The 67,933-nt window shown below is 60.0% G+C and overlaps 1 protein-coding gene across 1 annotated transcript; it reads left to right on the forward strand.

Annotated features, from left to right (window-relative positions):
• The first annotated feature begins 4,089 nt into the window (after positions 1 to 4,089).
• Positions 4,090 to 60,307, forward strand: JAKMIP3 (Janus kinase and microtubule interacting protein 3). Its single transcript, XM_058671615.1, has 23 exons — positions 4,090 to 4,207; positions 22,587 to 22,840; positions 27,878 to 28,375; positions 37,425 to 37,640; positions 38,579 to 38,698; positions 39,644 to 39,790; positions 40,034 to 40,165; positions 41,326 to 41,361; positions 42,034 to 42,093; positions 43,227 to 43,355; positions 43,822 to 43,950; positions 45,259 to 45,342; positions 46,676 to 46,738; positions 48,435 to 48,533; positions 49,846 to 49,944; positions 50,021 to 50,074; positions 51,163 to 51,228; positions 51,727 to 51,795; positions 51,885 to 51,962; positions 57,378 to 57,581; positions 58,220 to 58,285; positions 59,290 to 59,331; positions 59,699 to 60,307. The coding sequence occupies exons 2-23, from the start codon at positions 22,706 to 22,708 to the stop codon at positions 60,005 to 60,007; spliced, it is 2,835 nt and encodes a 944-aa protein (XP_058527598.1). The 5' UTR covers positions 4,090 to 4,207; positions 22,587 to 22,705; the 3' UTR covers positions 60,008 to 60,307.
• Positions 60,308 to 67,933: the final 7,626 nt, after the last annotated feature.

Consider the following 67,933-nt stretch of genomic DNA (forward strand, 5'->3'; position numbering starts at 1 on the left):
CTGTGTGCAATTTGGGAGAAGTTCCTGACGTGTGGTTGATGCTTGTCGGAGTTCTGCCTGGACTTGGGCAGGCTGTCAGCAGAGCAGGCAGCCTGCTCGGCTCAGAACCTGCACCCCTAAATCAGCTAAGGCAGCTGTTCAGAGCTCACAGACACTACACTTTATGTCCCTGCCTATCATGATTCTTAAAAAAAAAATTATTTTATTTATTTGAAATGCACAGTTACACACTGAGAGAAAACAATGGAGAGAGAGCTCTGCCATCCACTCGTTCACTCCCCAAATGGCTGCAAAAGCTGGAGCTGGACCAGGTCGCAGCCAGGAGCCTGAGGCTTCTTCCAGGTCCCCCACGCAGGTACAGGGCCCCAAGGGCTTGAGTCATCCTCATGACTTTCCCAGGCATATTATCAGGGAGCTGGGTGGGAAGTGGAGCAGTCAGACACAAACCAGCACTCGGGTGGGATGTGGCGCTGTGGGCCATGGCTTGGTCCACTGCACAACAGCTGCCCATCTGTGACTGTTCCTGTGATCACACTGCGCATTCCTCCCACGATGACTGTGGAGCTTTCTGTTTTTCCTTCTGCGACTGTCAGAGTCTGTTTTATGTGTTTTGAGTAAGGTTGTCATGGGCACACTCCTTTAGATTTCACGCTGACCGAGCCCTCTGCCATGTGACCATCTTTAAGTCCTTGATGCATTCTGCCCTGGAGATGATGCTGTCCACTGCTGAGAGCATGCCCACTGTGGGCTGGGGTGGTGGGCAGCTTCTCCACACTCACCAGGCAGCTGCTCTGCTCGCGCATCTCGGATGTCTGTGTGGTCACTGCTTGCTGTTCCCTGCCCCCTCTCCAGTGTCCCTGTTGGTTACTCCCGTGCTGTCCACTCCTTGCCCTTTCTGTCCTCCATCGGTCACTCCCATGCCATCCGCCCTCCTGTCCTCTTCCGTTGGTCACCCCACACCATCCGCCCTCCTGCCCTCTCTGTCCTCCGCTGGTCACCTCACACCATCCGCCCTCCTGCCCTCTCTGTCCTCCGTTGGTCACCCCATGCTATCTTAAGGTCTCTCTGTCATCCTTTTCTGTTACTGAGCCTGTTCCCTGGAGTTCTGACTTTGGTTGTTAGAATTTCTAGTAAGTTTTCATTTGATTTTTAAGATTTTCTTTTTAAGTTTCTGAAAGTGTACTTGAAAGGTGGAGAGACAGGGAGACCAAGTTCCACTGAGTGCTCGCTCCCAAAGGCCTCAGCAGCTGGGCCTGGACCACGCTGCAGCCCTTGCAGCCATCTGGGGCGAGAGCCAGCAGGTTAGGGATCTCTCTCTTTCTCTCTCTCTCTCCATAACCCTGATTTCCAAATATACAGACATACCTAGTACAAATATACATGCGTAAACATACAAACAAATAAATCTCACCCAAAAAAGGGAGCTGCTGCCTTCCTGCTCTGCCTGGACAGGAAGTCTGCTGTCTTAATTTGTATGTAAGTCTGTATTCTGTTTGATTTGTTCCTTTAAGATTTGTTATTATTGGAAAGTCAGATTTATAGATTGGAGAGACAGATCCTTCATCCATTGGTTCACTCCCCAAATGGCTGCAATGGCCGAAGCTGAGCCAATACTAAGCCAGAAGCCAGAAGCTTCTTTCTGGTCTCCCACATGGGTCCCAAGGACTTGGGCTATCCTTCACTGTTGTCGCAGGTCATTAGCAGGGAGCTGGGGCCTGGCACGATGGCCTTGCCTGTGCCAGGATCCCATATAAGCGGTGGTCCGTGTCCTGGCTGTTCCACTTCCCATCCGGCTCGCTGCTTGTGGCCTGGGAAAGGAGCAGTGGATGTAAATCTACCTTTGGCGCTGTGGAGCAGCTGGGGTGGAACTGGCGCTTGCAGGGGGAGGAGGATGCACCTGTTGAACCATGCCCCCTCCATTTGGTTCTTGTTGTCTTTTTAAAATGTATTTACTTATTTGAGAGATTGAGTGAGCTCCCAATTGCTATTCACCCCACAAGCACCCACACTGGCTGTGGTTTGGCCAGGCTGGAGCCCGGAGCTGCGTCTCCCAGTGATGGGCTGGTTGACACCTGCCACTTCGCAGACGTATTGGCAGGGAGCTAGATTAGAAGTGGAGTCGCTGGGACTACACTGGAGACTCAGATGTAAGGGTCTCCAGCAGCAGCTTGGCATGCGGCACTGCCAGGTCCCCACATGCTGCCCCCGCCTGTGGGTCGCCCGTCACCCCCACACACTGCCCCCGCCCGTGGGTCACCCATCACCCCCACACTCTGTCCCCATCACTCCCACATGTTGCCCCCGCCCGTGGGTCGCCCGTCACCCCCACACACTGCCCCCTCCTGCGGGTCGCCCGTCACCCCCACACGCTGCCCCCTCCTGCGGGTCACCCGTCACCCCCACACGCTGCTCTGGCGCCGCTTGTCCTACCTCTTTGAATCTGGGTTTCTTTTGAGGAAACATCTCTCCCTGCTCTATGGTTCATTCATTTTCTCCACAGCTGTGCTGAGTTTGCGGATTCATCTTTTTAAAAAGATTTCTTATTTGAAATGCAGATTTAGGGAGGAGAGACAGAGAAAGATCTTCCCTCCTCTGGTTCACTCCCCAAGTGGCCGCAACGGCCGGAGCTGAGCTGATCCAAAGCCAGAAGTCAGGAGCTTCTTCCGGGTCTCCCACACGGGTGCAGGGTCCCAGGCCTTGGGCCATCCTCTGCCGCCTTCCCAGGTCACAGGCAGGAAGCTGGATGGGAAGTGGAGCCGCTGAGTGGGCTCAGACTGGTGCCTGGAAGTGGGGGTTGCCACACCACAGCGCAAGCTAGGCTTTCTAATTTTGAATATTTCATCTCTTCCCATCTCCTGGCATTCCATCAGGCTGCTTTCAAATACTCTGTTTACGGTTTCCTGTAATGTTTTTTTTTTTTTTTCCCAAGAAAGCTCTCATTTCACTTTAAACCTTTCATCACGCAGTGTGGTGGTTGGCTACCCGAGGACTTGCACGGTGGTCCTAACACCTGTGGACGAGAGCATGACCATCCAGGCCTGCCACACCGGTGTCCTAATGACCGCGGACGAGAGCATGGCCGTCAGGTCTGCCAGGGTTGTTCCACCGTCTCACCCCTGGCGGCCTTCCTCATCCTCCCAGTGCCATTCCTGTTTCCCGAGTCACACCAGCACTGTGTGTTCCTCTCACGCGGAAAGGAAACACCTGTGGCTGCACACTCTACCAGGCGTGTGAGCTCAGGCAGGGTCTGCTGGTGATGACATCACAACAGGTGCCCCAGGCCGAGAACCAACACGGCCCTCCACCCCCCAGCTACGCGACCCCTGGGCTGGGCGATGGCTACCAGGCCCTTCCACGGGGCGAGGGGGACACCCAGCTGCCCCCACAGCACTCTCCGCCCCCCACCACCCCCGGGTGCCTCTTCCTTGTGTCATGGTGGTCTCCCACCTTGAAACTTCACATCCTGAAGAGTGAAGGGCGGGGGGCGTGCTTCTTCCCTGGGGACGGAGTCCTAGGCGAGGTGGGCGCCACTCCTCTTCCCTGCGAAAGATCTCCTCATCCTGCCCTGCCTGGCCGGTCCTCGGCTGCTTTCCCAGGCTCATTAACAGGGAACTGGATCCCAAGTGGCTTGAGACACACCCCAGTTGGACTCTAACCCGGCATCACTCCAGAAAATCACGCCCTACGCTAATGCGCCGCACGTGCGGCTGGGGTACTCGGGGGTCTGCTATCCACGTGGGCGCCTGGCTGCTGGCTCCTGCTTAACCTAGACCTGACAGTGGCGGCCATTGGAAGAATGAACCAGCGGGTCTCTTTCACTCCGCCTTTCAAATACATAAACTCTTTAGGGAAAGCAGCATGCGCTGTCCACGCCTAGGACTCGGGGCTCTGCTGATTCGCAAGCTCAGGGCATGGGGGAAGGGCGCGTGCACGCCCCGCGCGGTTCTGCGCTGCTCACGGTCCGCCGCCGGGGCCGGCTCTCTCACTCCAGGGGCCCCCAGCGGCTGCCGGCAGCGTGCCTGGCTCCGCCTTGCTGCCCGGGCACGGGACTCCAGGCGGGCACCTCCACGGCTCTGAACCCCAGCAGCCGCCCTGCGCTCCCGCACAGGGCGTGGGAAGCAGCTCCAGCAGGCGGGGCGCCCGGGGGCCGGGAGCGCGCCCACGTGCGGCCGCGCCGCGGCTCCGGCGGCTCCACGCAGCGCGCAAGGTGAGTGAGCTCACCGCCTGCGGCCCGGGGCGCGGCCGGGCTGTGGTCAGCACTGTGGCCAGCTCCTTTCCAGAGAGGGAATCCGCTCTGAAGGAGCCCAGCATCCAGGAAAACGGGGGAGGGGCGTGCGGGAGGCCAGCCGGAGGGGGGGCCCGCCGCCGGGACGCGCGTCCCCCGCCAGCGCCGCCACCGCCATGGCCGAGCGGGGCCATCGGACGCGCCGCCCGCAGCTGCCGGCAGCCGCAGGAGCCTCGGTGAGCAGCGGCAGGCTGGCGTTTTCCGCGCCGGGTTGGGGGTCCACACGCCAGGGCGGCGGGGTCCCCGGGGGCCTCTCCATCGACCTACGCGGGCGCGTCTCCACCGCGCGCGTTCCCCAGGCTGCCGCGCCGCCCTGCGCCTGGTACAGGCCTGGGGCGGGCGGAGACGCTCGGGTGCGGCCGCGCAGGTGCGGGAGCAGGTGCAGGGATTGGCATTGCGGTGTCTCGGGCTAGGCCTCCTATGGGAAGCAGCGAGCCGCGCGGCTCCTCTTAATTTTCTGACGTTCAGTTGTTAAAATTCCACGCAATCCTGCCTCCAGGAAGGGTCACCGGGCCGTGGGATGTCATCGCGTATAATAGGGATACGGGTCGCTAAGGAGGCGCTGGCTTGGGCAGCTTCCTAGAAACGGTTGCGGAGAACATTTGACCTTGGCCGCGGGGGTCGCCCCGGCTTCCGCAGTTGGGTGAAGGCTGTGCTGCGTGTTGTCTGCAGATTCAGAAAACGGGCTGAGGGGACCTCAACTCCTGGCGTGAGGGGCTGCAGGTGATGTGGTGACGTGAGGGAAGGCCTCTGCGTGCCCTCTGCCTAGGCCTGGGGTTGGAGAGGAGCAGGCCTGCTGAGGGCGCTGACTGACCTAGGTCCCCAGCCTCCCTCCATCCGCCCCGGCCGGCCTCCCTCGTGTGACCTGGAGGAGCCACTCACCACTTGCCCCCGCTCCCAGCAAGAGGTCTGCTTGTCCCCTGTGATCCTGGGGCCAGGAGGCAAGGCTCCCTCTAGGGTTTTCCCTGGGAGGAAGCCCCGGCCAGATGTGTGGCTCCTTCCACCGTGCCTGTTCAGTTCTGGGCTGCCTGGGCGGAGGCCGCTGGGTGGGGTCCAGCTCCTCACTCCCTTCCTGGAGTAGTGAACTTGGGGGTGGCGGGAGTGAAGGAGGTGCAACGTTCATGGCACACGGGAGCAAGCTGGGTGCTCCAGGACGTTGCTGAGGTGAGACCGACTGCCAGTGCTGAGGCTGCCCGCCGCCCGCCGCCTGTCGCCCACCTGATGGAGGGGAAGTGAGCGAGGTCAGGCTGGAAGACCCATCCCTGCTGTCCCTGTGCCCAGTACCCACAGGGGCCAGCACAGGGTCTGCTCAGTGCCTGCCGAGCAGTTGCGGAGTGGCATTTTGGGAGGAATCCCAGGTGCCAGGCTGTCTGTGCCCACCTCCGTGCCCTCCTGTGTGGCTGAGGCTCACTGGGCTTGGTCCCTGGGGGAGGGTTGAAATGGTCCCAGACCTCAGGTGAGACACTGAGCTCACAGACAGCGGGTGACACAGGCAGAGGCCGAATGGCTGGGTTCTAGCAGGAGCCCCCAGCTGGCGGGCAGAGGCCCAGCTGCTGGTCACTCCTCTGAACCCAGCCTGGCCTCATTTGACCCCACCTCACAAAGGTCCGAGGGAGCGCGGGCCTCAGTCCTGAGCAGCCACCATGGGAACCAGGCACGTGCCACACCCCCAACGAGGAAGGCAGAGCTATGCGGAGCCTGAGACCCAGGGAAGCCTCAGCCGGGGACCTGAACCTGGCTCCTTTGGCTCAGAGCCATGTTCTGTTGTTTTGGGTTGTCAAGCTTGGCATAGTGGCTCCTTTTCCAGGGCTGTGTGGTGTTCCACTGTGGGCACATTGGTTCTTGATCCTGATGGAATTTCTTACTTTATTTTACTTAAGGGGTTTCATGTGAATCCCTGTCCTGGGGTCGAGGGGGCCCTGCGGGAAGTGCATATAGTGTTGGGGGCTGAGAGGCAGGGACACGAGATGGACTGTCCTTTGAGGAGGCAGGGACAAGGAGCTGCCCTGCAAATGAAGCCTCCATGGCAGCCAGCACACTCAGCTGCCGAGGCTCCGTGTCCCTGCCGTGCTGCCAAGCAGCCTTCCTCCTTGTCCTGTGTGGCTTCCAGGCTTGTGGATCCTGCGGTTGGGTGGTTGGTTAAGTGTGGCCTGGGCTGTGCTCTCAGTCTGCATATGGCGGCTCAGGCATCCACATGGGTAGCAGCCTGGGGTGTCCACCTGTGGGTAACATGTCAGGATGCCCACACGTACGGCAGCCTGGACCACCTCTTGGGGTGTCTGTGTGTAACAGCGTGGGGTGTCCACACGTACGGCAGCCTGGACCACCTCTTGGGGCGTCCGTGTGCATGTGGCATCTCGGGTAATGACATGTCTGAGCAGTGTGCTCCACTGGCCACACAGCTGAGGTCCTGTCCATGGCCGCTGCCCGCTGCAGTGCCTGCCTCCTGCAAGGGCCTGTTCGTACCTCCTCGTGGTGGTTATCTGGGAGATGTGCTGTCGAGGCTCAGCTGTTCACCACAAGTGTTGGCATCGCTGTGCGTGTCTGGTTATTGCTGTGGTGTTGTATCCATTCTCTGTTCCTTTGACAATTGAAGTTGGAATTCTGCCACGTGGATATGGTGGGGTCCAGATCCTATGGAACTCTCCTAAGCCAGAAGCACACAGCGTCAGGATGGTGGAAGCTTAGTCCTCCTTTGTTGTTTTGGAGGTGGGTGGTCCTCAGACTACTGCAGCATGCCTGGCACGGTGGCTACCCTGAGGGACCTGCCATCGGCCCAGGCACCCTCCTCCCTCCACCTGCACGGCCAGGTCCTCACGGGAGCCGCCTCCCTCCACCTGCAGGGCCAGGTCCTCACGGGAGCCGTGGCCGCCCCCAGGTGCCACATGAGCGTTTCCTCAGCCGAGCTCAGTAGCAGGAAGCAGGCAGGATGGTAGGCAAGGCTGTGCCTCCCCCCGTTGCTCACGTGCATCATTGATCTCTATCAGTGACGACACGTGGGTGAGTGATTACTGATCTGGGCCAGTGGGGAGGCCTGGATGGTTGACTATTGATCCGTATTGGCAGGGACACAAGGGTGGCTGGTTACTGGTTTGTATCAGGAAGGACATGTGGGTAACCGGTCAGTCATCTGTGTCTGTAGGGATAGATGGATAATGATTGATCTGTATTAGTAATCATTTTGTTTGTGGGCTAAGGCCCAGTGGTAACAGTGATGATGGAGGTAAGCTTGAGGCAGGCTGAGGGTTCCAGGCTCCATCACCGTTCCAGCCCGTGGCTGGGCCTTTCCCCCACCGAGTCAGCGTTTTCTTGCTTCTGCGTTTGTTTTAAAAGCATGGTGGCTGGTCAAATTCTTTCGACTTTGTATGTTAATCAATCTTCATCTTTTTGCTGGGAGGCCTTGTAGAATTTGTTTATCCTTGATGCCTGGTAGTTGGTAGTTAATCAGCCTGGGGGCTGGCACCATGGCATATCCGGCTATTTCTCCACTTGTGGTGCCCGCATCCTATACGGGCATTGGCTCTGGTCTGGACTGCTCCACTTCTCATCCCGCTCCTTGCTAACACACCTGGGGAAGCAGTGGAGGACGGCCCAAAGCCTTGGGACCCCGCACCTGTGTGGGAGACCTGGAGGACGCTCCTGGCTTCAGATCAGGGCCCAGCTCTGGCCATTGCAGCCAGTTGGGGAGTGAACCGGTGGATGGATGGCCTCTCTTTTTCTCTTCTTCTCTTTGTAACCTTTCATTTATTAAAAATAAACACATCTTTAAAAAAAAAAACCCAAGCTGACCAGTCTGTTTCTGAGTACCTGCTGAGATTCCGGCTGCACTGTGACAGTCGTCCCTTTATGTCTCTTTATTTTCCCCATTCTCCCCTCCCCACCACCAACCTGCCCCTTTCGCTTCCCATCTGTTTGAAAGAGACCTAGATGCCCGGAGTGATCTCCCTTTGCTAGCTCACTTGTGGAACAACCAAGGCTGAAGCCAGGAGCCTGGAATTCTACCCGCCCCCAGGGTCATGTTAGCTACACCACGCCGCTATCCCCGGACAGGGGTGAAGCAGGGCCTGGGCTCTGCCTCCCTGACAGGGATCAGCCGCCATTCCCAGCACCGCTTGTGTCTGTTGGCCAGGCCTGGTGGCCTTCCTCCTCCAGGCTTCTCTGCGGCATCCTTCCCACACACCCCAGGCAGTCCCGGTCAGGTTCAAGGTTACTTCAGTCTGAGGTGTTGGCTTTTTGCTGGACCCTGGATGGAGTGGCAGTTGAGCTGGCCAGGCAGTGCTGGGCTGGGCCTGCTAAGGCAAGGCCATTTCCTGCGTCACGGCCATGAGCATCAGTGCTCACGGCATCCACTCTGTATGTGTGGGCAGGGCCTCCCCACTCCTGCACTGCTCACTGTCCCCAGTGCCCATCCTGGCTGAGTCTCGGACCACAGCTTTCCACCATGCCTTCCCGTGCTGCTTGGTGCTCCGTCCATGGGCATCAGGTGGTTCCGAGCCCTGGGCTGTGGGGATGGGTCTGCTGGAAGAGCCTGGTGCATTAGGGGTTCTTAGAGGCAGGATGTATAGATCAAGGGGGCTGATGGGAGCCATGCACTTGGCCAGGTTCTCCACCCCTACAAAAACAGAGAGCTTGTGCCACCAGTCAGCGTGTCGGCAAGTAGTGGACCTGAGCGTGGTCCCCGTGGCCTTGGTGGCAGTGGACAAGAATGTGGTCCCCTGTGTCTTGATGGCAGTGGAACAGAATGTGGCTTCGTGGCCTTGGTGGCAGTGGACCTGAGCATGATCCCTGTGACCTTGGTGGCAGTAGAACAGAGCGTGATCCCTGTGACCTTGGTGGCAGTGGACCTAAGCGTGGCTCCATGGCCTGGGTGGGAGTGGACCAGAGCATGCCCTGTGGAAGCTTTGTGGCTTGGAAGTTTCTCTGTCACAGACCCAGCTTGGAGATTGGACACGTTGCATCTCAGGCTTGAATCTCGCTCTGTTGGTCAGGATCCCCACTCACTTCCTACAGAGGCGACTTTTGTCCAGCCCTGGCTGCTGTGTCCCGTCAGGGTTTTGTCCCTGCTTGCTGCTAATACATCCCCTTCTGTTTTCTCCAGCTGCCCCCATGGCTTCTATTTTCAACGATGCTATTTTTTTTTTTTAAATCCAAGTTTTCCATATCGTTTCCTGTGGTTCTGGTGTGGACTGTTTCATGACTGCACCTTTTTAGTGCCAGTCGTGGGGATGGGGGCACGTGGGATCCTGTGTTGTACTAACTTTGCTGTGAGCCTCAGCTGCTCTGAGAGCAAGTCTGGTTTGAAGTGGAGAGAATTGGTGTGACTGGTGTTTATGGAAGCTTGTGCCCCTGTGGACTGGTTCTCCTCACTGGCCTGGTTCCCGGATGTCACAGCTGCCCAGGCCTGGCCCTGTTGTGTCTGCTTGGGCTTTCCCTCAGACCTAGGCCAGACTCAGCCTTCTCCAGGGAGGGGCTTGATGCCCTGGTGGGCAGCTGGAGGACCAGGGCCACCTGCAGCCCAGCTGCCGTCCGAGCCCCAGCCGTGAGCTGGCTAGGCTGTTGTGCCTGGCTCCGCTCTTCCCTCTCCCCTGCATGGAGCTGGGCACGCAACATGGGTGATACAGCACTCGGGTGCCTTGTGGGACTCTTCTGGAAGCAGCTTCATGCATGGGCTCCTCCTCCTGTGCCCCCAGAGCGTCACTAATCCACCACACACGGGACGCAGAGCAAGCCTGCAGAGGGCACTGCCCAGCCCTCTTCTCTGTGGTCTGGTTGTCTGCATTCTGGTTGTCCCCTGCAATTTGGGGCTATGGGTAGGACGTCGGTTAGATCTGATCTCTCCAAGCAACTGGGAAAGCTTCTCCGTTTTGCTTCCGTGGAAGGGTGAAGAAGGCAGGGGACCCTTCCATGAGACGGCAAGGTGGAGGCAACTTTACTGTGGTTCAGGTCCATTTTTGGAATGGCCCAAGTGGACCATGGCTTTTCTCTGTGACCTGGAAAAGGCCAGGTGTGAGGTGCCCCCATGGTCCCCATGGATGCTGAGGAGGGCGAACTGTGACTTGGTGAGGTCCCCATGGAGTGAGGGTGAACTGTGGCTTGGTGAGGTCCCCCGTGGTCCCCATGGAGTGAGGGTGAACTATGGCTTGGTGAGGTCCCCCGTGGTCCCCATGGAGTGAGGGTGAACTGTGGCTTGGTGAGGTCCCCCCGGTTCCCATGGAGTGAGGGTGAACTGTGGCTTGGTGAAGGCTCCTGTGTTGGCAGGCATGGCTTGCACACACCTGAGCTCCATGCTGTCTCCCAGTTCCTCCTGCTTACCAGGAAGGTTAGGCGTGCACGTGTGTGGGTCATGTGCCCAGCATGTGGGTGAAGACTTCCCGGTCGCTGCTTATGTGAATCCGCTCAGAAGTGGCTTTGGTTGCTGTCCATACCTCTTTCCTGCTGCAACTCCACAAGGCCCAGGAGGAGGCTGGGGTAAGACCAGTGGAGGCAGGGCAGAGGAGCTGTGAGCATACCTGCTCAGGGGGGCGGGCAGGCTGACTCCAGACCGGGGCCTTCGTGGCAGTCCACCAGTGGCCCAGCACTGGTCAGGTGATACTGCAGGTGAGGGCAGGATTCGTGGGCCACAGTAATTGGAATGCAGACCCATGAGACCCAGGGGTGATGAGTAAGCCAGTCCAGGGGAAGGAGTTGAGTGGCTGCATCATGGACAGCACCTACAAAGCTGTTCCTAGGGCTGCAAGACTGGCTGGGCAAGGGGCAGTAAAGCCTGGTCCTGGGACCTCTTCCCCAGCCTCGAGGAGCTGGGAAGGAGAGGGTCCTGCGTGCCCACCAACCCTGGAAGACCCTCTGGGTTCATGGCGGGCAGATGTCTGGGATCTGTACCTTTGCCTTCATTTCTCCCCGAGCCAGAGCCGGAATTCCAAAGGTTGGACTCTTAGTGGGAGGTAGATCCTGGCTTCCCACGCATCCCCGGCCTCAGGCCCTTCTGACTCTCAGTGACATGGCCTGCAGGGCACACAGGCCTAACTCGCTGGCCTCTGACGTGCACAGGGCAGCTTGTCCTGAGAGCAAGTGTGTGAATTAGAACAGCGTTATTTCCGTGAACGCTTGGTACAAAGAGGAAGGTAAGATGCAGCCAGAGCCGGGCGGGGAGCAGAGCTGAAGCTGCAGGGCGGCCTCTGCGTTAATTCACACTTGCTCCTGCTGCGCCTTCTTTCTCCCTGAACTTGGGGACGTGGTCAGCGGGTCCCTGCGGAGCAGGCCTCGAAGCTTGGCCCTGGCCATGCCCTGCCTCCCCTTTCCTGCCAGGGTTTGGTCCCTTTGCCACCAGCTGCGTGGGAGCCAGAGTTCGGCCGGCAGCCTTCGCCCAGTGGAGTCCCTGGGGAACCCCTCTCATTGCACATCTCTTCTCCTCGTCTCCCCTGCCCTCTGCACGCGGCTCATTGCTGGCAAAAGCTTTCTGTCAAGTGTGGTCGGTTCCACCCTCCTGGCCAGTCTCTACCAGCACTGCTCCTGCTCATCAGCTGCTCTTGGAAAAGGTGTGGCCGCAGCCCGCCTCACTGCTCACCCCACAGGACCCCGCTTCTGCTGGGCGGCAGGGAGGCTGCGCGGCCAAGCACATGCCCAGCAGTGCGTTCCTCACTCCTCCCCCCCACCCCACCCGCCGCTGTGGTCCAGCCGCGGCTACCCAGGCTTCCTCTTCTCTGTTTCCCAGGAAACCCTAATGCTTTCCCAGTGGATGCCTTGCTGTCGGCCTGGACCCCCTTGTCAGCAGTAAGGCAGCTATCCTTTGGCATCCTTCGGTGCCTGGAGCCTGCTGTGGCCCCTGTTCCCCCCCCCCCACCCGTGGCAGTGGAGAATGAGCCCATTAAAAACCTGGGGAGAACAAACGGGCCTTTGAAAGCTCCAGGAACCTGGCAGTGGCACTCTGCAGGCTCTTGGCAGAGAGCAGCATCTGGCTGCTGCAGCCTGGGGTTTATGAAGGCTGCACAGCCAGACTGGAGCCTTCAGGGCAGTTGAGGCGGCTGGCAGTGGGTGTTTGCCCCCCGGTACCTTGCAGCCACCAAGTCCTCAGGCTGTTGGTACCCAGCAGTCCTGGGGCTGCAGGTGTCTGACCTTCAGCAGGGTGTGTGAAGGGCTGAGGGACGCATCAGACCCACGCTTGGTCCTCAGGCCCATGGAATAGGTGGATACACTCCTAAATTGACACCAGGTACCAGCAGAGGCTGCACGCCACATCTCTACCCTCACAGTTGGCTGGGGGACATAGGGCCTCTTGTCTCCTGCTTAAACTTTAGCAGTGGCCCCTGGGAGTCAAGTGGGTCTCTCGGCCCCTACCTCCACCTGCTCCACATCCCAGTCTACCTCTGTGATGCCAGGAATGCCCAGCTGAACTGACTGATCTTTGCACCCAGGGTTCTGGGATCCCTCTCCAGGGCTACTTGCAGGTGCCAGCAGTCTACACCCAGGTCCTGCCAGAGCTCAACCTTACCCAGCAAACCAGACGTGAAGGCTCACATTAAGGAGTGTGTTTCAGACAGGGACCCCGGGAAGCAGGACTGAGGGCTGAAGAGGGAGCCGGAGGGGAGGCAGCGTGTTATGCTCACTGGGTGCTGGACTCCAAGGGAGCCTCCTGGGAAGCAAGAGGGGACCAGGAAGTCCTGGCTCCTGCCCTGCTGGCCAGCTAGGCCCTGAGGCCTTGACTCCCGTGCAGGTGCCCATGCCAGGCCCCTGCAGAGCCAGCTGCAGCCTCACCCAGCAGAGGGACACTTGCAACAAGGGACTGTGTGGATGAGGGGCACCTGGCAGGGTGTTCCTGCCCACCTGTGGCTGCCTTGGCACAGCGTGGGATGGGCGCCAGACCAGGTGGGGACATGGTGCTGCTGTGGCATTCCTCACCTTGCCCTGCATTCATCATTCTCTGCTTTTCCTCAACTGTGGCAGGAAGGCAGCTGTGCCCTGTGCTGTCCCATGAAGGGGCCGTGGCTGGGACAGCTGCCTGGCCTTGCTGCCCAGTGTGAATGCAGTGTGTTCTTCACTGTGGTTTGGCTTGCCCATTAGCACAGAACGTAACCACAGTGTGCTCCTGGCACAAGCTGGTACACACAAGGCAGGGGGGTGGCCAAGAGTGCCCACAGCTGGGCCCCTGTCCTAGGGCCAGACAGGCACCTACAGTATCAAGGCCTTGGCCCCATGTCCTTCTTCTATTGGCCAACCTAGGGACAGGCTCATGTCTTGGAGCACCCGGCAGTGGTGGTCAGCATTCTCTGTGCCTTGGCAGTGATGCCCCTTGGGCCATTGTGAGAGCCAAGTTGGCAGGTGTACGTGTGGGATCAGGGTCTCCAGGGCCTCATTTAACATCCCAGAGCAAGTGGTGCCTTTGGCACCAAGTTGTCCTCATCTGGTATTGTCCTTGTTCAGCGTCTGTGGGTGGAAATACAGGCAGGCCAAGCAGTGAATTTCTGAAGCATGGGGTCCACAGGGTTCTAGGAACAGCTGCTGGGGTGGGTCGTGCCGTCATCTGAGTGCAAGCACAAGCAGGGCGGGCACAGGTGGGGCGGGCACAGGTGTGGGGTGAATGGCACCCGAGGGACACTCTGCTTTGGGGTGTGGAGAGCAGCTCCCAGATATCGGGAGGGAGATGATGGACATATACTCGGTGGGTGAAAGCACCAGGTATTTTGGCCTTCCACAGGTGTGCCTGGGCACACCCATTACATGGAGCTGTCGGGCAACTGAGCTCTCAGACACACTCATGCTCTCTTTTTGGACGACCTCGTGGGCTGGTGCCTCATGACTGTTGGTGTGGGGCTTAGGTGAGCCTCGCAGGCCTGCTCTGGGGCTACAGCGAGCAACCCACCATGAAGGGTCCTCCGAGGGCCGCAGTCCCTGGGCCCTGTGCTTCCTCACATGCCTGGAGCCCCTCACCTGCGAGGGACATGGATTCTGTTTGCAGGGCCTTCGGCTGTGGTGTCCATGCTGGCCTGGGGGATCGTTTTGCCCACGGGGTTACTTTGGGGGCTCCGCCCTGTGCCATAAGCAGGACCATTATTTGGGCAACAACCAGTGTTGGTGTGTTGGGGATACACCGTGATGGCACAGGCTCTGCCCACTGTACTTGGACCACACACATGTGTGCCTGTGACATGGGCTGGTGTCTCCTGTGCCCTGGAAAGTGGAAAGTACGAGAGGTGGACCAGCCTGAGTCAGGGGGAGGGGGATGCAGATGTTTGTGGCTAAGTGACTGGCATTTCACACGGTGGCCAGGAGCATCCGTTATGCAAGCGAGGTGGCCTGACTGCCCTGTGTGGGACAAACCCAGGCTGCTCCCTGCCACCCATGTCCCTGCCATGCCTCCTTTCTGCCCTGTTGGTCGTGTCCCTGGTTCAGACTTCTGTACCGTGGAGCCACGCAGGGGAATTGGGGACTGACTTTAGGGTCCTCCTGCCTAGATCCCTGCTCCAAAGACCCCAAGCAGGCAGACAGGAGATGGACTCAGAGGAAAAGACCGAACCAACTCTGTCCTCATCCACAGGGAAGCAGGTGGGAAAGGAAAGTACGTGTGTTTGTCCCTGAGAGGCCGCCCGGGGCCACGTGCACCTGTATGCAGGTGCCCCGAGATGCACGTAGAGCGACAAAGGAGCTGCCAATGGATGTGTGAAGTAGGCTGTTATTGTTCAAAAACTGAGTGTCACAGTGTAAACATGCATGTGTGCCATGAGGTATACAGAGCTGTGCACACGTCCCTCTGAGTACACACACCACGCATCCCTGTATAGTACACACACAAAGCTGTGCTCACTTCCCTGTATAGTACACACAGATCTGTGCACACATCCTGTATAGTACACACACAGAGCTGTGCACACTTCCCTGTGGGTACACACATAGAGCTATGCACACATCCCTGTATAGTACACACAGAGCTGTGCATACATCCCTGTATAGTACACACACAAAGCTGTGCTCACTTCCCTGTATAGTACACACACAGAGCTGTGCACACATCCTGTATAGTACACACACAGAGCTGTGCACACATCCCTCTATAGTACACACACAGAGCTGTGCACACATCCCTGTATAGTACACACACAAAGCTGTGCACACATCCTGTATAGTACACACATAGAGCTGTGCACACATCCTGTATAGTACACACACAGAGCTGTGCACACATCCCTGTATAGTACACACACAGAGCTGTGCATACATCCTGTATAGTACACACACAGAGCTGTGCACATATCCCTGGATAGTACACACACAGAGCTGTGCACACATCCCTGGATAGTACACACACAGAGCTGTGCACACATCCCTGTATAGTACACACACACAGAGCTGTGCACATATCCTGTATAGTACACACACAGAGCTGTGCACACATCCCTGTATAGTACACACACAGAGCTGTGCACACATCCCTGGATAGTACACACACAGAGCTGTGCACACATCCTGTATAGTACCACACACAGAGCTGTGCACACATCCCTGGATAGTACCACACACAGAGCTGTGCACACATCCTGTATAGTACACACACAGAGCTGTGCACATATCCTGTATAGTACACACACAGAGCTGTGCACACATCCCTGTATAGTACACACACAGAGCTGTGCACATATCCCTGTATAGTACACACACAGAGCTGTGCACATATCCCTGTATAGTACACACACAGAGCTGTGCATACATCCTGTATAGTACACACACAGAGCTGTGCACACATCCCTGTATGGTACACACACAGAGCTGTGCTCACTTCCCTGTATAGTACACACACAGAGCTGTGCACACATCCCTGTATAGTACACACACAGAGCTGTGCACACATCCTGTATAGTACACACAGAGCTGTGCACACATCCCTGTATAGTACACACACAGAGCTGCGCACACATCCCTGTATAGTACACACACACAGCTGAACACATACAGTATAGTACACACACAGAGCTGTGCACACATCCCTGGATAGTACACACACAGAACTGTGCACACATCCTGTATGGTACACAGAACTGTGCACACATCCCTGTATAGTACACACACAGAGCTGTGCACATATCCCTGTATAGTACACACACAGAGCTGTGCATACATCCTGTATAGTACACACACAGAGCTGTGCACACATCCCTGGATAGTACACACACAGAGCTGTGCACACATCCCTGGATAGTACACACATAGAACTGTGCACACATCCTGTATGGTACACAGAGCTGTGCACACGTCCCTGTATAGTACACACACAGAGCTGTGCACACACGCCCTGTGAGTACACACACAGAACTGTGCACACACGCCCATGTGGTACACAGAGACCCTGCACACGTGCACATGGAGCCATGCCTCAGGCTGACCTGAAGAAGTGCCCTGCTCAGTCACAAACACAAAAGCTGAAGGTGTTGGCCTCCCTCCAGGGGTATCTGGCCGGTTCAGAACAGCCAGGCTGGCTACTGGGGGTGCAGGGCTGGAGATACCCGAGGAAGCGAAGCCAGGGGCCTGCTGAGATGCCTGCTGGATGCTGGCTCAGAACAAAAAGAGAAGGAAGACTGGACTTGGTAGGGTTGGGTTGGGGCATCTGAGTGAACCCTGAGGACCCTGAGCAATGGGCCAGAGGGTGGCCCTGAGCCCGTGTGGCAGTACGTACAGGGAGGGTGAGCAAGGTCAGGGACAGGCCTGGAAGAGGGAAGGGGAGACTTCCAGCTCGGGTAGGCGGGGTGCGTGAGCCACCTCCTCCAGAGGCACCTGCATTGCCCATGCTGTGCTGCAGGAAGGCCTCGGCTGTGGACACCTGACAGAGCCAAGGTTGGAGCTGACAGTGTACCCTGGCAGCCCCCAGGCAGCCGGACCATGCCTTTATCCCTTAGGTTCCCACATGTTCCGCAATCAGCACATTTCACTTTCATATCCAAAAACAAGATGCCACCAGGGTGAACTAGGGCTGCCGCAGCCTGGTGCTCAGGTGTGTGCCCAAGGTCCCCTACCTGTACCCCACGGAGCCTGTGCAGCCTGGCACTGGGGGCATGCCCAAGGTCCCTTTACCTGAACTCTGCTGAGCCTGCGTCACTGAGGTGCCCCCACTGGCACCCCACTGAGCCCGTGCAGCCTGGCACTGGGCACACACCCAAGGTCCCCCCACCAAAACCCTGCCCAACCCTCACTACCTGGACCTCCACGTCCGCCTGAGGTCCCCCCACCTGCATCCTGCCGAGCCCACCCTAGTTCCCCGCACACACCCCACCGAGCATGCACACACCCAAGGACCCCCCACCCCCACTCCACTAAGCCCGCATGGCCTGACCCTCGCCTTGTGCCCTGGGTCCCTCCACCTGCACCTCACGAGCCCACCTGAGGCCTTGACGGTCGCATGTGGAGAAGTTGGTGCCAAGTTTGTTTGAGAGTTCCCTGCTCCAAAAAGTAAGCACACATTGGTTCAACACCCAGAGTGGGATGTGAGCTCTCTGAGCAGCTATGGAACTCAGGGTTTGCAATTGGTGTTGTGCTGTGGCCATAGCATGCACACGCTGGTCAGACCCTGTGGTGAACGGCACACCTGCTCTGGCCGGTGGCTGCCATGGTGCCCCGTCCCTGGCACTGCCTTTATGTAGGGCCTTTTGTGCTGGTACCATAGAGATGATATTGCCTGAAGCAGCCTTAACTGATCACATTCAAACTCTTAGATCTGTGTCCATTACTGGATGAGGATTGGAACATTGGTCACTGAGCGAATCAGTGCCCAAGCCATTACTGGGTCACTTTCTTGGGGTCTGGAAACATGGGAACTGGCTGATGCAGTCTCCACTGACAGAACCCCCTCAAGGCAGGGGCCAGGCTCAGGGTGCCTCCTCTGACAGCACCTCCACCCCAAGATGGGGCCAGCCTCAGGGTGCCTCGTCTGACAGAGCACCCTCAAGGCAGGGGCCAGCCTCAGGGTGCCTCGTCTGACAGAGCACCCTCAAGGCAGGGGCCAGGCTCAGGGTGCCTCTTCTGACAGCACCCCCACCCCAAGATGGGGCCAGGCTCAGGGTGCCTCCTCTGACAGCACCTCCACCCCAAGATGGGGCCAGCTTCAGGGTGCCTCCTCTGATAGCACCCCCAAGATGGGGCCAGCCTCAGGGTGCCTCCTCTGACAGAGCACCCCCAAGATGGGGCCAGCCTCTGGGTGCCTCCTCTGACAGAGCCCTCCCTGTCCTCAGTTTTGCGTTTGTCCCCAGCACTAATTAGCTCTGTGACCCTGGGCACTTGGCCTGCCAAGACAATGCCAATAGTCGCTGAATATAGGCTGGGAGCCCAGGTCTTGTGCCCCTGCTGGCTTAGTGGGTCTTGGTCGGACCCTCCTGGGCCACCTCCCCACAGCCCTTGGGCTCCGGCTCACGCGCTGCCCCTCGGGGTTGGGTGGGAGAAGAGTCAGCTCAGCCATTGTCACCACCTCTCTGATTGCGTCGCACCAGCTGACACTGAGTGCCTCTGCCTTTTCCAAGGGGCCGGCGAGTGAGCCACCTTCGCCAAGGGGAGGCTGGCCTGAGTTCAGCGGGGTGAGCCCCTCACAGCCTAGCCGGTGCAGAGGGCCGTGTCTGCACTGTTGTTCCCCAGCACTGGCAGGAAGAAATGCTCACCGGGTAGGATAAGCTGCCCCGGGGCACGGGAAAGCCCCCGTGTCCTCCGGTCTCAGCTGTGCCATGGAGAGCAAAGTCAGGGACACGTGCTTCACCGGCGAGGGGCCTGTCCAGTGCTGGGGACACACCCCGGGGCATCCTGAGGGCGAGTCCCTGACCACAGGCAAGCAATCGCCCAGGGTGCCTCTGTTCCCTGTTCACGTGAGCTCAGGCTGACCAGGGCAGAGGCGGGATTAGCTGTAGGAGCGCATCAGCAGCAGAGGCAGGCATCCTTGCCCAGGAGAGCCTGCTGGGCCGAGTCTGCTGGCCCGTGCTGGGGACACGGGCCATCCTGGGCAGGAGGTCTTACCGAGGAGCTAGGAGCACGGAGCCAGCAGCCGGGGAAACAGTTCCTCCCCCGATGCAGCCGGCCGCAGCCTGGCAAATTTCATCTGAAGAGAGCGACCAGGCTGTGCTGAGTCATAGAACAAGGAGCTGCAGGAGCTGCGCTGGGAAGGAGCTGGGAAGATTCCCGCATCCGGCAGAGCCGGTGAGGAGCACTAGGAGCCGGGTGGGACGCTCGCCTTCCCTGCTCTGCCTCTGCCCTGTGGGCCCTGCTTGAGTTCCTGTCTCACTTAGTGGGCAGGGAGCAGCCTGTTTCCATCCATGCCCATGCAGGTGCATGCCAAGACTGTGCCCTCCGCCACAAGGGCTAGTTATGTTGTGTTTTGTTTTGCAGCCAGGGGTGGGGCTTGCTCAGGGCAGTGTGGCACTGCTCTGAGCTGGCTCTGGTGAGAATCAGAACGGCAGGTACCCAGCCCAGGCAGGGATGGCGGTTTGGGTTTGTTTGCCTTCCGCAGCATGGGTTGCGGTTAGGGCTGGGTGCTGAGCCCACCTGCCCTCTGGACAGGACTCCACCTCACAGCTCCTTCAAGGACCCCAGCATTTGGCGGAAGGGAGTGGCCTTGCTGAGCGTTCATCTCCCTGTGCCTTGGTTTCCCCAGCTGCTCAGAGCATCCACTGTCGGCCGGGGCTGGGAGCTGCTGTAGGAGGGGAGGGTCCTTACCAAGAGGTGGCCAGGAGGCCGCGGCTGGGCGTGCTGGCCGTGACCCTGGGGACTCATTCCTGGGAGACGTGGCTCCCTGCTTCACAACCAGGAGCTCCGGGGGCAGCCGAGAGTATTTTCTGCAGCTCTCAGCCCCGGAGCAGGTTCAGAGTAGGTTATGCCCGCAACGCTGTGTGGGCAGGGCTGCCGAGTGGCCTCAGTTTGTCTTCACAGCATGATGAGGAAGAGGTCCGTGTTCAGATGAGTGGGAAGCACAAGTCCCCTGGAGGTGGCCTGTTCCTTCATGCTGAGGATCTGCTGTGGGAGTGTTTGTAGCGAAGCATCTTGTGCTCGTCTCTGATCAGGCATAAGAGGCACATGATAACAGAGCATGCTGTGTGCCCATCACTGTGTGGGCACCCCGGAGGGCTCCAGGCTGGGGACCCGATGGCCCCCAAGTCACTGGCATTCTCCAGTCCATCTAGCACTAGGGGCTGTAAGAGCAGAGTAGAGCCCATGGAAGTTCTAGAATGTTGCCATGGCCATGGGCTGAGTGAACCAGGGTTGCTTGCAGGACAGATGTCCAGACGTGCCAGTAGATATGTTCTGGCAGTGCTTAGTACTGGACGGGGGGTGCAGAGCTGGACGGCGGGTACCATATTGGACACTGAGTGCACTGTTGGATGGCTAGTACAGTCCTGGACAGTCGGTACAGTATTGGATGAACCGTACAATATTGGATGCCTGATACAGTTCTGGATGGTTGGTACAGTTCTGGACAGTACAATATTCTTTTTTTTTTTAAAGATTTATTCATTTTTATTACAGCCAGATATACACAGAGGAGGAGAGACAGAGAGGAAGATCTTCCGTCCGATGATTCACTCCCCAAGTGAGCCGCAACGGGCCAATGCGCGCCGATCCAAAACCGGGAACTTGAAACCTCTTCCGGGTCTCCCACATGGGTGCAGGGTCCCAAAGCTTTGGGCTGTCCTCGACTGCTTTCCCAGGCCACAAGCAGGGAGCTGGATGGGAAGTGGAGCTGCCGGGATTCAAACCGGCGCCCATATGGGATCCCGGGGCTTTGAAGGCGAGGACTTTAGCCGCTAGACCACGCCACCGGGCCTGACAGTACAATAGTCTATGGTCAGTACAGTCCTGGATGGTATAGTATTGGATGGTCGGTACAGTACTGGATGGTACAGTATTGGACAGTCGATATGGTTTTGAATTGTTGGTACAGTTCCGGACAGTGCAGTCCTGGATGGTCGGATTAGCCCCAGAAACTCCAGGGACCAAGCGGATCTTCTTCGGCCACTTGCAGATTCCTGCCTCAGAACCGATACTGCTGGCGCCCACCTCGCCTGGAGCCCTGAGGGTGGGAGGTGCCCTTTGGGACCTGGACCACCTCCCACTGTGCACCTCAGGCAGGTGGACCCTGCCTGGGGTGGGCAGATGCCTGCGAGGCGGGTGGTCAGCGGCCCTCCCAGAACCCATGCCACCCATTGGGTTCCTATGGGAAGCTGAGCTTTGGCCATGCTCCACAGACTAATGTCCAGGGAAGGCCTGAGTTGCGAGCAGCCCTACTGTCACAATCAGGGGCCTGCTGGATCTCCCCGAGAGTGCCCAGAGGGGCGTGTGGGCACGGAGGTTCCCCCTGACCTGGTGTCTGCTGATGAGGGTGGCGTCAGATCCAGATGTTTGACACTCGGTACACAGCAGACATGCGGTCGTCACCACACTGGCCCGTGAATGCCTAAGGTCTCCTGTGGGGCCGGCCAGCCCAGAGGGACACACAGCTACCCTGGTGTGCCCTCAGACCACCCTTGTGCTGGCACCGCTGGCTTGGGAGGGGGGCTGTGCACTGGCCTGTGGTTTTGCCACCTCAGGATGTACTGTACTGGACGTGGGGCTGTGATGCCTTCTGCTCAGTGGCTTCCCCAGTGCCACAATGACACGTGTGCAGTCTTGGCCTGCCCTGAAGCCAGCTTGGGGAGCACACACTGCAGGTGCCAGGGGTGCAGGCTACGTCCCCGTGCCATGGCTGGGTTGGACATGGGCTGTGTCTCCATGCCCTGGCTAAGCTGGGCATGGGCTGTGTTCCCATGGGTGAGGTAGGCATGGGCTGTGTCTCCATTCCCTGATTGGGTTGGACATGGGCTGTGTCTCCATGCCCTGGCTAAGCTGGTTGTGGGCTGTGTCCCCATGGCTGGACTGGGCATGGGCTGCGACCCTGTGCCCTGGCTAAGCTAGGTGTGGGCTGTGTCCCTGTGCCTTGACTGGGCTGGGCATGAGCTGTGACCCTGTGGCTGGACTGAGCATGGGCTGCAACCCCATGTCCTGACTGGTCCACGTATGGGCTGCATTCAGTTCTTCAGGGCGTCTCCTGCATGGAGCTGTTGGCCATGGCCTTCTGCTCCATTGCCAGCTGCCCGAGGCTCGCGCCTGTGTGTAATTGTGAGCTTAAAGCTCTTGTCCCCAGGGCCGTTCCTGGGGCAGAGAATGTGCCCCACCAGAGGGCTCTGGGCAGAGGGCAGGAGACCCTGTGTCCAGGTGCTAGGAGTGGGTGGGGGCCTGCGTGTGTGGGGCTGTCGCTGGCGGCAGCTTTGCCCGGTACAGTCAGCTCACCAGGTGTGCTTCCCCACAGGTGGATGAGAGGATGTAGCAGAGCGACCACCGCGGCCACACCCGCCACGAGCTTGGCCTGGACACCCGGCCCAGTCTGAGCACACTGCCTGGGACGTCCCTCCGACCACCAGCCTCACCATGTCCAAGAAGGGTGCCAGCGGCCGGACCAGGAGTGACAGAGGAGAGGCGCTGGCCGCGCTGCAGGCCGCCAACGAGGAGCTACGTGCCAAGCTCACGGACACCCAGATCGAGCTGCAGCAGGAGAAGGGCAAGGTACGCCCGTCCCCTGCCCCCTGCCCCCCGCCCCCTGCCCCCCGACTCCCGTCCCCGGACCCTGAATCTTGTCTCTGTTTTAATTTGTTTATTGGAAAGGCAGATTTACAGAGAGAAGGAGAGGCAGAGAACTTTCATTCACTAGTTCACTCCCCAAATGGCTGTGCCAGTCAGAAATGAATGGCTCAGGAGCCAGGAGCCTCTTCTGGGTCTCCCGCACAGGTGCAGGGTCCCAGGCTTTGGGCCGTCCTCCACTGCTTTCCCAGGCCACAAGCAGGGAGCTGGATGGAAGTAGAGCAGGCAGGACATGAACCGGTGCCCATATAGCGAGGATTTAACTACTAGGCTACTGCACCAGGCTGGCTTTCTTCTCTTTTTTTTTCTTTTTTCCTTCCTTCCTTTCTTCCTTCCTCTTTTTCTTTCTTTCTCTCTCTCTCTTTCTTTCAGATTTATTTTATTTTTATTTGAGAGGAAGAGTTACAGAGAGATGAGACAGAGAGGTCTTGCAACTGCTGGTTCACTCTCCAAATGGCTGCAGTGGTCGGAGCTGAGTGGATTGGAAGTCAGGGACCTGGAGCTTCTTCCAGGTCTCGTACACGGGTGCAGGGTGCCAAGGCCTTGGGCGTTCTTGGGCTTTGGGGCCTGGTTTCTTCTTGGGTCTTCAGAGAGCAGGGACATTGCTGGCAGAGGGAGCAGGAGCTGCCAGAGCCCGAGGCTCGCTGCCCAGGGCTGAGGAGGGGTGTGAGGGAGCTGCACTGCCCATGTGCCCAACTGCCAGAATGCTTCCTTGGCCACTCAGCTCCAGTGTCCAGGAAGGTCCCTCTCTGTGGCTCATCCTCTGCCCAGACATGTTCTTTTCCGGTCCTTTGGTCTGCAAAGCTTGGGCGGCCCTTCCCCCAGAGCTGTGTGCCTGTCTCAGTTCAACAATGAGGGGTCTCCGCATGGCCCTGCTTAGAGGGCTGAGCCCCTGTGGGTCACCCAGCACCTGTCGCGTTGGGGGTTGCTTCCCAAGGGACACTGGGACTGGGAGTGTGTTGTGTCCTCAGCCACTCTTCTGCCGCCCTGCTCTGACCCCTCCCGTCCCCACAGCTCCCCCAGACTTACTCCTCAGGACACAACAGCTTGGATTTCAGGGTCAGAGGTCAGCCGCAGTCCTTGGCTTTGCAAGACCACCCCCATCCCGGCCAGCTCCTACTCTGTATTAACTTGTTTCATTCCTTTTCTCAACAGGCACAGTGTATGGGCCTGGCACAGTAGCCTAAATCCTCACCTTGCATGCGCTAGGATACCATATGGGTACTGGTTTGTGTCCCAGCTGCCCTGCTTCCCATCCAGCTCCCTGCTTGTGGCTTGGGAAAGCCGTCAAGGACACTCCAAAACCTTGGGATCCTGCACCCATGTGGGAGACCCAGAAGAGGCTCCTGGCTTCTGACTTGGTATCGGTGCAGCTCCAGCCATGGCGTCCACTTGGGGAGTGAATCTACCTATGGAAGATCTGTCTGTCTCTCCTTCTGTCTGGAAACCTGAATTTCTAATAAAAATGAAGTATCTTTAAAAAGGAAAAAGAAGGCACAGTCACAGCTAAAGAGGGAGAGATCTTCCGCCCTGTGGCCTGCTGTCCAGCTGGATCCAGCAGCCAGCAGGCAGGACCTCCAACCTGGTCTTGCCTGTGGGTGTGAGGGTGCAAGCCCTCAGGCCGTCTCCACTGCTTTCCCACTCACACCATAAGAGAGCTGGCTTGGAAGCAGAGCAGCCAGGACTCTGTCAGTTTTTTAAGCAATTGTTTGACTCACAGCACCACAACACCAACCCCAAGAGTGACTCAAAAGGTAGAGTGAGAGCTGTCCCCCAGCTGGCTCACTCCCCAGGAAGCAGGAATTCCTCAGGTCTCCTGCGTGCTTTAGCAGGAAGCTGGAGCAGCTGAAAGCTGAACCATGGACTCCATTATGGAATGCGGGCACCCCAAACAAGAGCTTAGCCTGCTATGCCCCAACCCTGCTGTGTGCCAGCTTCTGCTTTTGGTGCCATGCTGTAAGTTCCCAGTGTTGCACCCCATCATGTCTGCTCTTTCTCTGTGTGAACCTTGGTGAACAAAAGTAGTTTTGAGGTAAGTAGAAGGGTTGATTGTGCTGTAAATAGAATTGGGACAGCTGGCTACTCTCTGGGGCAACGTGTTTGCAGCTTACACCAGTGAGTTTCCACGTGGAGCGTGCGATTCAATGAGGGTCTTCAACCAGCCACGGCATGGTGTGTTATGGAAGAGCAGCTACACATGAATCCAAGACTTTTTTTTTTTGGTGCCAAACAAAGCTAATCCAGTTTTCCTCAGACTTTGGAGTTGCCTTGTAGAAGTCTTTGTTTATGTGAGAATACTCGGAACTGGATGCTCTTTCTAGTCCTGTCTGCAGAGGTGGTGGCTGCAAAGAACGAGCTTGTTGGTTTGATTGCTTGGATATTTTCCATGTGTAAGTGGAAGCAGAGTACTGTGAGGATGGGATGATGTGATTGCAGCAGAGGAGAGAGCTGGGACAGCAGGTGCACCTGGTGGGCCCTGAGCAGCTGTGCAGGAGAGGGAGGGGCCTGGAATGGTGGTGAGGATTTGTAAGCTGTGTTCACAGGGAGCCACGTGGTCGCAGGGGAACATGTTTCATTCGGCTTATTGCCAGAAGAAAGTGAGCCAAGAGAATTTGCCTTCCAGGGTTTTATGTCTTGTCACAGCCCAAGTCCAGGTGTGTGGAACACAGACGGACAGATGTGGTCACAGCCCAGGGCAGGTGTGTGGAACACAGATGGGCAGCTGAGGGCCAGGTGTGCGGAACACAGGCAGATGTAGTCACAGACCAGGGCAGGTGTGGGGAACACGAGCTGCTTGGACTTTCCGGGAAGCTGACTGGCAAACATGTTGGGCAGAACGTATCCTGGAGTCCACGGCAAAGCTGCTTGCTGTCCCGGCTCCCAGCAGGTTCCAGGTGCTGACCAGGTATTTGCCTGAAGCCCACCTCTCCTTCTGGCAACTCTGATCACCCAGCACTCACTGAGGCCCTGGCATCAGGTGGGTTTCCTGTGTCTCCCGTCCCAGAGGTGGGGGTGGAGCCTCCTTCCATCCGTCTCCAGGGCTGCTGGCAGGGAGAGCTGAGGGAGTGTCGGAATGCCAGAGCCCAGGGAGTGGCCTGGAGCCTGGAGCCCATTTCCCTGATCACTGCCTGTGGCACCGCCTCTCCAGGAAGTGCAAGGCGGAACTGCCAGTAGCCAACCTTCAGCCACCATAGCCCCAGGAGGACGGAGAGGGCTCCTTCTGCCATTGGTTTCCGCTGGCCAAGGCCTTTGCCAGGACCCAGGCTCGGATCCCAACCTGTGGTGGCCTGGGGACAGGTGCTGCTGCATGTGGAGACCCCCCTCTGACTGCACACGGTGTGGCCCACGTGTGTCTCCCTGCCCTCTCTGCCCATGTGACGCTGCCTGCCTTCCTCTCCAGAAGCTGTCAGAGGGGAAGGTGGCCCTGGTGTGCCCCAGGCCCTGGGGACCAGCAGGCATCCCCTGCATCTGGCTGTCCCAGGCCTGGGCTGGGGACTCATGCCACCCCATGGGGAGACCCACCAGGTGGCTGCCATTTCACATCATGAAGTTGGCTTCAGAGGAGGGGGAGGGTCCTGGGCACCGAGGGATGCAGCCCCCGCTCCCTGGCCTCAGCCTGAGTCCCAGAATGTTCCAGGGTAACTGGGGCCCCCAGGGCCCAGGAGTCTCTAAGAGGGGGGGGTCTCAGGACCGGAGGACAGCCAGGGTCACAGCCCAAAAAGCTGCCAGAGAGCTTGCCTAGGGGTTGGCACAACAGGCCTCCAGTTCTACAAGGGTAAGGATGCCTGCAGGTGGTGCCCTGGAACCCTGCAGGGCAACACAGGGCTTGATGGGATAGGACCGGGCACAGGGGGAGCCCCCAGAGCTGCCAGGCTAGGAGAGTAACCACAGGCAGGAGTGGCTGGGCCTGCCCGGAGAGCCAGAGGCCCCAGGGCTCCATGGGACCTGAGATGGGTATGAGGTCTCCCTGAGGTCTTTCCTGCAGGGTGCACCCTGCAGGGATGGGGGCAATGGTGGGAGATGAGGTGACAGTTCTCAGCCCTGGGACAGGGTGGCATAGCCACCACGGAGTGTGGGTCCTCCTCCAGGTCCACTGGGAGAGGCCTGCCTGGTTCTGGCGGCTAGTGGCTGGTGCCCAACTTGTATGGAGAGAGGTGAGTAGGGGACAGGTTGTCAAGGTCAAGAAGCTGACCTCTCGCCATGGGGTGTCAGCATTGTGTCCCGAGCTGTCAGGAGGATGGGAGATCCACGATGCATGTGAGACCGTGGTGCCCTTCCAGCCCAGCTCCCCAGGTTGGGGTGGGCCAGACAGCAGAGAAAGCGACCGTGGCAGCCTGGGTGACTCAGCGTGTCTTCAGACACTCTGCTGGTTTTCTAAGGTTAATCTAGATTTGACCTTTCCCGTTTCCCAGATGCACTTCCGTGCACTGGGTTCTGGGTGCTGCGACAGTGTAGCCAGAAGGCAGGGTCTTGGCATCCCTGAATCACAGAGACCTGCTCTGTGGTCACCTCTCAACTGTGAGCATAACACTGACCACCATGAATGGGGCTGAAGGGAGCCAGAGCTGGCTGGAGAGCTCCCAGGCACAGCCTGCCCTACCCCCTGTGGGCCTGTGTTCAAGGGGAGAGCCCCCCACTGTGCCCTGGGGCAGCCATCCATCAGCCTGCCCTGCCCCCTGGTGCCCTTCCAGCCCAGCTCCTCAGGGTTGGGGTGGGCTGGGGCCGGGCCAGACGGCAGAGGAGGCGACCTCGGCAGCCTGGGTGGGGCTGTGTTCAAGGGGAGAGCCCCCCACGGTGCCCTGGGGCAGCCATCCGTCTGCTTTCCCCACCTGGCCTGCTTCCCCAAGGATGCTCTGTGCTCCCCTCCCTTCCCACCTCCGGAGCCCGTGGTTGTGCGGGGTCAGGTAAGCCTTCTGTCTTACATTGGCACCTCAGGAGCACTGTGGTCTCGCTGTCTTGCAGGTGAGCAAGGTGGAGCGGGAGAAAAACCAGGAGCTGCGGCAGGTGCGCGAGCATGAGCAGCACAAGAGTGCGGTGCTGCTCACGGAGCTCAAAGCCAAGCTGCACGAGGACAAGATGAAGGAGCTGCAGGCTGTGCGTGAGGCCCTGCTGCGGCAGCATGAGGCCGAGCTGCTGCGCGTCATCAAGATCAAGGACAACGAGAACCAGCGGCTGCAGGCGCTGCTGCACGCACTGCGGGACGGCGCGCCCGACAAGGTCAAGACCGTGCTGCTGTGTGAGGCCAAGGAGGAAGCCAAAAAGGGCTTCGAGGTGGAGAAGGTGAAGATGCAGCAGGAGATCTCCGAGCTCAAGGGGGCCAAGAAGCAGGTGGAGGAGGCGCTGACGCTGGTCATCCAGGCTGACAAGATCAAGGCCGCCGAGATCCGCAGCGTGTACCACCTGCACCAGGAGGAGATCAGCCGCATCAAGAAAGAGTGTGAGCGTGAGATCCGCCGCCTGGTATGTGGCCACGGATATGGGTGGGCTCATGTGGCTTGGGCAGGCACGGTTCACGGCTGTGCACATGCCCACCTAGACCCTGCCAGGCAGGAATGCGGCCCCGCAGGGCAGCAGTGGGTTCCCATTGTCCCCTCAAGGATTTGACCCTTAGGTGGGCGTCAGGAGAGCGTTTTGCAGTCACTGTGGGCAAAAGTTGGCCGCTTTGGTGGCAGGCTGGACAGCCCCAGGGCCCGGGAACGTTCGGGGTTTGTTGGGATCGGCCGCAGCCAGTTCACGCCAGGCTGTGGAGGTGGACTTGTCCTGCTCTACCTCAGAGGCTGGCGTCCACCTGGGCACTGCGGCCCCCATGTGGGCAGGCGGTGACCTGTCTTGCCACCCTGCTGTGCTCAGCAGCCCCTCCCAGTCCCCACTCCACAGGCCTCTTGTTTCCAGTCTACCTCTGGCTGCTCTGCGGAGCTGTGTCTAGTCCATCCTGAGGTAGAGGACCCCACCATGGGAAAGAGCCCCGGAGCCCAGGCCTGCCTAACCTAGGGTTAGCACACCCCTCCATGCCTCCTGAGCCGGTGCTGGGTCACCCTCTGCAGCGCCAGGCTCCGGCCTCAGCCTCTCAGGACGTGAGCCCCTCCCTGGGACAGTGGAGGCGAAGGCAGTCTTTGCTTCGTGATTCCCGTGGCCTCTGAGCCCTAGGGTGGTCAGAATGCCCTGCCCGGGGAGGGGTCTCCTCTGCTCACCAAGGGCCACAGCAGGAAGCAGCGGCCCAGCCTCCCCGTGGTCGCCACCCCTGTGGGCCCCAGAGGCCACTGACCTGATGCTTTACCAGCTGGCCTTCTGGGGCTCATTGCCCCACCCCTTTATTTTAAAGATTGATTTATTCTTCTCTCTTTTTTAAAAAAAGATGCATTTATTTATTATTACAAAGTAAGATATACAGAGAGGAGGAGAGACAGAGAGGAAGATCTTCCATCCGATGATTCACTCCCCAAGTGAGCCACAATGGCCGGTGCTGTGCCGATCTGGAGCCAGGAGCCAGGAACTTCTTTCCGGGTCTCCCACATGGGTACAGGGTCCCAAGGCTTTGGGCCATCCTCAACTGCCTTCACAGGCCACAAGCAGGGAGCTGGATGGGAAGTGGAGCTGCCGGGATTAGAACCAGTACTCATATGGGATTCCAGCACGTTCAAGGCGAGGACTTTAGCCGCTAGGCCACGGCGCCAGACCCTGATTTATTCTTCTTTGAAAGAGCTACAGTGAGAGAAGAGAGAGAGATTTTCTGTCTGCTGGTTCACTCCACAGATGGCCACAGTGGCTAGAGCTGGACTGATTGAAGCCTGGAACTTCTTCCAGGTCTCCCAAGTAGGTGCCGAGACCCAAGCATGCGGGCTATCTTCTATTGCTCTCCCAGGTATATTAGCAGGGAGCTGGATCTGAATTGGAGCTTGCACCCTTGTGGGATGTCAGCGCCACAGCTGGAGCCTTAGCCTGCTGTGCCATGGTCCGCTTCTGTTTTTGGATTTGCCTGGCACACGGCCTCTCCCTCCCCTGGCTTTGGGGGAGGACAGCTCAGGGAGGCATGGGCAGCCCGACAGGACCCCCAGGCTCAGGAGTACAGCTCAAGGGAGTGGGCCACTGCCACCTGCCAGCCCAGCCACGGGCACCACCGCCACACTGGTCCTCCTGTCTCCCCTTGGCCCCAGACAGAAGGTGGGGTCCCCTCCTGAGGCCCAGAGCCTGGAAGCCGGGTGGACAGTGGGTCCAGGGGCCAGAAGAGGGATCTGGCCTGGCACCTAGCGCCTGAGCAGGGCCCCCAGTGGCCATGGGGGTGCTTGTCGGAGGCTGTTGCTTGGTCCTCAGCGTTGTCCTCACGTACCTGCTGGCTCCCCAGAAGTCGGTCTTCTCCCCTGCTCTGAGTGTCTGAGTAATAGAAGCTCACTGCAAAACGTCCACTGGGAGCATGGCTCTCAGACCAGAGGCTCTGCTGGAGGCCTCCAACCTGGGCTCTCTCCTCCTGGCTGTGTACCCTAAAACCACCCACCGTGCCCTACGTGGGACTTTCCATGGCTGCCCTCTGATTTGGGGGACCCCTGTCCTCGTGGATTCCTGGGGGGCAGGGGGGTCAGGAGAGCAGTTCCAGGAGACGTTGCGGGAGTGCAGGAGCATTTCATGCAAAGCATGCCCCTAACCGCGTGGGGAGCGAGGGTTGGCGAGACTGCCACGGGTGGTGGAGCCACTCTCCCTGCCTGCCGCTGCCACCTTCGGCTGGGCAGGCTGCTCACTCCTGATCTCTTAGCTGGTCTCGTGCCCACTGCCACACCAGAGCCTGAAGCCTGCTGAGTCGAAGGCAGGATGCTGTGCGAGACCCAAGTGCCTTTGGCAGTCAGTTGCCACTGTGACCCAATGTGGCCTTCAGCCGCTGCTTCCCCCACTCTGTCTCCTAAACCCTGCTCCTCGGGCATTGCACCCCAGGGTCCTGATCTCCCTGCAGCCGCGGCTTGCGTGCTCCTTGCCCGGCAGTGCTTTCAGCTTCCACGTCTAACTGCATCAGAGCTTCCCCGACACCCGCGTTGGCGCTGGCTCCTGGAAGGCTGCTCCTCAGGGCTTTGTGCCCCTCCCTCCCTGCCTGCCTGCCCTCTTGGCGCCCTCGGGAGGGGTGAGGGGAGCGTTCCCTCTGCTGTTCTCATTCTGGCTAGGGGAGCTAGAGGCGGATCCAGGGGTGGGGGCCTTGCCCCACAAGGCTAACCCCAGGAGACAAAAAGTGCTCTTGATCGGGTCTTTCTGTCCTGCCTCTCTATTCTGTCCCAAAAGGCAGAAGGAAGAAATGAAAGTCACCAGATGGTAAGGGTTAGCGTTCGGGTGCTGGTGGCCTGACTCTCCTAAGGAACTGGTGTCAGAGGCAGGAGGAGCAGTCGGCCAAGTTCCAGGATAAATTGTCAGCCGGACTTCCTGCTGCTGTGCACCTGCTGTTACTCTCGTGCATTGCCAGAGGCAGGCTGACTCCAAACAGAAAATGGGGCTTCTGGACGCTGCCTGGCAGTGGCCTTGGTGGAGGGGGCACAGGGCAGCACCTAGCAGGGCAGGAGCACTGTGTTTGGTGAGGTCTGCTCCCCTCCCCCCACCCCTGCAGACACCCTGGGGACTCCAGAGTCCCCCACCCCATGACCCTGGGCGAGCTCAGGCAGGAACCACTATCTCCTACCCCTTGTCAGCCCTGGCACTGCTGGGGGACCTGCTGTGGTGCCAGGGCTGTGCTGGGCCTCTGGTACGGCCGAGGTGGGTGGACTGTGCAGCCCGTTTCCCTCAGCACTCATCTATGGTGCCTGCATCCCATAGGAGGCCCGTTCCAGTCCTGCCCACCCACTTCCCCTCCAGCTTCCTGCCAGTGCTCCTGGGAAGACAGCAGAGGAGGGCCCAGTGCTAGGGCTCCTGCCACTCTTGTGAAAGACCCAGATGGAGTGCCAAGCTCCTGGATCTGACCTGGCCCAGCTGATGCAGTCATTTGGAAAGAGAACCAGTGGGTGGAAGCCCTCTGGGAGCATGTCTTGTGTGCCATGGTCCCTCCTCTGCAGCCCACAGCAGTTGGGCAATCCCCAAGAAGGGGCTGAAAGGGGCTCCGTTTGGATGCCTTTGCCTTCAACGGAGACTTCCTCTGGTGAAGAGCCAAGAACCCACAAGGCCCAGACGGGGAGGCCCTTTTGAGGTGCCTAGGCCAGCAGCTCCCACCAAAACCCCTGATAGTAAGGGAATTCAAGGAAGCCACAACTCATGTGGTCAAACCTTGGCTCAGGGTGTGCCCTGCCCTATGCACATGATGCGGGGTGTCCCCCAGTTCCTGCACTGGACAGCCCTTGGTCAGGAAAGCTTGAGCTTAGAAATCTCTCCGCACAGTGGCTGTGCCCAGGTCCAGAAGCCGGGCACCCATCAGACCTGGTGTCTGACCATTTTGTGGGAAAGGCCCACAGGGGAGAGGGAGCCTGCAGGGGCCAGCCTGGATGGCATGCTGTCCCCAGCCCAGGCATTGACCTGACCTGGCCTCGGCGGGAACAGAGGGGGCATCCTAGCGTGTTCCTGTACCAGCCTCCAGCACAGGGACTGTGAGCTCCTGCCACGTCTCCCCAGTCCAACGTCCTTCAAGGAGGGCAGGTGCAGAGCCCCAGCCGTCTACTGATTTCCTGGAGTGACTGACCCAGCTCAGGCCTGGCATGACCCCACCCTACCCCCACGCCCACCCTGGCCCTGAGTGAGTGACTCACGCCCACCCTGGCCCTGAATGAGGGACTCACGCCCACCCTGGCCCTGAATGAGGGACTCACGCCCACCCTGGCCCTGAGTGAGTGACCCACGCCCACCCTGGCCCTGAGTGAGTGACCCATGCCCACCCTGGCCCTGAGTGAGGGACTCACGCCCACCTTGGCCCTGAGTGAGGGACCCATGCCCACCCTGGCCCTGAGTGAGTGACCCATGCCCACCCTGGCCCTGAGTGAGTGACTCACGCCCACCCTGGCCCTGAGTGAGGGATCCATGCCCACCCTGGCCCTGAGTGAGGGACTCACGCCCACCCTGGCCCTGAATGAGGGACTCACGCCCACCCTGGCCCTGAGTGAGGGACTCACGCCCACCCTGGCCCTGAGTGAGGGACCCACGCCCACCCTGGCCCTGAGTGAGTGACCCACGCCCACCCTGGCCCTGAGTGAGGGACCCACGCCCACCCTGGCCCTGAGTGAGGGACCCACACCCACCCTGGCCCTGAGTGAGTGACTCACGCCCACCCTGGCCCTGAGTGAGTGACTCACGCCCACCCTGGCCCTGAGTGAGTGACTCACGCCCACCCTGGCCCTGAGTGAGTGACCCACGCCCACCCTAGCCCTGAGTGAGTGACTCACGCCCACCCTGGCCCTGAGTGAGGGATCCATGCCCATCCTGGCCCTGAGTGAGGGGCCCAGCACACCACATCGCTGAGGGACCCCAGATGGGCTCGGATCAGCATGCCGACGGTTGCACTGTGGAGTGTGTACACAGGAGCTGTTGCAGGTTCTGACTGCTCCACACTGGGTCATGTGCTTCAGTGGGGAGCTCCTGTGAATCTTCCGTCAGTCTGTGAGCATTTGCTGTTTGGTGCTGTTATAAATGGCATGGCTTTTTAAAGTTTTGTTTTTTGGTTTTTGGGGTTTTTTTTTTTAGTTTTGTTTAAAAATATATTTATTTTTATTGGAGAGGCAGATATACAGCGAAAAAGAATGATAAAAAGATTTCGATCTGCTGGTTCACTCCCCAAGTGGTCACAATGGCCTGAATCTGGAGCCAGGAGCCTCTTCTGGGTCTCCCACACGGGAGCAGGGTCCCAGCAGTCTTCTGCTGCCTTCCCAGGCCACAAGCAGGGAGCTGGATGGGAAGCAGAGCCGCCGGGACACGAACCAGCCATTGCATCAGGCCTTTGTCTAAGCCTTAGAAACTATTGCTGCCATTGCCAAACTGCATGTGAATTCCCAGGGTGTGGGGTGTGTTAAGGCCTTCCTGAGTGGGCATGGTCAGCCCTGCTGCTCCTCCTTCAGCTGCCGGGTTCTGGGAGGTGAAGACCCTGGGACGACATTGGCCAGGAGTATCCCGTCCTGTTCCCCGCTCAGGCGTGCAGTGGCCACCGACTGCGGGGGGCTGTCAGCAGGGAGCGGACCTGTGTGCAGTGGCCACCGACTGCGGGGGGCTGTCAGCAGGGAGCGGACCTGTGTGCAGTGGCCACCGACTGCGGGGGGCTGTCAGCAGGGAGCGGACCTGTGTGCAGTGGCCACAGACTGCGGGGGGCTGTCAGCAGGGAGCGGACCTGTGTGCTCGCCCGCATGGGACCCAGGAAATTCTCTTGACTTTGACTCTGCAAGAGCATTTACTGAGAATGGAGGCAAAAGTTAAAACAAATGTTTTGTTTTGTTTTGTTTTTCTGCGTAAGTTGAGATCTTTTGTATTTTATTGATGGAGCTAAATCATACTAATTGGTTCTCAAATATATCATCAACTTTGCACCTCTGGAATGAACTTTGCGAAAGGTCATTCTGTATTTTCCTTTTCTTAGGTTACTGGATTCAGGAGTGTCTTCCCTTTTCTTACATTTCCTTGACAACTTTTTGTTAAGATTTATTTTTTCATTGGAAAGTCAGATGTAGAAAGGAGGAGAGACAGAGAGAAAGATCTTCCGTCTGCTGATTCACTCCCCAAGTGGCTGCAGTGCCAGAGCTGAGCTGATCCAAAGCCAGGAGCCAGGAGCCTCCTCTGGGTCTCCCACACAGATTCGGGGTCCCAAGGCTTTGGGCCGTCCTTAGCTGCTTTCCCAGGCCGCAAGCAGGGAGTTGGATAGGAAGTGGAGCTGCCGGGATTAGAACCAGTACCCATATGGGCTCCCAGCACGTGTAAGGTGAGGACTTTAGCCACTAGGCTACTGTGCTGGGCCCCCTTGACAACTTTTGGTGCTTAGATTTGGCTCGCCTCAAAAACTGATTTTTGGGCCTGGCATGATAATCTGGTGGCTAAATCCTCCTTGCCTTGCATCTGCCAGGATTCCATACGGCCACTGGTTCATGTCCTAGCTGCTCCACTTCCCATCCAGCTCCCTGCTTGTGGCCTGGGAAGGTAGTCAAGGATGGCCCCAATCCCTGGGACCCTGCACCCACATGGGAGACCCGGAAGAGGCTCCTGGCTCCTGGCTTCAGATAGACTCAGTTCCAGCCGTTGCAGCCGCTTGGGGAGTGAACCAGTGGACAGAAGATCTTTCTCTGTTTCTCCTTCTCATTGTAAGTCTGCCTTTCCAATAAATAAAATAAAATGAATTTTTTAAAAAGCTCATTCTTCTGTTGCCTCAGTGAACTTGGTATGAGTGTACTGCTTCCTCAGACATTTAGGAAAGTTTACTTGGGAAGCTGTTTTCTTTAAACTTACACATTGCATTGATTCATTCAGTGAGCAGCACATGTTCAGGTGTGTCTTGGTCCTGTGTCAAGTCAGTAACGTGGATTCTGTCCCCGCTGCATGTAGAAGCTGTGGAGCCGTTGGCTCAGCCTGGCGGTCCTACAGGGTCACAGCCGGGTCTTGCTTCCACGCCTGACACTGGGGCTCCTCACCCCCCCCCCCAGCTGGGTTTCCGCTCTCCATCAGGACATTGGGTGGCATCCCATGGGTGTCTTACAGGAGCTTGAAGGCCTGTCGCAGGCTGGGCCTTGGCTGTGGCTGAACCTGTGGTGGCAGCATCGCTGGCACCTACCCTTCCCTCTTCCCGACCGCCCTGCCCTTCCTCTTCAGGTGGGCAGTAGGCTCTGGCCTTGTCCATGCCCACCTGCCCCACTGTCATCTGTCCAGGAGTGGACATTTGGAAGCCACCGTGGCTGTCAGGGGGCAGTGGTGGCTGCCATGGTAGGACAGGTGTGCCAGGACTCCCTGTTTCAGCTCTAGGAACCCCTGGGAGGGCTGGCCACTGATGGCAGTCTGGGACAGATGGGGCACGAGATGTGGGCACTGCCCTCCAATTCTCACAGCCTTGGCCTGGCCCCACAGTCCGTGGGTGGAACTGAGACAGCCTGGGGTGGAGGAGCATCCCCCAGGCCCTGGATGAGGCTTCTAGGTCTGCCTTCCCTAAGGGGTCCCAGCTCACAGACAGGAGTGTCCCCGTGGAGAGCCCACCTCCCCTCAGAGGACCCAAGCTGATGGACAGGACAGTCCCCTGGAGAGCCCGCCTCCTCTCGGGGGGGTCCAGCTGATGGACAGGACAGTCCCCTGGAGAGCTGGCCTCCTCTCGGGGGGGCCCAGCTGATGGACAGGACAGTCCCCTGGAGAGCTGGCCTCCTCTCAGGGGGGCCCAGCTGATGGACAGGACAGTCCCCTGGAGAGCCGGCCTCCTCTCGGGGGGGGGGGCAGCTGATGGACAGGAGGGTCCCCTGGAGAGCTGGCCTCCTCTCAGGGATCCCCAGGAGGGACAGGAGGGTCCTACTGAGTGCCCCTCAATGACAGGATGCGGAGCCTGCAGAGGGCCCGGTCACTGTGTGTGTGTGCCAACCCCTCGCTCATGGCCCACTGGACAGCTGAGGTGGCCACTGCTCAGCGTGGGGCCAGGGCTCTGGGTGCGGAGCCTCAGCGCTTGGTTTCCTGGTGTTTTGGAGGGCACCCAGCATGTCAGTGTGCCACGGTCCCTCCCCGGGCTTGGCTGTCTTCGTCTCTGCTTTTCTAAGTCATTGTCTGCTGCTTCTAGTATTCCCGACCCCTGGCCAATGGGACCCCAGCGGTCAAGTCTCTTGCGTTGCATTCAGCCATGACTGCTCGGTCTCGGCCCTTTAGAGGCGCTGTCTTTGTTTCCAGGCTAAGCTTATTTTCAGCTTGGTAGGAGTCAGGCAGCCCAGGACCCCACTCTGCTTAGATGTGCCCATCCCCGAGACTCTGTGGCCCCCTTTGCCCGCAGTGCCAACTCCTGCCAAGCATGTGTCTCTGGCGGAGCTGACCCAGCGGCTGCTGGCTGCCCAGGAATGCTTCTTACCACATCTGGGGAGGCAAGGAGGCCAGGAATGGGCAGACGAGCAGGGCACAGACTGCCCCCCCCCCCCACTGAAGCCTTGGTTCCCAGGAAGAGTAGTGGGGAAATGCAGCTTTGCGAAGACATGGTCACGCCTCAGGGCAGGGAGAGGCTGCCAGAGGACGAGTGCCCCCACGCCATCCCGCCTCTTGCCCTAAATGCCCTGGCCTGCCCAGCTGTTGCTCCCAATCACGTGGGGTCTGGGGTGGGGGGACCCACGGGATCCCTGTGTTCAGTTCAACGCTTCCCTCAATTGTGCCAGACAACGCCAGCCCCCATGGACACCTGGTGGTCCCATCAGGGCGGCTGGGGGCCCAGTAGGGGGTTCCACGGGGCACCCTGGGCTGGCTGGGCACGGGTGCTTAGGGCTTTGGTTAGGCGGGAGCTCTGTGCCTGGGCGTCGGCAGGGCCACCGCTCCTCCCCCCATTTCTGTGGTGATAGCAGGTCCGACCTCTGCGTGTGTGTGTGTGTGTGTGTGTGTGTGTGACTGTGTTCTGTTCTCCTTGTAGATGGAGGAGATAAAATTTAAAGACAGAGCAGTCTTCGTGCTGGAGAGAGAGTTAGGGGCACAAGCCGGGCACGCGCAGAGGCTGCAGCTGCAGAAGGAGGCTTTAGATGAGCGGCTGTCGCAGGTCCGTGAGGCCGAGCGGCACACAGGCAGCCCCAGACGGGACCTTCCTCATGCAAGCGGTGCAGGAGACGCCTCAGACCGCCCGGGAAGCCCTGTAAGCACCCCCAGGCCTCGCCCGGCCAGCCCAGCATCCCGACAGTGAGGCTGCTCCTAGGAGTCCAGAGCCAAGCCCGGCCCAGTCCCCTGCCCAGGACCCCCTCCAGGCAGGCTGCTGGGGGCACCCCACTCCCACATATGGCGACTCCATCTCCACGTGCACAGGCCTCCGCCTGCTGGCTCCCTCCACCCCACGTAGCCAGTCCTCTCACCTACTTCTCATGAGAGCGCGTGCTCTGCCCCTCCCAGCTGCCCGCAGCGGTGTGGACTGGATTGCCACACCCACACTCCTCTAAGGTTCTGGGATATCCCAGGGGGCGGGTCCCCAGCCTCTCCTGCACCTGTTGAATGAGGAACTTGGGTTGTGCCCCGTGCTCCCCGAGACACTTTCTGGCTGGCTTTGAGGCCAGACCTGTCCGTGGTTGAGCTGAGCCAGCCCTAGGCCAGTGCACCTCAAGAACAGAGAGTGGTATTTGTAAGTGCCTTAGCTAAGCTAACCCAGCCCCTCCTGCTGTAGAGACTGGACCTGGATAAAAGTTGGGTTCCCTCTGGGTGGCGTCCGGTGGCCCCCCGAGACTCTCTGGGGGAGCATGCCCTCATCTCACTGAGTCTGTGATGAGCAGCTACCTGTGCCCCATGTCCACCCAGGCTCTCCTGGGAGGCGCAGCCCAGCCGTGGTGCAAGGAGGGTGCAGAGCCTGTGCAGGTGCAGCCGGCAGCCCCAGCCTGCCCGCGTGCCCACATTCGCATGTTCCTGCACACATTCTGCTCCTCCGACTCCTTGCTCACCATGCAGGGCACTCTGGGCTCGGTGCTGCCCCATGCCCCTTGCCCGCCCAGCAGCCACAGGGCCTCAGGGAGCAGGAGTGTGTGGGTGCGCAACTTCGGGATTGGCATCGGCCTGGGAGCCGTAGTTTGCAGTTGGTTCTTGTTTTAGGAACAGCAGTTGGATGAAAAGGATGCCCGACGATTCCAACTCAAAATCGCTGAGCTGAGCGCAATCGTGCGCAAGCTGGAGGACCGCAACGCCTTGCTGTCAGAAGAGAGGAACGAGCTGGTGAGCAATGGGGTGGCCTCTGTGGGGGTCAGGGAGACTGAGAGCTGTGAGGGCTGTGAGGGCTGTGGGAGCTGTGGGAGCTGTGGGAGCTGTGAGGGCTGTGAGGGCTGTGAGGGCTGTGAGGGCTGTGAGGGCTGTGAGGGCTGTGAGGGCTGTGGGGGCTGTGAGGGCTGTGGGAGCTGTGAGGTCTGAGGGCTGTGAGGGCTGTGAGGGCTGTGAGGGCTGTGAGGGCTGTGAGGGCTGAGGGCTGTGAGGGCTGTGGGAGCTGTGAGAGCTGTGAGGGCTGTGAGGACTGTGGGGGCTGTGGGAGCTGTGAGGGCTGAGGGCTGTGAGGGCCGTGGGAGCTGTGGGAGCAGTGAGGGCTGTGGGAGCTTGAGGGCTATGAGGGTTGTGGGAGCTGTGAGGGCTGTGGGAGCTGTGGGAGCTGTGAGGGCTGTGGGAGCTGTGGGGACTGTGGGTTTGTGGCTGCATGGTTCTGGCAGACAGCAGGTGCCCACTTGTGCAGTTTTCTGCATCATTGTAGGGGTGAGGGCCTTTAGATGGGCTGGCCCTTGCAGGGATGGTCGTGGCTGTCAGCTGCTGCTAGGCTGATCCCTGCCCCGTGTTGTTGGGGCAGAAGTGGTTTCCATTGTGCTCGTGGCCCGGAGGTGTGGGGCGTCTGAGTTTCCTGCAGTTAGCCTCAGCAGGCTGGGGGCAACAGAGAGCTTGGCGTTTCGCTTCCTCCTCATCTATGGGTGGGATAGGACCCACCCCAGGACACGGCGCCCAGCCACCTGACCCCAGTCCCCTGACCACTGTGTGTGTGGACGGCCGCAGCCAACAGGGCCTGGCACGAGCTGGACTTTCTTCCCTCACACAGCAGGTGTCCGCTTGCCCACTGTGCCAGGGCCCGCTGGCTCCGCTGGCGACTCAGAGCAATCACCAGTGACCCACGTTGCCTTTCAGTTGAAGCGCCTGCGAGAAGCCGAGAGTCAGTACAAGCCGCTGCTGGATAAAAACAAGCGCCTGACTCGGAAAAACGAGGATCTGTCGCACACTCTGCGGCGAGTGGAGAACAAGCTGAAGTTCATCACCCAGGAGAACACAGCGATGGTGAGGGCCAGGCGCTGGCCGTGGCCCTGAGGCTGGCCCGGGCCTGCTGCTGTCTGCATCGCCGCTCTCCACGACTGGCGGCTCTGCTCCTGTCAGGGCCACCTTGCCAGCCGCAACTGGGCCAGGCCTTGTGTGCCCGGGCCATCAGCCCAGGCAGCCCCTGGGGCGCCGTAAGCAGCCCAGGCCAGGCAGGCCGAGCAAGGGCGCCCCATGTCCTCCCTCTGTGCCATGTCTGCGTTTCAGAGGCAGCAAGCCGGCATCATCCGCAGGCCCAGCTCCCTGAACGACCTGGACCAAAGTCAGGATGAGAGAGAGATCGACTTCCTCAAAGTGCAGCTCGCCGAGCAGCAGAGCCTTATCGATGAGCTCTCCAAGGTGAGGTGGCCGCTAGCGGCATGGGGCTCGGGCCGTGGGAGCCCCTGCGGCTGGAGTGTGACCCGGGCTGCCTTGCCACGCCGCCCTCTGCTCCCAGCCTGTCCTTAGGCTGCCTGTTAATTCCCAGGCTTCTGTCACTTACCACTGCATCGGGGCTCACGATCCCTGGCCATGTCTGCCCCCCACACATATACCAGGTCCCTTGGCCATGTCTGCCCCCCACACATATACCAGGTCCCTTGGCCATGTCTGCCCCCCACACATATACCAGGTCCATGACGCGTGGCCATGTCTGCTCACCCCACACATAGGAACCGCACCCCAGCCATGTCTGTTAACACACACACATGCACACACACACGGCTCACAACACTCAGCCGTGTCTACTCTCCCCCCAATACACACACATGCACACGACAAACAGAACCCACGACCCCCAGCCACACCTGTTCCTTACAGCACACACAGGGCTATGACACAAGAGAGCCACGTCTCGCTCCCCCAGTCTAGAAGCCACATGTCCAAACTCCTGGAACCTGTGGAGCGTTCCCTTGGGACACTCCGGATAGGCTCCCCTCTTGGGCCCCAGGGAGTGCCTGGTGGCTTCTCAGCAGCCACTGCTTCCCTGAACTTCCGCCTCTGTCTTCCTCAGGCTGGCACCCTCTCTGTCGGAATCTCTCCTTCTGTCCTTATGGAAACTCTCAGTGGGTCCAGGCCCCACCCTCTCCCAAGGCTCCCCCCAGCAGTTTGCCAGTGTGCCCGCAGGGACACCCCCCCACCTGCTGTCCTGACCTGGCACCTCCTGCTTCTTGTCGGGACTTGCGGTCTGCAGGGGGCCATGTTGGGAGTCACTGCTGTCCTTGTCCTGCGTCAGTGCTGTCCCCTCTGTCGCTGGCAGTGTGGCCAGGAGCCATGGCCTCCTTCTAAAAGAAGAGGTTTTCTGCAAAACCAGGTGGGCTGGAGGGATGGCAAGGTGTCGTCCACCTCAGGTGTCCGTAATGCCAGCCTAGCAGACCCTGCTGTCCAGCGGACAAGAAGTGCTCCAGAAGTTCAGAAAACCCGGGTCATTGGGTCAGGATGAGGCAGCCAGGGCTGGAGGCTGGTAGCCACTCTGGGGGTGGTGTCTGGGGAGCTGTTCCACGGGGGCTTTTTCTTCCCAGACCCTCGAGACTGCTGGCTACGTGAAGAGCGTGCTGGTAAGTGCCCTGCCCTGCCCTAGCCAGCACAGCTGTCCCAGCTCCTCCTGTGCTGAGGCTGCCAGGCTGCCATAGCAGCCTTTGAGGTGGGCCGCTGCCCGGCCCAACAGGCGAGGAAGGTGCTGCCCGGGGTCAGTGCTGCCCCAGGGAGATGGTACCCGCCACGTGATTGTGCTCTTGGGCCCTGGGAGGCCGATGGCCACCCATTCAGGATGCACCCCACTCTGAGTTTCTCCTTGGCAATATGGACAGACCCTCTTGAGCCCCCCAAATGCAGCGTTGTCCCCTGGTTAGGGGCAGGCTGCGGGTGGCAACATGGGGCAGCGGTCCTTCTCCACGCAGGGGTGAGCACTGTTTCTGCAGAGCAGGAGGGACCTGGGCCGTAGGTCCTTCTAGAAATTCCCGTGTCAATGGGCCTTTCCCATCCCCTGCTCCAACAGGATCTCCCAGAGGAGCAGGCAGTGCCTGCTCTCAGAACCAACCCCGTGGCCCCTGACCAGGCACAGGCTTCCCACACAGTCTGGGTGGCACCTGGGGCCAGGCCACATGTCCAGCTGGCACAGGGCTGTGGCCAGCATGTGGACACGGGCTTCAGACTGGCCTGAACAGCAGGCTGTGTGCACAGCTGCCGGGGGTCAGCACTCGGGAAACCTCCGCCGTTGGCCTTTGCAGGAACGTGACAAACTCCTGCGATTACGGAAGCAGAGGAAGAAGATGGCGAAGCTCCCCAAGGTAGGGCTGGTGCCCTTGGCGCGGAAGTGGACAGCCGCGATGCTGTCACTCACTCCTTCCTGGGACAGGACCCAAGTGGGACACCCCCAGCACTGAGCTCCAAGAGCAGCCTTGTGCCCGGGGATCCTCAGGGGAGCGAGGTGACAGGCACAAGGGATGCCCTGCAGGACACAGCTCCGAGGATGGCTGGCTGCCAGCCATGCTGTAGTTGGCCACACTCCTGGCCTGCTCTGGGCCATGCCTGCCTGGGGTCCTGGCTCTAGCCATGTCCCAGCCAAGTCTGCCGCTGCCACAGCCCTCACCGTGGCCCTACACAGGCCCCATGTGGCTGAGCTGTGTATCTAGGAAACTGGAGGCCTGGGGGGACCTAGCCCACAAAGCTCTGGTTTAAACTGGGGAGCTGAGGTGGAGCCCCCAGTCCCAGCATCCCTGTGCTTTGGGTGTGTGGCCGCTGGGGGGTTGTCCGCTCAGCCTTGGCCCCAGCGCTCGCTGTGATGCTGCTGCCGAGGAAGCCAAGGCAGAGAAAGGCAGTGAGCAGGTGTGAGGACGTGACTGAGCCTGGGTAACCAGACAGGCCGTGGGGAACAGGCGAGGTTGGGACTCAGCTGACCTGCAGTGACAGGAGAGTCAGGCCTCTGGGCCTCCGTGCCCCCCAGTTGATGGCAGACATGTCTGTGGGGACTTCAGGGAGAGCTTTTCCTCAAGGAGCCTGGCTCGGCTCCAGGGGGACCTGCAGGGGGCAGCAGTAGGGGAGGAAGCGGGGCCATCCAGGAGGGCCTACAGGAGGAGACGGGCAGTCAGGGAGCCCAGGGTGGGGCCCTGGGAAGGCTGACAGAGTAGCAGGTGGCCAGGGACCAGGGTGGGCACCAGGACGCATCAGCAGAGGGCGAAGCGACCTTGGCACAGCCCTGAGGGGTCAGAGGCAGCGGGGAGGGGCCGCTGGGGCAGGGTCTCCCACGCCCCATGAGGCCCTGCCCTGCTTTGTTCCCTGCTGAGGCCAGCAGGTGCCCGGTGTCCTTCCTGTGTGTGTCCTGCCACGCTGGCGGCTCCTTGGGGAGGGCAGAGGCAGGCATGGGGTGCTGCAGCCCCAGGAGGCGGCCGGGCCCACGCTAACACCGCCCTTGGCCCCGAAGCCCGTTGTCGTGGAGACCTTCTTTGGCTATGATGAAGAGGCGTCGCTGGAGTCGGATGGCTCCTCCATCTCTTACCACACAGACAGGACAGACCAGACCCCGTGCACCCCGGACGACGACCTGGAGGAGGTAGGTGGGGTCTCAGGCAGCACCCAGAGCCGCAGGGTACCGGGCCAGGTCAGGCTTCCAGGCGCCAGCTCTACTGGGCACGGGCCCTCCCTACCCCCAAGGGCTGCGGGGCCAGCAGGTACCCCTGCAGAGGTGGCAGCTGGGATGGCGGCAGGATCATGGCCCTGGCGGAGTCAGTCTTGGGACAGTTCACCCCCTGGGACACAGCACGGACCAAGGCCTCGTATGGGCCCCATCAGTGACAAAGGTCATAGAGCCAGGCAGCCCGAGCAGCAGGGGACTCGGGGGAGCCTGGCCTAGCTGTCCATTGCAGAGACTCAGGACTGTCCTCTGGCTCCCAGACACCTTCCGCCAGACTCCATGGGGTCCCTGACTGTCACCATTCTCTGGGGCCTCACTGGGGACAGCTGGGCCATGTTGGCTGCGGGCAGTGCTGACGTTGGCTTTCTCACTGATGCCGCCACAGGGCGTGGCCAAGGAGGAGACGGAGCTGCGCTTCCGGCAGCTGACCATGGAGTACCAGGCACTGCAGAGAGCGTATGCGTTGCTGCAGGAGCAGGTCGGCGGGACGCTGGATGCAGAACGAGAAGTTAAGGTCTAAGTGGCTTCAATTCTGTCCCCTTGCCACCTGCCTGTGGCCCCAGCTGGCATCTCCACTACCAGTAGGGCAGGGTTCTCCCCTCCCCTCTCGTTCCATCCCCTTCCCTCCTCTCCTCTGCTTTCCCCTCCCTTCTCTTCCCCTTCCCTCCACCCCCCTGCCCTCCCTTCCCCTTCTCTCCTCTGCCCTCCCCTCCTTTCCATAGCCACTGGGAAGCAGCCTCTGCTGGGCCTGCACTTGGTCTGCCCTGGCTGGGCACGCGCTTGTCCCTCTGAGGGCCTGTAGGGTCCAAAGGCAAGGCGGCTGGGGCGCTCAGCACTGGGACCGCACAAGCACTGCCTGCTTCGTCCCAGCTTCCCTAAAATGGTATCCAGAGGCCAGCACTGGGCTGCGGGCGCCCTCTGCTGGCCACTGGGGGCTGCAAAGCTTCAGGCTTTGGAGATGGCGCTGGGTGGTGAAGGGCGCTCTCTTCCCAGAGGAGGCTGGCGTGCAGCTGTGACTGGCGTGCTGTATAGGGACCTCTCTCTGTGGAGCTCAGGGGCTTTCCTGAGCAAGTAGCTCTGGGGTCTGGGACTTCTCTGGAACCCACTCCCCCAGTCACCCATGGGGCAGAAGGCTCCTGCTCTGAGGAACTGCAGTAGGGGCCAGGCCAGGCTGGCAGCAAGGGCAGTGTTGGCAGTGCACCCTCCCCAGGTCATCCATCCTAGCTGCCTGGTGTTGTGCCCACAGTTTCTGTGCTGCCTTTTGGATGTCACGGAGGTACCTGCCATGAAGTGCTTGCCAGTGCAGGCTGTTCCTGCTGTGCTGGCCAGCGGCTCTGGACAGTGTGGCCAAGACCCACCGGGGAGGTGGAGAGAGCTCAGAGACGAGACCTGTGCCTGAGTGCCCAGTGGTCCCGAGCAGCCAGGCTGGGCTGCAGAACGGGGCACTCACTGGCCAGGCCCTTGGGCAGCCAGCAGCGCTCACCGGCCAGGCCCCTGGGCACTGCAGCAACTGGAGGCATCTTCTCCCCGCCCAGTGCTGAGGGCGTCTGTGCAGGTGGTCTCAGGACTCAGGAAGCCTGACCCATTTTCCTAGGAGTAGGCAGTCTCTTCTTAGCCCAATCAGATGCAGGCCAGGGCCACTGAGGCGCTGTCCCTGCCGTGTGTACCGCCTGTCTGTCCGGTTGTCCTATCCATGGGTTACCCCAGCTGGGGGTGACAGCATCTTGTCTTCCTGCGTTGTTGTGTGCCATCTGTCCATCTGTCCGCCCACCTGTCCACCCAGCCAAGAGAGATGACACCCCTGTCCCCTTCCGTCTTGCAGACCCGTGAGCAGCTGCAGGCCGACATGCAGAGGGCACAGGCGCGGGTGGAGGACCTGGAGAAGGCACTGGCAGAGCAGGGGCAGGTAAAGTCCGCAGGTCCCGGGCCCCTGCAGGCAAGGGTGGACAGTGGCTGTGTGTGTTAGATCTGTGGCTTGTGTGAGTCCCACCAAATGAGGGTCCAAAGCTGAAGGCATCCGTGCCTGAGGAGTCCCACAGCAAGCCTGGAGTGAGGCAGGAAGCCCAGGATGGCAGGACGGGGCCTCTTGTGGCAGGGCCCAGCAGTCCTCTGAGTCCTCTCCTGGCTCCAAGTCAGGGCCGGGACGGTGACCCGGTGGCTCCTGCCCAGCCACAGAACTTCCTGCCCAGGTTTGGCTCCAGAAGCCCCTCCCCAGTGGAAGGGAGCATCCGAGATGCAGACCCTGCCCTCCCCATGCCCTAGAGCCTATGCTCCTCACATCCCTTACAGGTGTTGTCCCCAAGGTGACAGGCCCGAGTGAGCTGGGCTGCAGACATGTGCAGAGCGGGGCAAGTTGCAGCCGATCTGGGAGCAGGGACATGCTTCCCCAGGCCCAGCGACCTGTCTGGGTCCTCACGCGCAGGCCAGGGGACGAGCCCTGGGGTCAGTGCTGCCCCACCCATGACTGAGTACCTGACCCACACAGGGCTGTGCCTCCCCCGCATGCCCGGGCCCACGGACTCCCGGTGGGTCCTCAGATTCCTCAGCTCTGACACACTGGCCGGTCTCACAGGAGCTGGCCGCTTGTACTGCAGCAAGTGGCTAGGTGACTGGACGGGGGCGGAGTGGGACAAGTGGAGACCACTTCCTTCTCTTACAGAAGCAAGCCCTTCCTACTGGGCATAGGCTGTATGGGCAGCCTTGATACAGGGAGCCGAAACCCTGCCTGTGCCCTCCAGCTTCTTCCCAGTGGGGTTGCAGACCCCTAGTGGAGTGGGCAGGGAGCGCTGGCTGGGGATGCTGGCCAGGGACACTGGGCATCCTCGCAGCGGGGCTCAGGGTGCACTCAAGGAGGTGACACATGGCCCGCAACAGGAAGAGGCACACGGCTGCTTTCTGCCATGGTCTGCAGGTAAAGTGGGCAGAGCTGTACCTCAAGTGACCTCTTCCCACAGGGTCAGGGTCCCCTATGCCTGCGACGCCTGCACCTGGGTGTTGTCTGAGGAGGCAGTGTCCCCAAGGAGCGCTCTCGAGGCTGCACCACGCCATCTCCCTGCACCAAGGAAACGTTTTTTGCTGTCTGTGGGACCTACAGGTGTCCAGGGCTGGCCTCCAGCGCCAGGGACCTACACGTGTCCAGGGCTGGCCTCCAGCGCCAGGCGCCAAGGGTGCCAGTGGCTGTCTCCGGTGGCAGTGGCCTGACATTTCGTCCCCTCCTGAGTTTTAATTTCCTTCTGTAGGACATGAAGTGGATTGAAGAGAAGCAAGCACTGTATCGAAGGAATCAAGAGCTGGTGGAAAAGGTGCGGCTCAGCCGGGAGAAGGCACCCCAAGCAGCCCCCCTCTGGCAAGCAGGTGCCCAGTTCACACTGTGCTTGCAGGGCCTGCAGGCACCCAGGGTCTGGTGGACTGGTCCCTGCTGTCCCATCCCAAGAACGGGCATACCATCAAGGGACAGGAGTGTTCCTGGCCCCGCCGCCCCAGGGCCATCAACACCCAGGCTGCTGGCTGTGTCCTTCCCCATCCTGCAGAGGAGGGCGCCTGGTGAGGGCACAGGGCCCTGTGCCCCACGTCCAGCGGAGCCGTGTTGGAGCTGCATCCCCACACATTCGTTGTTGTGCTGTGCCCTGGGTCCCGTGGATGGGGTAGCATGAGGCCCTGGGCGGGCGTTGCCCTGGGAAGCTGCCAGAATCCCCTGCACATGGCCATAAAGGCCCGTGACCCTCAGGAGGGGCACCCTGAGGTGCTCAGAACAGGCCTCTCCTGCGTCCCTGACTTGTCACGAGCCCTGCTGGCATCAGGACAAGAGGCTCCAGGAGCACACACCCTGCCCCAGCATGGCTCGCCTGGCTGGAAGGGTGTCTGCTGGGTGATGGACCAAAAAAGAACCCGCAGCCAAGTGTTCTCCTTACTGGACTTCACGCCTGCCGGGGCCAAGCGGGTGGGTGGGGTCTGGCCTTCCAGGCCATGTCCTCCTCTTGATGGAGCCCACCATGCTGCCGGTGCTCGAGAGGCAGTTCACAGCACAGGGCATTAGCTGCAGGTGACTACTGAGGTCTGAGGGTCTTGGGCCTGGCCTGGAGCGAGCAGGAGCCCAGTGGGGTGGGGAGCATATGGCTCGGCGCTCACCCCGGCCCTGCAGCTGCCACGGGCTGCTGGGTCCCTGCTCACACTGCTGCATGATGCCCGTGCACACCAGTGTGCTCCTACACTCAGGCCTGGGCTCTGCTGGGCACAGGGTCGCGCTCGTGGCACTGCAGGCTGTGTGGTGCAGCACGCAGGGGCAGGCCCAGTGCCCACCCGAGCCAGCCCTCCGGGAGCCAGGGCCAGTGCTCCCACATGCAGTCCCCTGAGAGCTGGCTGGTCACCTCAGGTTGCTGGAGAAGCTGGGTGTCCGCAAGACACTGCTGGGGGCACCCTGTCTTCAGAAGGCGTGGTCTCCCTGTGTCAAGCAGTGATGCCACTGGTTCTCTTTGCTCTGATGGCCGAGCCTGGACAGTGGCCTCCAGGGAGCAGTGCCCCTCAGGTTCAGAGCTAGCCCGGCAATGACAGGGAGCCACAGGGGCCATCCTGCTGTGATGGCTGGGCCAGGCTCAAGATCAGTCCTCCACACCCAGGCCCATGCCTGGTCCCAGGTGACCATGGCAGCCTCACTGGGCCTGCCAACCACTACTGGAGTTCAGCTACACAACATGAGCACTGTGGGTGGAGCATTGGCCAGGTGCAGGCTGGGTGTAGCCGACAGCTATCCACCCCAGGGCACAGCAGTAGCTATCCGCAGGCCATGGGCTGACCTCATGTCCACCCAGGGCACAGCAGCTGTCCAGCGGGTAGGGGCTGACCTCACGTCCACCCAGGGCACCGGCAGCTGTCAAGCGGGTAGGGGCTGACCTCACGTCCACCCAGGGCACAGCAGCTGTCCAGCAGGTAGGGGCTGACCTCAGTCCCTGTAGGGAGAGCACAGCAAGCACTCTAAGCTGATTGTCATCTTTCTCGCAGATTAAACACATGGAAGTGGAGGAGGCTCGGCTAAAGCATGAGGTCCAGGACGCCAAAGACCAGAATGAGCTACTGGAGTTCAGGGTCCTGGAGCTGGAGGTAGAGGGGTGCAGGGGGCTCTGGGGCTCTGGGGCTGTGGGGGCTGGGGCCCCACATACCATGGCTGTGCCCACTAGGGGGCTGCTTTGAGTTCCTGGCCTGGCTCCCCCTGAGCCATGTGAACCTTAGAATGGGGCACCCAAAGTCCTGTCGCACATGACCAGACACAGCCCAGGCACCCAGGCGGGGCTGGCCAGTGAGAGTGGAGCAAGAGTAGCCGAGGCAGGTAGGAGCCCTGGGCGTGTGTCGTGGAAGAAGACAAGAGCAGAGCCGACTGCAGGGAGGCCTGAGTGACAGCCTGCCATGCTCTGTGGCCACTCCAAGACCGAGTCATCAGCCCAGAGCGAGTCTGGAGGCAGGGGAGCCCGGGGCCGAGGGGCAGTGTCCACCCAGAACCTTCCTGCCACACTAGCCCACGGCTTGCCCAGCCTCCTCTCAAAGGGGACTCCTTTGTTCAGCCATTTGCTTATTTGCAAGAGAAACCTCCCACCTGCTGGTTGACTCCACAAATGGCTGTCCTGTGACTGCATCCAGCCAAAGAGAACATGGTTGCTCCTTCTGGGTCTCCCTGAGGGATGACAGGGACCCAGCACCTGACTCCATCCGGGTCTCCCTGAGGGACGGCAGGGCTCAACCTGAGTTCTGGAGAATGTCCTCCGTGTCCTAGCCACCTGCACGCACACTGGGGCACACCACTGTGACAGTGCGGGCGCCATCAGCATCGGCCCAGTCCATGTGTTTCTGGTTGCGCTCTGTTGAGGGGAGGGCTGGGGGTAAGGATATCACGGTAATGGGAGGCCAGGCGTGGGCAGACGGCACTGCTCGCTTACCACTGTGAGGTGGGCTGGGCAGGGTTAAGCACCCGCAAGCCCAGGAGGAAGGACTGCACAGGTGTGACCTCTGCTGGCCAGCCACCCCAGCCCAGCCTCCATCCAGTGGAGTGCAGTTCACCCGGGGTCCTGAAGGAGCTGCCCTTCAAAGCCCTCGCAGGGGACGACCACCCCCATTGGCTTCCTGGGATCTGCATGTGGCCCTCCCTGTGCAAGGCCAGCAGCTGTGTCCCCTGGGTTGTTGGTCCACACCTGGGTGGGTCTGCTCAGCATCGCTCGACTGGGACGTAATGGAGCCAGAATCACACAGCCTGCCTGGGCCTGGGAGCACAAGGGGCATCTTCAGGGGCAGGGGTTTCTGCCACCACCTTCTAGGAGCCCTCGCCTGGTGCTCCTGGGCCTGGTACAGCTCCCCAGGGAGGGTGGGGGATGGGATGGGAAGGGAGCCATTGCCCGCTGCACAACCTTCTGCTCGGTCTCAGGAGCGGGAAAGGAAGTCTCCCGCCATCACCCTCCACCACACGCCCTTTGTGGACGGGAAGAGCCCACTACAGGTGTACTGTGAAGCCGAAGGTGTGACGGTAAGCCCCGCCCCCGCCCCGCCCCTGCCCCGCCCCCGCCGGCCGAGGCTTACACCTGCTGTCTCCCGCCTCCCAGGACATAGTAGTCCCGGAGCTGATGAAGAAGCTGGACATTCTGGGGGATAACGCCGTAAGTGTATGTCGCTCTCCTGACTCGTGCATGCCCCTCGTGCCACCTCCGCCCGAGCCCCCCGAGTCCAGCACCTCCCGTGGCCCAGCCTTTGCTGGCAGCAGGTCCCACACTAGGGAGGAGCCATCAGGGCCTTTGCAGAGCCCACCTGGGGTGTCGGCCTGTGCTTGCACTCTGGACCCCTTCAGTCCTTGGCTGTCTGTGGGGCTTCCCCAGTGTCCCCAGCCTCCGAGGGGCTCCCACATCCTTGGCTTTGGAGAGGAGCTGACCCCCTACATGAGCCCTAAACCTCTCTGGAGGCAGAGCTCCAGTTTCTGTGGCAAAGTCCTCGGGGGACAGTTACCAAGGGAATAGGATAATGGCCCCTCTGCCCCAAGATACATTCCTTCTGTCGCTCTGTCTGCCCATCATCTCCCCTCCACCCTCCCTCCACCTTCCCTTCCTCCACCCACTCTTCCATGCCCTCTGTCTTGCACCCTCTGTAGTCCAGCCAGCCAGCCAAGATGCTTCCCTGGGGAGTCAGGGCCATCCAGGTCTTCTGAGTGAGCCTGTCCTGACTTGGAAGTTCTAGGGTGGTTGGGGCCTTCTTTGCCAGCAGCGGCCCCAGGCAGACCCCTGCCTGCTCCTGCCTCTGCTCTGGGCTGTCCCAAGGGCCAATGCCAACAGGCCAGGGGCTTAGCCTGTCAGGTGCCTGCATCCTCCAGGGATGCTCCGTTGGCTCCTGAAGCAGACACAGGGGCCACAAGGATACCAGTGGGCGGGCCCCTGGCTTCAAGCCTGGAACACCGCCTTTGCCTATGACCCCGCCCCCACCCCTGCATGGCTATATATACAGAAGACTGGCTTTGCGTAGATGGGAGCAGGTGGGAGAAGCACCTGCCTGCTCATGCACAGGCCCAGCTGTTCACAGGCTGCCCTGGTGCAAGGAACACAACAGCCGGAGGTCCAGGGGCGAGGGAAGACGCTGCCATCCAAGGGCCCCTGTACACAGCCCTTCCCTCTCCCCGTCTTACTTCCCTGCACCCGTCATTCAGCTGCCCTGCCCGTTCAGCAGCCTCTGCCCTTACTGTGTTCCTCTTCCATTGCAGAATCTGACCAACGAGGAGCAGGTGGTTGTCATTCAAGCTAGGACAGTCCTGACCTTGGCTGAAAAGGTAAAGTGACCGTAGGCCCCCAGGAGCGGGCTGTGTGCTCAGTTCAGAGAGGACCCCTTCCCTGGGAGGGGCGGTGGCAGTGGGGCCCACGTCCCCAGTGCCACAGGTGACCTGGCACAGGAGCATCATCGGCATGTACTGTGTGTCCATTCCAAGAGTCAGCCAGACCTGCCCAGACTGCAACTCCGCCTCAGTTTCCTCACAAGGAGTGAGAGTTCGGAAAGCCTTTAACATTCACTGCTTGACTCACCAACTCCCTCCTAGGGGCCCCGCCTCCTGGGTGGGCAGTGCCCCAGCCACGAGGGGAACAGGGACCTCTTCTGCCCCTCCTGGCCAGACTCTGCTCATGGAAACATGGGCGGTGGCCAGGGTGAGCTCACCATGCCAGCCCCACCCTGACCCTGGCAGTGCCCTGCCCAGCTCCTCCCCAAAGCTGTGCCCAGGAAACAGGAGGGCCCTGGGGGGCACCTGGTGGCACCAGCCTTCTATGTTGCCCAGTGGCTCCAGCAGATCGAGGAGACGGAGATGGCACTGCAGCGGAAGATGGTGGACCTGGAGCAGGAGAAGGTGGGTGGCATCTCCCCAGGCCCTGTGGTGTGCGCGGCACTGCTGGCTCAGATGCCAGAGGCCGACGCACATCGTCCTCTCATATCCAGGAGCTGTTTAGCAAACAGAAGGGTTACCTGGATGAGGAGCTGGACTACAGGAAGCAGTCATTGGACCAAGCCCACAAGGTAGGGGAGAGACCGCGGGGCCCTGAGTGGCAGGCTGGGGCAAAGGCAGGCGAAACTGTCAGGGCCCAGCAGAATGTCCAAGGTGTCTGCGTGGATTGAGTCTCAGAGCTCAGCCTGGGGACACCCTCTGCTTTCTGCCCATGAGACCCCTCAACCCACAGGGTGGGTCCTGGGAGTGTGTGCTTGCCCCTTCAGTAAATGTTGCAATTTAAGGTGTGTGCACAGACATGCAGAGGGAGATGTTAGAAATCACATTTGTGAATTAACCGGAGGCGGCGGGAGCAGACGGAGTGCCGCAAGTGTTACCTGAGCCCTACACTCCCGCCCCGCCCTGCCTGGCTTTGTGGCAGTGAGCCACACCTGTTTGTCAGCATCACCTTGCCGGATGCATGCCTTGCTCTCCTCCCAAGGCCGGGTCTTGAAGGGCAGCTTAAGACAAGTGACCAGTGGCCCAGGTGGAAGCAGGTGCAGCTGCAGCCCAGTGCTCTCATGGCGTAGATGCTGACCCACACTCCCGGGCTTGTAGGAGGGCAAACGTGCCCCTGTACAAAATGTGTCCTGGCTGGCCGCCTGGGAGTCTGGTGGGTCGCTGCTCCTGCCGCCCTGGAGCTTAGGAGACAGCCAGGCTCTGCCTCCTGGGACAGGGCACCCCCTGCTATGCCTGGGTGAGAGCAAGGGGCATTGCCCATGTGACACAGGACCTGACAGTGACCACGTGACCCTCGGCAGGATGCTGCGACCTTGTGTGTGCTGGACACACTCCTCCTGAGGCCCTGCCTTGCTAGCTTGGACTGTCAGCAGACCCTGGCTCCCAGAGTGGTCTCGTCCCCTTCGTGACCTGGAAGGACCAGGACTGCTCTGCAACAGGAGCAGCCACAGCATTGAACGGGCAGATGCCCCTGTACAGATGCCATGTGGGCATGGCATGTGCTGCTCCTGAGGGTGGAGCTGCCTGGGGCCCTCATGCCAGCATCTGTACCATAGCTGCCCGTGGGAGCGGAGGCCGTGGGGGCGGAGGCCGTGGGGGCGGGGGCCGTGGGAGCGGAGGCTGTGGGGGCTGAGGCCGTGGGAGCGGAGGCTGTAGTCCTCTCTGCCGTGTCTTCTACAGCTTGAATGCCATGGCATATCCATTTCTAGCTTACAGACCAGGTTGAAGACAGGTTCTGCTGTTGGGAGCTGGTGGGTGTCCCTGAGTCCCCACCCCCGTCTGCTTCAATCCCCTTGGACTGGCCAACCAGACACATGCATCCCCTGCAGGAAACTCTCCCAAACAGGAGTGCTCAGGCCTTTTGGTGGACAAATGTCACCACCAGGACAGTCAAGGGAGCACCCAGCCCAATCAGGGCCCTGGCTCTCCCACTGATCTGCCTGACCTGAGCTACTCAACACAGGATGGCTGAGCTGCAAAGGCCCGTTGTTAGGACCTGCTCCAGGCTGGGGGCTCTCACAGTGAAGGCAGTGGTCACAAGGAGGGAAGAGTGATGATGGTGGTGATGGTGATGATAATGATAAAGACTGGTGATGATGTGGTGATATGGTAATGATGGTAGTGGTGATGGTGATGGTGGTGGTGATGATGATGAGGGTAATGATGATGGTGGTGGTGATGATGGTGATGGTGGTGGTGATGATGGTGATGTGATGATGGTGATGGTGATGATGGTGATGGTGGTGATGGTGATGATGGTGGTGGTGGTGGTAGTAATGATGGTGATGGTGGTGATGGTGATGGTGGTGGTGATGATGGTGATGGTGGTGATGGTGATGATGGTGGTGATGATGGTGATGGTGGTGATGGTGATGATGGTGGTGGTGGTGGTGATGATGGTGATGTGATGATGGTGATGGTGGTGGTGATGGTGGTGATGGTGGTGATGGTGATGATGGTGGTGGTGGTGATGGTGATGGTGGTGGTGATGGTGATGATGGTGATGGTGGTGATGGTGACGATGGTGGTGGTGGTGGTAGTAATGATGGTGATGGTGGTGATGGTGATGGTGGTGGTGATGGTGGTGGTGATGATGATGATGGTGGTGGTGGTGATGATGGTGATGTGATGAAGATTACAGTGGTGGTGACCTTGACAGTGTTGTAATGGGAATCTGAGCATGGTAGTCCTTGCTATGTGGTAGACCCTGGTCTGAGCAGCCAGGCAGAGGACTCCGATCCATCAAGCCTACAGTCCCTGAGAGCAAAAGCAGGAATCTGTCTGCCTACAGCACACATTGGTGTCTCTCCGTCACACAGAGGTGCCAGTCCCTCAGGTGGAGGAGCAGGGCACAACTACAAGACATCGTGGGTCAGCGTGGAAGCCAGTGTGACCAGGAGGGGCTTTGTAGGCTAATGGGCTGAGCCCAGCTCGGTCTGGGTGCAGCGGGCAGTGGCGCTGGGCTGGCCTTCAGCGATCCTCCGGTTTTGTCATCACAGTCACTATGGTCGTGTGGACGTGACTTTCTTTACTGCTGTCCTCACCACTGTCTCTGGGTGCCCTCAACCCTGGGGCAGTGTTGAGACCAGAGGCCCCCACACCGCCCTGGCCACTGCTGTGTAGGACACGGTCTGTGCACCCAGCTCTTCCTCTGGTGGGAAGCCGTCCCTAACCCCAAGCTGGAAACCTGGCCACAGCACATGTGGGACAGCCTCTCCTCTGACTAGGCAGGCAGGGAACATGCTCACGAGGTGCCTGGCAAGCAGCAGTCGCACAGAAGGGTGGCGGGGAGGGGAGGAATTCCAAAGCCAGCCGGGAGAGAGGGGAGGGAAAAGGAAGAGGTAAGCCTGTCCTTTCTTACTCTTCACTCCTGAATGGAAACAGTGCACACAGAACTCTGATTCACAGCACAGAAAATTGGACAAAGGAGCAGTTCACTTCAGGCCCAGCCCCAAGGAAGCCTGGGGTTCTGGCCGCTCTCCCCTGGCCTCCCTCAGGTAAGTGTGTGCTTTCAACGTTCGGCAGGATTGGGCCATTTTATGCTTACGCTTCCCGTTCTCTAAAAGCTCTTGTCATAATTCATGATGCAGATGCAAGGGACGCACAGGCCCTGCCAGGCCCTTGGAGAGCACCGGGTGTCATCCAGGGCTGCGGGGCTGCACCACTGTGCGTGCTTGGGGCCTCCACAGCCGTGTCTGCCCACAGTGCTGCCCACTGGCCTCTCCACCTGCCAGACAGTGGGGAGGATACGCCACCACCAAGTGGGCAAAACTTGATGGGACGTGTGTGCCTCCCTTGTCCCAGACAGTGGCCCCTAGGCTATGTCCAATCACTGGTCATTCACTGGGGCTGCGGCAGACTGTTCAATTCTGACGTCCTGTGTGCAAATGAGTGTGTCTGCAGGGAGGTCATGGGCTTGCTCAAAAGGTGGGCATGCACAGGGTGGCACCTCGCATGCTCTGTGCCCCTGCTGGTAGGGAAGGTGAAAGGTCACCCAGAGGGGATCCCCCAGGAAGGTGTGAGGGGGTGCATCTGGATGGGCCTTCATGTCACCTGTGTCCAGCTTGGCCTGCTCTTGTTCTGTGTGTGCCCATGGCCACTCAGGGCGCTCCATCCGTTCAGGTACATGGTCCACCGTATATACCCAGGGCTTTGGTTTGACTGCCGGTGGGGGCGCTGAGGAGAATGCTGGAATGCTTGCAGCATTGAGGGCTTGTAGGCGTTAGGATTTGTAATTTCAGAATTCTCCCTGCCTAGTCTAGTTCCAGTCTTGCTGGCATCCTGGGCGAGGGGGTAGAGGGAGTATGGAGAGGAACTGACACCGTGTCCTGGGTTCCCACCTCTTCTGCTTTGAGGGACGCGGTCATCTCCAGAAACAGCACAACCAAGTGGCCCAGAGGGCAGACTGGTTGTCCTATGAGTGGCAGGGTGAAACATGGGCTCAGAACCAAGTGGGAAAAGAGGCCCTGGCTGTACCCCACTGCCCACTGCCTATGTGTTCCTGTAGATGCCAAGCACATGGGCCTAAGCATGGCTGGCAATCTGGGGCCCCTGTTGCTTCTAGAAGCACCCACGAGAACCACCTCAGCTTTCCCAGTGGACACATATGTCACCTGTATAGTGGCATGCACTCCAGTGGGTCAGGACCTCAGCTGCCCAGCACAAAGGCCACTGGGAAACAACACAGCAACTCACGAGACAGAAGTGCAGTGTGGTCTCTCACAGGGTCCCCTTGCTGTGCAGTGCTGTGAGGGTCACGTCCTATGTGACTGTGTAGGGTCTGCCTAGGTGGTGTTTTGTGTCTATGTGTGAATATAAGAGCTGTGGAGGAGTGAGTGAGTGTGGAGGAGTGAATGACTGTGAGAGGTGAGTGGGGATGGAGGGGTGAGTGAGTGTGAGGGTGAGTGAGGATGGAGGGGTGAGTGTGAGGGTGAGTGAGGATGGAGGGGTGAGTGTGGAGGGGTGAGTGTGAGGGGTGAGTGGGGATGGAGGGGTGAGTGTGGAGGGGTGAGTGTGAGGGGTGAGTGGGGATGGAGGGGTGAGTGTGGAGGGGTGAGTGTGAGGGTGAGTGAGGATGGAGGGGTGAGTGTGAGGGTGAGTGAGGATGGAGGGGTGAGTGTGGAGGGGTGAGTGGGGATGGAGGGGTGAGTGAGTGTGAGGGTGAGTGAGGATGGAGGGGTGAGTGTGAGGGTGAGTGAGGATGGAGGGGTGAGTGTGAGGGTGCTGCAGACGTCCCTCTACAGAGCAGGTGCTGACATGCTTGCCTGCTGGCACCATTGTCATGCTGAGTCACAGCTGGCCGTCTGGGCACAGCAGAGCCTCTTCAGCACTCAGGGTTGCTTTACTGCCAGTGACAGCTGGTGCCCGCACGTGGGAGGGTTGTGACAGCTGGGGACAGTTTGTTGCACGCCTATTAGGAACAATAAGATGGAAATGTGGCCAAAGGGGCTTTTATTTTGTTTTGTTTCCATTTGGTACCATTTCTGCCTGCATAAGGGGGTCTCCAATCTGCCTTGGCTGGGAGAAAAGACCCCCACCCCCGCCCCCCGAGGCAGAGAACTGACTTCTCTCCCAAGTGACAGGTCCCAAAGACGCTGTCTGTCCTCCAGACCCGACGGGTACATGGCTGCAGTTACAAAAGCCCGTGCTTTGGCTGCCGCCCACCCACAGTGCTTCTCCCCAGAAGAGCGAAGGGGTGCCTGCTGCCCCACCCCAGCCAGTCCTGGCCTGGGCCTTGCCTGTCCGCCCAGTCTTCCGCTGTCCTGCAGGCTCTGTATCCAGCAGGAGCCCTGACCTGGTGGGCTTCCGGGAGGACTTTTCTGTGGGTGGGAGAGTCTGTGGGCTCCAGGGGTTCCACCAGAGATCAGAGGAGCCCCGGGGCTTGGTTGTGGCCTGCCCTTGCTGCCCGGGCCCGGCCCTGGCACCTGCCTGCGGGAGCACCGCCCCGTGGAGGAGGGAGTCCTAGCATGCCTCTGCTCGGCCCCCAGCACATCCTGGAGCTGGAAGCCATGCTGTATGACGCCCTGCAGCAGGAGGCAGGAGCCAAGGTGGCCACGCTGCTGACCGAGGAGGAGTGCGAGAAGCTCAAGGTGGCCGTGGAGCAGTGGAAGCGCCAGGTCATGAGTGAGCTGCGTGAGCGGGACGCGCAGATCCTGCGGGAGCGCATGGAGCTGCTACAGCTGGCACAGCAGGTGTGGGGCATGGGGGTACCCTGTGAGGGCCAGGCCAAGTGTCCATGGGAGAGCCATCCGGGGCCACCCCAAGGGCACTGACAGGCGTGACAGCCCTGGCCTTCTCTGGGCCTCAGGAGTACTCGGGGACCTCCACCTGGGCCAGTCCCAGTGCAGTGGGGTGAAGCCAGCCCTGCCTCATGCTTGCTCGTCTGGCTGGCCTGGGAGTGGCCTCCCTTGCTCTTCCTGCAGGTCTGGAAAGAGCCTCATGGATGCATTCCAAGAAATTCCTTTTGCACAAGGCTCCCCACGCAGGCTCAGCTGGGCTGAGACATGGCGTACCTGTTGACAGGGTCTGGCAAGGCCAGGCTCCAGTAGCCCCTTTCTGTGTCAGTCTCCTGGGCAGTAAGGGTAAGGATGGTCACTGGTGGCTCTGCTCCCTTTGGAAGCACTGTGCTTAGGCTTGGGTGTGACCCAGGGGACTTTGCCTTGGCAGTGGCTTTTGGGAGCCCCTGGCTGTCCCATGTACGCATCCTGTCCAGGAGCTGCTGGAGGCTCTGAGGGACTCGTTGTAGTCAGGAAAAATGTGAAGTTTTTTTCCACCTGGTTCCTCAGATCTTCTGAACACATCACACGTTTTCCTCCTTTTAACATTGCAGAGAGTCAAAGAGTTAGAAGAAAGAATAGAAACTCAGAAGAGGCAGATAAAAGAGCTGGAAGAAAAGGTAAATTCCTGTGAGCTGGCAAGGCGCTCGCAGAGATGGAATAACTCGCTTGGCACGTGGCTGAGCAGGAGTGGGTGTAGGTGTGGCCACAGCAAGGACCCAGGACCAGGGGTCCAAGGGCACAGCCCCTCCCCGCTGCCCTGCTCCTGCTGCGTGGTTGGCATCTCACACTGCCTCAGCGACTAGGCCGTGCACCACAGCTACTGGGCCAGCTCCCTGAGGCAGCTTGGCTGGGGCCCTGGGAGCTGGCCTCAGTGCTTCCCCTGTGAAACAGGTGCACAGCGGAGCCTAGAACGCCATGGCTTGGGCCCCGCTGGCCTGGGAGGACTGTCCAGCCCCCTGGGAGGACTGTCCAAGTCCACACTCCCCAGGCCAGGAGCCAGAGAGGACCCCGAGTCCTGTGGGGTCCAACCCACTTCAGGGCCATCTGCTTCATGGGTTGGACCTAGCTCAATGATATCTGGGGCCACTGGCCCTTAGGATTGTCCTGGGACCACAGGATCAACTCAGGCAGCTAGGGGGCAGCCCCCACGGGCCCCAAAGGAGCTGGAGGGGTCTGGCTCCCTGGGGAGTCCAATGTGGCACCTATCTATGATCTTGTCCTAGAGAGGACAGCCCTTCTCGTGCAGCTGGTCATTCCCCCTTCCCATGCCACGCCACCCTGCCCATCCCTCCTTGGCTGCAGCCAAAGCCACCCCGTGAGCTCTGCTATGTGGAGCTAGGTCTGCCTGCATCCCACCTCCTGCCTGTCTCTTGTCATCTCCACTCAGCACTCCAAGGAGCTACCCCAAGTTTTGTCGTATTCTCACAACCAGCGGGTCCTGGGGCTGTCGGGATGCTAATCCTGCCCACAGACCCGGCCACGCCCCTCACCTGCCCTGTCTGTCAGCACACAGGATTTCTTGCCAGAAAGACGACAAACTCTTTTTTCTCTCTCTTTCCTTCCGTTCTTCCTCCCTCCCCACCCTTTCAGTTTCTATTTTTGTTCTTATTTTTCTCCCTAGCTTTCATTCTCTGGTCCTAGCTCGTCCTGGTGCCCCAAGGCGGTGAGTAGTTCACGGGCCGAGTCTCAGAGGGACCCTCCCCAACGAGGCCTGCCCCCCACAAGCCTCCCAGAGGCACCCCAGGGTTGCAGGGAAGCCAGGCCTGCTAGGAGGGCCTGGCCCAGTTAGTCCCCGCCATGAGAGCTGCGCTGGGCCAGGCTGGAATCAAGGCTTCCCCGGGCCAGCAGCCGTGCTGCACAAGCTATGTCATGGGTTTCCTCCGGTCGGGAGCACACGGGATGGGCGTGGCACTTCGAGGTCTCAGCTCTCACGGGCAGCAGTCCTGGCAGGCTCATTCCACACTGCTCCTGTCCCAGCCCCGCCAGCTGCAGCCTCCTAACCTCCGTCCTCCTGGTCTCTCTCCCCGCAGCCTGCAGAAGAGCCAGCCGCCCTGTCCACAGTGGCACCAGAGAGCAGAGGCCACTGGCTGTGGAGCACAACCTTGCCTCTAGACCCTGTCGTCCCGAGAGGATTTGATCTCTGTGGATCTGCGTCACAGTGGTCACAGTACCTGGAGCAGTGCCGAGGGCTGTCCCCTTGGAATGAGCTGGAACCAGGACTCATTGGGTGCACCGGAGCTTTCCTGGGAGAGGCTGGGCTTCTGCTACTGGGCTCCAGGGTGCCCCTCTGGGCAGACAGCCCCCCTCCTGCACTTGGGGGAGTGGCTCTCCCTGCCTGAGCCCTGGCTGGCCCTGCCCTCTTGGTACACGCAGTAACTGCCACCTGTGTCGGAGACGGCATGGGCTCCCCCTTGGTGGCAAGATGAAGGCTGTACCCTCAGAGGCAACCCTGCTCAGGGGACCCCTGAGACCTCCCTGTGACCCTGTGGTTACATGATGACTCTGTGACACACCTGCTGGGGTCCCAGGCACCGAGTGACAGGTGGGCTGCACACCCCTCCTGTCCCATCGTGTCATCATCACCACGGTCAGGCTAGAGCCATGCCCACACTGCTTTCCTCACCTCCTCCCACCGTGGACGCTGGCCTGGAGCAGGGTGGGCCTGCAGCAGGAAGCAGCAGGGAGCATGGCCATAGGTTGAGACAGGCTGGCCCCGCCCCCCAACCCCAAAGAAGTCTGCCTTCAGCGGACACAGGGCAGCCCCGGAAACCATGCAGGCCCTGGAGGCCCTTGGCAGGCAACAGCCAGCAGGTAGCCAGTGGCCCATCCTGAGAGGAGCAGCACCCAGCCGAGAGGACTGCACCCCTGCAGCTCTGCAGCCATACGAAGGAGCCCAGTCGACGCAGCTCTGGGTAAGGGGACGCCACCGTCCACCCTCCTTTCTTGGTGACCCCAGGGTGGTATGCCACCCAGGCCTGCTGCTTCTGTTGTGTCAGATGCCGCCCCTTTGGACACGTGCACAGGAGCTGTGGCTGCCTGATCAGGGCAGGTGGAGGGAAGCTGCCCGTGGCTGTGGCAGCACACCCATGGCACCACCTGCCGACCCATGCTGGGCCTCAGCTCAGACTCTGGGTGTCCAGTGCCCCATGAATGTCCCTGGGATCACTCACCTGAGCTTCAAGGGCTAGCCTCGCCTCTACTCCAGGACTAGCTGCTTCTGACAGCTTCCTCTTGCATGGCTCCAGCCCCTCCCTCACAGGGCGAGTCGCCCCAAGTCCTGAAACAGTGAGCACTTCCTGCACCACCAGAACACACAGCTCACCCTCATCCTGCTCTGCACCTGCTGTGTGAAGGCAGTGCAGGTTCCCTTGAGGGACACTTTGGGCTCCTGGGCACAGGAGAGTGTCCTGACCCCAGGCCAGGTGCCACACCTGAGGAAGGGCAGAGTAGAGATTCCTGGAGCCCCTGGGGACCTTGTCCCTTGTCTGCTAGAAGGGCACAGTGTGGGATTGGCGTGGCATGCTCATTGCTGCTAAGGGAAGAGTAGCACTCTGAGGTGTCCTCAAGGTGCCCCTGGTACAGAGTGGGCCCTGGGCACCATGGGGGTTACAGACGACCTGGGAGTGGCAGACAGCAGACAAGCTCACTGTCCATGAGGTCACCATGAGGCTGAGTGCATGAGCTCAGCCTGGGTACTGCCTGAGGGTGTGGGGTACATGGGCACCATGGAGACACAGAGCGCCCCCCCCCCCCACAGTTACAGCAAAGGGAGCGACTGCTTAGCATCCATCAAGATGTCTGTGGTCAGCTCTCACTGTTACTGGGCAGCCCTCGCCATACCTCTGCCTGGATCCGGCAGTGCAACCTGATCCATATCCACTCTTAAGTTACAGCATGTGCCCACTTGCCCCGTGTGCCCACCTGCTCTGTGTGAATGTCCCTGTATCCACCTGCTCCGTGTGTCATTTCTGTGAGAATGTCCCTGTGTCCACCTGCTCCGTGTGTCCGCCTGCTCTGTGTGTCATCTCTGTGTGAATGTCCCTGTGTCCACCTGCTCCGTGTGTCCACCTGCTCCGTGTGTCATCTCTGTGTGAATGTCCCTGTGTCCACCTGCTCCGTGTGTCCACCTGCTCCGTGTGTCATCTCTGTGTGAATGTCCCTGTGTCCACCTGCTCCGTGTGTCCACCTGCTCCGTGTGTCATCTCTGTGAGAATGTCCCTGTGTCCACCTGCTCCATATGTCCACCTGCTCTGTGTGAATGTCCCTGTGTCCACCTGCCCCGTGTGTCATCTCTGTGAGAATGTCCCTGTGTCCACCTGCTCCATGTGTCCACCTGTCACATGTATCATCTCTGTGAGAATGTCCCTGTGTCCACCTGCTCCGTGTGTCCACCTGCTCCGTGTGTCCACCTGCCCCGTGTGTCATCTCTGTGTGAATGTCCCTGTGTCCACCTGCTCCGTGTGTCCACCTGCTCCGTGTGTCCACCTGCCCCGTGTGTCATCTCTGTGTGAATGTCCCTGTGTCCACCTGCTCCGTGTGTCCACCTGCTCCGTGTGTCCACCTGCCCTGCGTGTCCACCTGCTCTGTGTGTCTGTCACTCTGGTCGGACCCTCAGCAGGGGCTGAAGTGAGAGCAGTGCTCTGCTGTGGAATATTCTTTGTAGGGGTCGTTTCTCACGCCTTGTGTGTTTGTTGCGGGGATTGAACACCCCATGGAGGGTGGCCAGCACAGCAGGCAGAGAGATAGGTCCCCAGGGCTGTTCAGAGCTTCTGTCCTAGCAGGGCCATGTGCAATCCAGGGCCACCGCTGAAGTGGTAGGAGAGCAGGAAGCTGCTGCCCTGCCTCCTAGTGGGGCCGTTGGCATGCCTCCCAGCAGCCATGGTGCCGTCATGGTGTACATCCTCAGGGACAAGTCCTTGCATAAAAATTCTATAGTTAAGGTGGGCTACCCCCCAAAAGGAATGTGTGGCCCTGAACCCCTTTAAAGGAGGCCTAGAATGGCCTAGATATCATGAGACATAGACAGCGGTGCAGGAGGAATTGTGTGAAGCTCAATGCTCTGCATCCATGACTGGGCTGGGTCCGTGTGTGAGGAGTGTGGGAGCTGAGCGTGTGACTGACTGGGCTGGGTCCGTGTGTGAGGAGTGTGTGACTGGGCTGGGTCCGTGTGTGAGGAGTGTGTGACTGACCGGGCTGGGTCCGTGTGTGAGGAGTGTGTGACTGACTGGGCTGGGTGTGTGTGTGAAGAGTGTGTGACTGGGTTGGGTCCGTGTGTGAGGAGTGTGTGACTGACCGGGCTGGGTGTGTGTGAGGAGTGTGTGAACTGACTGGGCTGGGTCCGTGTGTGAGGAGTGTGTGACTGACCGGGCTGGGTCCGTGTGTGAGGAGTGTGTGACTGACTGGGCTGGGTGTGTGTGTGAAGAGTGTGTGACTGGGCTGGGTCCGTGTGTGAGGAGTGTGTGACTGACCGGGCTGGGTCCGTGTGTGAGGAGTGTGTGACTGACCGGGCTGGGTGTGTGTGAGGAGTGTGTGACTGGGCTGGGTGTGTGTGAGCAGTGTGTGACTGACTGGGCTGGGTGTGTGTGAGGAGTGTGTGACTGGGCTGGGTGTGTGTGAGGAGTGTGTGACTGGGCTGGGTGTGTGTGAGGAGTGTGTGACTGGGCTGGGTCCGTGTGTGAGGAGTGTGGGAGCTGAGCCTATGACTGACTGTGCTGGGTCCGTGTGTGAGGTCCTGTTGGTGATATTTCTGTGGGTGCTCAGTGCCATTGTTCCCAGGGCCTTAGTCTTCCTCCTCTGCACTCTGAAACTTAACAGACTCTTGTTTGTATGTGTGTGCACGCATGTGCATGTGTAGCATAACTGTCGGCCTGTGTGTGGTGCTGTGTCTGGCACCACCGGCACCATCCAAACAGCCACTTCCCCTAGCACGTGAGGACATGTGTGTTGCCTCCCGGAGTGAACAATTCGGAGCAGAGGTGCTGCACGCATGCCCAAACTGGCTGTCACGTGGACATTGGGTCACGTTTGTCTGTGAGACTCCTTTCTCCTGTGCAAGCATGGTCCACAGTGCCATGCTGGGGTGCGTGCTGTAGGTACTCTGGGGCACCCTCCGTGTCCCCGCAGCTGTCTGGGGGTGTTTAGCCCCATAACTTGAGGGGCCATGGTCTGAAGGCCCCAGGCTGGGCGCTGGGCCATGCATTGTTTTTGCTCTCTGACCAGGGCGCTCAGACCGCACCCCCCAACCTGGGGTCGCTTGTGTTTTGCGGTGTCCCCACGAGCAGCAGCCCCAGGCTTCCCCTGCGTCTCTGCCCTCCCCGCGCCGGCTCTGCGTCATGGGCGGCAGAGGTTGGGCAGTTTGCTAAACTGCCCTGTGCATCTCTCAGTGGCTGCCGTTGTACTGACTGGCACAAGGGCCACGGTGCTCGAGGTGGTCGCAGCTCGCTCTCCCTGGTCTGTCTGGAACACTGAGGACTCAGCTCCTCTCTGTGTGGGGCATACAACATGTCGAAGTCCCTCACAGGGGCGTCTGTGCGGGCACCGTGTGGCCTGCCGAAGAGCCCTGCTCTGGCTGGCCAGCCTCCACTCCAGCTCCCCACCCCCGGCCCCTGCAGCCGAGCAGCAGCAGCCCCGGGGGAGGAGCAGCCTGGGTCTCCAGGGACCTCGGTCCTCCAGCTGAGGGTCTGGAAGGTGAGCAGGGCAGAAAGCGCCGTCGGCGCCCTTGGATTTATGACCCGCCTTTGTGCAGGCAAAGAGTGCCGTCCCTCGCCTGCTCATGTGTGCTGGTGCCTGCCGTGCCACGGCGCCAGGTGGCCGGCATGGCTACCCTCGTCAGATCACCCCCCAGTCCCACCTGATGAGAGAGCAGGGAGGGACTGTCAGAACCTGGGACTTTCTTTGTCCTGGGTTTGTGGGGGCTTGCAAGGGGGTAAAGGGAAGCTCTTTGGACACGGGCCCCACACATGCGTCCTGTGTGACCGTGCCTGCCAGGGCTGTGTCAGGTCACGGGAGGCTTCCCTGGCCCAGGACCTGCTCCGCAAGAGAGGTGTCTGACAGCGCACAGGCAAGGAGAGCCGGTCCAAGGCCAGGACAAAGCGCCATCGCTGGCCCCCACCAGCCTGCGCCTGTGCAGCCCAAGGGCCCACGGCTCAGCCCACGGCCCCCTCCACCTCACTCTGGCCCCTTCCTCTCTCCTAGGGTCCCTGCTCTCTCCAGGGGTGCTCTCCTCCTCGCGAGGTACTGTCAGGCTTTCTGAAAACACAAATTGCTCCTCCTCATTTCGGGGCTGTTACCCGCTGACCCTCGCCCACAAGTGTCCCCGGGTCATTTGCTCCCTTCCTGTGTGCGACATCCACAAGTCCAGTTCCCACAACACACATCACCTCTGACCTGCATGCCCGCTGGCTTACCCCTGCCCTGGGAGGAGCTGGGTGCTAAGGTGACCAGGTGTTTCTGAGCTGTGGCTGCTGCTGGCCATCTGTCCGCGTTGAAGCGGAAGCGGGGGATGAACTAGCTGCATTTGACATCACCCTGTTGGGATCCCACAGCACATGACCATACATGCCACATGCCACTCGCTCAGGACCTCCCCGTCGAAACTTGGGTCTGTTCCAGGGCTCAGCATTTCTGAATGCCGCTTCCAGAATGTTCTTGGGAAGCCCCCTAAGGCACTGGCTGGTGCAGGGGCTGCTCTTGGGCCTCACCAACACTGGTGTCCACTTTAGAGGCACACCTAGTTCTCTGGAACATTCTGGCTGCATTTCGTTCAGCACCTTTCTGTTTGTGCCTGTGCCTGCTGGCAGGAAAGCACATCTCAGCTAGAAGCCACATCGTGGCTGAGCACCGAGGGCCGCCCCTCCCCCGTCACTGTCCCACTGTGTAATGTATTCTTTTCAGCCAGGCTTACGGCCGGGGGCCAGCTGTCCCGGCAACCATGTCAGCTGCAGCAATAATGGGTTCTGTGAACCCTTTCATAAGGTGTCATCTTCAGGGAAGACAGGGCAGAGGGAGAGCTGGGCCCCTCCCCCAGACCTGTGAGCCAGAGGACAGGCAGCCGCCACAGAGCATGTGCACACGGGGCTGGGCATGGCTGGGAGTGTGTGTGTGTGTGTGTGTGTGTGTGCACCTTGGTGTGTGGTCATGTCCAAGTGGGCACATGTGGAGGTAGTGGATTACAGGTCTGTTTATGTGTCAACTTGTAAGCTTGGCATATGTGTATGAGTGCCCTACTGTGATCACTGCAGTGTGTGTGTACTGTGTGTGTGGTCACTGCAGTGTGTGTGCACTGTGTGTGGTCACTGCAGTGTGTGTGCACTGTGTGTGGTCACTGCATTATGCTTGCTGCTCAGGATGCCCAGGATTCCCCACTGTCCCCAGCCTCAGCCTGTGATGCCCAGTGTGCCACAGGGCCATGTGAGGACTGTGAGTAAAGCCACGGGCATGCTTGCTCTGCAGGCACACTGTCACAGGCTGCAGGGCTCACACTTGTGTGTGCAGAACCAAGCATGCTGACAGTCCATGGCACAGCTCTGCGGCCCCACAGGCCGGGCTGGAGCCAGGCCCCCATCTGAGCCCCGTGTCCACTTTGTCTACTTACAGAAGGGGCCGCCCCTTTCGCTGTCGGTCTGGGCTCTGCAGCGGCCAGAGACAGGCGTGTGCACACCAGCAGACAGAAGATATTTCTGTCTCTCCTCACTGTAAACCTGCCTTTCCAATTAAAAAAATGAATAAATCTTCACACACACACACACACTCAAAATCTTCCCCAGCCTCTGCCCTCCCCGAGTTCTGGCCCCGCCCACCTGCACTGCCCCCTGCCCTAGAAAGCTGGTCCCCCTCCCCCCATTGCTAGGAGGCCACGCAGCTGCTTCTTTCCATTCCCAGGACTAAGAGAAATGAAAACCAGGCAAGCAGGCCAAGGGCACGTGTGCAGGCGCACGCACTGAGCCTGTGAGCACCAGCTCCCCAAGGACTGTGCACCTTCTGGCGGGGGCAGCCCCATGAGGTGGGGGCCCAGGATGCGGGTGCAGGTGGCACTGCTTTCTATGGCTTGTGGCTCACGTCTGCCTGTGAGTGGGACACACTAGCAGGCATCCATCGCCCCTCTTTTTCAGAGAGAACGTGGTACCCAGACGACAGCAGCCCCCGTGTGGCTGGCATTGCTGCCTGCGGCCGGGGCCGTGACCGGGAGGCCCCACTGGTCGGAGACGTCCTGCTCATGTCACTCCCTCGCTGGTCTGAAGTATCACACACAGTGCTGCACACACGTGTTCACGCGTGTGCTTGCGCAAACTGCATGGATTTCAGCTCTTTTGAGGCTCCTGGAAATGAACAGGGTAGTGAGGTGTGGCAGGTGTGCACGTGGCACACAGTCATGGCTAAGGAGGGCAGCAGCGGGAGGAGGGTGGGGCACACAGTGTGGCAGAGGAGGACAGCAGTAGGAGGGAGGGACCTTGCTGGCAGCACAGGCTCTCTGAAGGCGGGGAGCAGGGCTCAGCGGGTGCAGATGGCAGTGGCAGGGCTAGGCATGCCCCGGGGTGGACAGAACAGGGCAGTTCCTCAGGTCAGGCAGGTGTACCTGTTGGTCAGCGGGTGGTGGGTGCAGGTTTTGGCCAGGAATTGGAGCCACAGTTCCTGACTGGCCTCCGTGAGGCCCTGCACAGCCCAGCTTCTGGCCGGAGAACTTGGGTGAAACTACTGTGTGTGTTTCGCCTCTTGTCTCGGGAGCTGCCCAGGGCTGTCTGAGGGGCACTCACACACGCCCCTGCTACCTGGCAAGCTCAGGGGAGCTCCTGGGGTGTGTGCCATGTGTGCACCTGCCTGGCCGGTTCATGGAGCTCTAGAGAGACAAGCCCTCGCTGCCCCACCACGTTGGTTCAGCCGCTTGGGGCCCTGCACGGGAGCACTCTCCCTCAGGCCAGGTGCTGAGCGGTAGCCTCTGCATCCACAGGCTGTGGGAAGGGGAACCTGTAACAGTGCCCCATGCTCATGTGGTGTCCCTGGGAGACACATGGCTCCATGGCTGCGTGCACGTCTCCACACATCACCATCTTCCTTCCTGTCACAAGCACCACCTTAGCCATGCGAGGCAGGGTGTTTCAGAGCTGCACCTTTGCCCAGTCCCCACCCCACCCCCAGCAGGAGGCTGGCCAAGGCAAAGGTGAAAATCAAGGTGCATTTCCCAAATCCCAGATCTCCCTGTTTGCTTCCCAAACTCGTGGGCTGGACTGCATTCCCAGAGTGACTGGGCCCTCTGGCCTCTGCTGCTC

This window comes from Ochotona princeps, chromosome 13, assembly GCF_030435755.1.
Source record: "Ochotona princeps isolate mOchPri1 chromosome 13, mOchPri1.hap1, whole genome shotgun sequence".
NCBI classification, from domain to species: Eukaryota; Metazoa; Chordata; class Mammalia; order Lagomorpha; family Ochotonidae; genus Ochotona; species Ochotona princeps.

Bases quoted from the DNA above. Each gene is read 5' to 3' on its own strand.
- JAKMIP3 (XM_058671615.1), top strand. From the start codon at position 22,706: ATGTCCAAGAAGGGTGCCAGCGGCCGGACCAGGAGTGACAGAGGAGAG. The intron at 28,376-37,424 runs GTATGTGGCCAC...TTCTCCTTGTAG, and splicing joins AGCGTGAGATCCGCCGCCTG to ATGGAGGAGATAAAATTTAA. The intron at 58,286-59,289 runs GTAAATTCCTGT...TTTTCTCCCTAG, and splicing joins TAAAAGAGCTGGAAGAAAAG to CTTTCATTCTCTGGTCCTAG.